The sequence below is a fragment of the Oncorhynchus kisutch genome, linkage group LG17 (genome assembly GCF_002021735.2).
Source record: "Oncorhynchus kisutch isolate 150728-3 linkage group LG17, Okis_V2, whole genome shotgun sequence".
Lineage (NCBI taxonomy): Eukaryota > Metazoa > Chordata > Actinopteri > Salmoniformes > Salmonidae > Oncorhynchus > Oncorhynchus kisutch.
Genome location: NC_034190.2, coordinates 14,716,486 through 14,788,574, shown reverse-complemented (window position 1 = coordinate 14,788,574; position 72,089 = coordinate 14,716,486). Strand labels below are relative to the sequence as shown.

The following is a 72,089-nucleotide window of genomic DNA, read 5'->3' as shown; positions in this document are numbered from 1 at the left end:
TCCAAGAACTAAATGAGATGGGTGGGGCTGAAGCTTAAGAGGGTGTGAACGATGCTGAATGGGTGTACTGTATATAAAGATCGCTCTTTTTCTAGTCCTCCCGGTTTTGACCCTTGCCTGTCCTGACTCCATACCTGCCTGACTGACTAATCTGCCTGCTCTGACCTCGAGCCTGCCTGCCTCTCTGTACCTCCTGGACTCTGACCTTGTCATGAACTTTTTTCCTGTCCACGACTATTCTCTTGCCTGCCCCTTGGATACTGATGAATATCAGAGACTCGAACCATCTGCCTCCCGTGTCTGCATCTGGGTCTCGCCCTGTGCCATTATAGTACGAACTGGCCATGACAGACCCTTGGACCAGCTCCGTCCATGCTGTCTCCCTGCAGGGAGCCACCATTGGGAGGCACGAGGAGCTACTACTGGACCTTTTGGAAGGGCTTCGTTCCCTGGCGAAACACCAGGGCCAAGGGATTAAGGCTATTATGGAGCAAATCAGGGAGTTAACTCATAGGCAGCCTGCCACCTCTGAGAACCCCCAGCCACCCAGTAAACTTTTCTATTAGTGGTGAGTTTGTGCAGCCTACCCCAGCTCCCAGAGAACCCCACTTACCTCCTCCAGAGTGATATTCTGGGGATCCTGGAACCTGCCAGGTTTTTTTTCTCAGTGCTCCCTTATCTTTGAGCTACAGCCATCTTCGGACCAATCGAAGATAGCGTATATTATTACGCTAATGTCGGGAAGGGCGCTCTCCTGGGCTATGGTAGTTTGAGAGCAACAACTCGCCATTTGTCGGCACCTAGTGGATTTCTTGGCAGAGGAAGGTGGTCGATTCTCCGGTATCCGGGAGAGAGGAGGCCAGAAAACTTCTTGAATTACGTCAAGACTCCCGTAGTGCGGCAGACCACGCTGTAGACTTTTGCACGTTGGCCGCCGAGAGTGCCTGGAATCCGGAGTTCCTTTTCGATACCTTCCTCCACGGATTATCAGAGGTAGTAAAAGATGAGCTAGCTGCTCAGGAATAACCGGTTGACCTTGATTCACTCATCGTTCTCACCATTAGGATTGATGGTCGTCTATGGGAACGCAGGAGTGAGAGGTCTGGCCTAGGTCACACTCGTTCAATCGCTGTGCCCCCCAACCCGAATCCGGAAGTCCCCGAGACTGTTTTTCCGAGAGGATCCGAAGCCACCCGAGCTCCCTCGAGAATCACCGACGACGGGTGAGTCGGATACACCGGAACCTATGCAACTGGGAAGAGCTAGATTATCGCCTAGGGAATGTTAACATAGGCTAAGCTCCAACAGTTGTCTGTATTGTGGTGCTGCGGGGAATTTCATAGCTACCTGCCCTGTGAAGAGACCTAAATCATTAGTAAGTACAAGTACACTGGTGAGCCAGACTGGGAATCCTCTAATTCCTATTACACCATACCCCTTTTGTTATCCTGCTGTGGGGAGATCAAAGTCTCTTCGGGTGCTCATTGACTCTGGGGCTGATGAGTTTCATAGACGCTACCCTGGTATCGGAACTAGGTATTCCCAATCAACTCCTCTCCATTCCCATGGATGCCAGAGCACTGAACGGCTGTTCCATTGGTAGAGTCACGCGCAGCACAGTTCCCATTAATCTGCGGATATCTGGTAATCACAGTGAGTCAATACAGCTTCTCCTCATTGAGTCTCCTCACATCCCTGTTTTGGGATTTTCTTGGCTCCAGAAGCACAATCCCGATATTGACTGGACCACATGTACAATCCTGGGTTGGAGCCCGTTCTGCCATTCACACTGACTAAAGGCGGCGGAGCCTTCCCTGGAACGTCTGCCTCCAGGGTTAAGTACGGCCTCTGATCTCTTTGCCATTCCTGCAGAGTATGACCTCCGGGAGGTTTTGAGTAAGGCTCGTGCTACCTCCCTTCCTCCCTTCCATTGTCCTTACGATTGTGCTATTGACCTCTGCCCAGGCACCACACCGCCTTGAGGCCGGCTATATTCCCTGTCTGGCCCTGAGACCAAGGCCATGGAGTACATTTAGAACTCTCTGGCTGCTGGGAGCATTCACACGTCTGCCTCTCCTGCCGGCGCAGGGTTCTTCTTTGTGAGATAGAAAGACAAGACCCTGCATCCATGTATTGATTACCGGGGCCTCAATGACATCCCAATCAAGAATCGGTACCTGCTACCACTCCTCTCCTCGGCTTTCGTACCTCTCCAGGGGGCAACCATCTTTTCTAAACTGGACCTCCGGAATGCCTATCACCTTGTTTGGATATGCGAAGGACAAAAGTGGAAGACGGCTTTCAACACAGCAAGTGGACATTCTGAGTACCTGGTCATGCCGGATGTTCGTTCCTGATTCGGGCCCGGCCTCAAGTCCTGTAATGGGCTCACTCCTCCAGGCTTACCTGTCATCCTGGTGCTCGTCGTACCCTGGCTTTCCTCTGACGCTTCTGGTGGCCCACCATGGCTCCTGATGTCTCAGCCGTCTGACCTCCTTCAGCCACTTCCTGTTCCTCATCGCCCCTGGTCCCATATTTCCTTGGATTTTGTCACTGGGCTTCCTCCGTCAGATGGCAACACCACCACAGGTTCTCAAAGGCCGCCCATTTCACCCCTCTTCCTAAATTACCTTCAGCCTAGGAGACAGCCCAGCTCATGGTGCAGCACGTCTTCCGAATCCATGGACTCCCGGTCGACATTGTCTCAGATCGGGGTCCTCAGTTTTCGTCCCAATTCTGGAAGGCGTTCTGCACCTTTATCAGGTCGTTGACCAGCCTGTCCTCCGGGTTTCATCCCCAATCCAATGGCCAGTCGGAGCGAGCTAATCAGGACATGGAGCCGGCACTCTGGTGTCTCGTTGCCAGTAACCCCACCACCTGGAGTCAGCATATGGTCTGGGTGGAATATGCCAGGAACACTCTCCCCCCTTCGTATGTTCCATGAGGTATCCGTCTCTGCTCTTCCCAGAGCAAAAAGTTGAGGTCAACATACCTTCAGCCCAGATGTTTGTCTGCCGCTATCGGCGTACCTGGAAAAGAGCTTGGGCGGCTCTTCTCAAGACCACTTCCAGGTATCGTCGACAAGCGAATCACCACCGGACTCAGGTTCCCTGCTATTTTATTGGGCAGAGGGTATGGTTGTCCACTCGGGACCTACCCCTCCGGGTGGAAACCCGCAAACTCCCCCCCGACCCATTGGTCCTTTCCCCATTTCTAAAGTCCTTAGTCCCACTGCTGTCTGCCTGCTGTTGCCCCATACCCTCCATGATCACCCTACTTTTCATGTGTCTAGGATTAAGCCCTTGTCTCAGTTCTCTGTTTCTAGGCCCATCCCCCCCAGTATAATCGATGGCCAGCCAGCATATACGGTGAGACGCCTCCTGAGGGTTTGACCACGGGGCAGGGGTCTCCCAGTGGCCTGGAGAAGAGGTGCTGGGTTCCTGCTAAAGACATCCTGGACCCGGCCCTCATTGCCGATTTTCACCGCCACCCCGGTCAGCCAGTTACGGGCCCAGGGCATCTTTAGGGGGGGGTACTGTCATGCCCTGATCTGTTTCACCTGTCCTTGTGAATGTCTCCACCCCCTCCAGGTGTCGCTTATTTTCCCCGGTGTATTTATCCCTGTTTCCTGTCTCTCTGTGCCAGTTCGTAAAGTGAACCAGCGTATTTTTTCCGTGCGCCTGCTTTTACTTATCTCACTTTTCCTAGTCCTCCTGGTATCAGAGACTCAAACCATCTGCCTCCCATGTCTGCATCTGTGTCTCGCCCTGTGCACTTATATTTATTAAAAATAAACTGAAATATCATTTCAGGTGTACATTTCAGGTGTACAAAGGCCCATTATCAGCAAACATCACTCCTGTGTTCCAATGGCACGTTGTGTTAGCTCATCCAAGTTTATAATTTTAAAAGGCTAATTGATCATTAGAAAACCCTTTTGCCATTATGTTAGCACAGCTGAAAACTGTTGTTCTGATTAAAGAAACCTTCTTTAGACTAGTTAAGTGCCTGAAGCATCAGCATTTGTGGGTTTGATTACAGGCTAGAAACAAATAACTTTCTTCTGAAACTTGTCAGTCTATTCTTGTTCTGAGAAATGAAGGCTATTCTATGTGAGAAATTGCCAAGAAACTGAAGATCTGGTACAATGCTGTGTACTGCTCCCTTCACAGTACAGTGCAAACTGGCCCTAACCAGAATAGAAAGAGGAGCGGGAGGCCCCGGTGCACAACTTAACAAGAGTACAAGTACATTAGTGTCTAGTTTGAGAAACAGATGCCTCACATGTCCTCAACTGGTAGCTTCATTAAATAGTAACCGCAAAACACCAGTCTCAATGTCAACAGTGAAGAGGCGACTCTGGGATGCTGACCTTTCAAAAATAAGGACAAGGAGTTGCAAAGAAAAAAACATATCTCAGACTGGCCAATAAAAAGAAAAGATTAAGATGGGCAAAAGAACACAGACACTGGACAGAGGAACTCTGCTCAAGAAGGCCAGCATCCCGGAGTCGCCTTTTGTTTACCCTTCCCCAAATCTGTGCCTCTACTCAATCCTGTCTCAGCGCTCTACGAACAATTCCTTCGATCTCATGGCTTTGTTTTTGCTCTGACATGCACTATCAACTATGGGACATTATATTGACAGGTGTCAGCCTTTCCAAGTCATGTCCAATCAATTGAATTTAGCACAGATGGATAAAGTTCTTTGATCCATCTCTACGCAGACGACACCATTCTGTATACCTCTGGCCCTTCTGTGGACACTGTGTTAACTAACCTCCAGATGAGCTTCAATGCCATACAACTCTCCTTCCGTGGCCTCCAACTACTCTTAAATGCAAGTAAAACTAAATGCATACTCTTCAACCGATCCCTGCCCGCCCGTACAGCGTCGCTACTCTGGACGGTTCTGACTTAGAATATGTGGACAACTACAAATACCTAGGTGTCTGGTTAGACTGTAAAAACACCCAACCAATGGCATGTTTAGTTACAGAGTTACAGCCAACCAATTGCATGTTTAGTAACAGAGTTACACCCAACCAATGGCATGTTTAGTAACAGAGTTACACCCAACCAATGGCATGTTTAGTAACAGAGTTACACCCAACCAATGGCATGTTTAGTAACAGAGTTACACCCAACCAATGGCATGATTAGTTACAGAGTTACACCCAACCAATGGCATGTTTAGTAACAGAGTTACACCCAACCAATGGCATGTTTAGTAACAGAGTTACACCCAACCAATGGCATGTTTAGTTACAGAGTTACACCCAACCAATGGCATGTTTAGTTACAGAGTTACACCCATCCAATGGCATGTTTAGTTACAGAGTTACACCCAACCGATGGCATGTTTAGTAACAGAGTTACACCCAACCAATGGCATGTTTAGTAACAGAGTTACACCCAACCAATGGCATGCTTAGTAACAGAGTTACACCCAACCAATGGCACTTTTAGTTAGTCACACTCAACCAATGGCATGTTTAGTAACAGAGTTACACCCAACCAATGGCATGCTTAGTAACAGAGTTACACCCAACCAATGGCACGTTTAGTTACAGTCACACTCAACCAATGGCATGTTTAGTAACAGAGTTACACCCAACCAATGGCATGTTTAGTAACAGAGTTACACCCAACCAATGGCATGTTTAGTAACAGAGTTACACCCAACCAATGGCATGTTTAGTAACAGAGTTACACCCAACCAATGGCATGATTAGTTACAGAGTTACACCCAACCAATGGCATGATTAGTAACAGAGTTACACCCATCCAATGGCACATTTAGTTACAGAGTTACACCTAACCAATGGCATGATTAGTTACAGAGTTACACCCAACCAATGGCATGATTAGTAACAGAGTTACACCCATCCAATGGCACATTTAGTTACAGAGTTACACCTAACCAATGGCATGATTAGTAACAGAGTTACACCCAACCAATGGCACATTTAGTTACAGAGTTACACCCAACCAATGGCATATTTATTTATTTATATTTTTACTTTATTTAACCAGGTAAGACCCATTGAGATTAAAAACCTATTTTGCGAGGGCGACCTGGCAAGAAGGCAAAACAGGGAAATAGCAGCATGTACATAAAATATTACAGAAAAATACAAAATAAAGACAAAAGTGTCACAATTTACCGATACAATTGAAGATAAGCAACAACTGGAGCTATCACAAAAAGTGTTGTCGATCAGTGTCGTAAAAACAGGCAAGGACACTAACTCCCCTAACATTAATATCTTTTGAAGCATGTTCCAGGGTGAAGGTGCATTATGGGAAAAAGATTGTTTCCCCATCTCAGTTCTAGCCTTAGGAACAGACAAGGACAGCAGCAACTGTGAACAAAGACTGTATTGGGTGACTGATCTGGTCAGTAAGGTACAGAGAAACAAAGGGAGTTGTCCCGTCAATGCTTCGTACACAAAAGTGTAGCAATGCTTTAGCCTCCTGGTGGAGAGAGAGGTCCATTGCACCAGTTGTAATACATCTGAAAGCACCCTGATACACTGTGTCCAGAGTATTTAAGGTACTTGCTGAGGCCTGCATATACAAAATATCACCATAATCCAGTACAGATTTTTTTAAAGTACATTTTCTGACTAACATTGAAAGGCATGATTTGTTCCTAAAATAAATCAAATCTAATTTTATTTGTCATATGCTCCAAATACAACCTTACAGTGAAATGCTTACTACAAGCTGTAAGGGTTTTCCTGTGGTGAAGGAGAAGCGGACCAAAATGCAGCGTGGTGGTTATTCATGTTCTTTAATAAAGGAACTAGACATGAAATAACTAACAAAACAATAAATGTGCGAAAACCTAAACAGTCCTATCTGGTGCAAACACAGAGACAGGAACAATCACCCACAAACATACAGTGAAACCCAGGCTACCTAAGTATGATTCTCAATCAGAGACAACTAATGACACCTGCCTCTGATTGAGAACCATACTAGGCCGAAACATAGAAATACCCAAAACCTAGAAAAACAAACATAGACTGCCCACCCAACTCACGCCCTGACCATACTAAATAAATACAAAACAAAGGAAATAAAGGTCAGAACGTGACAGTACCCCCCCCCCCCCCAAAGGTGCGGACTCCGGCCGCAAAACCTTGACCTATAGGGGAGGGTCTGGGTTGGCGTCTGTCCGCGGTGGCGGCTCTGGCGCGGGACGCGGACCCCACTTCACCATTGTCTTAGTCCGCCTCATTGTCCGCCTCCGTGGCTCTCTAACCATGGCAACCCCTCTCAATGACCCCACTGGACAAAGGGGCAGCTCGGGACAGAGGGGCAGCTGCTCGGGACAGAGGGGCAGCTGCTCGGGACAGAGGTGCAGCTGCTCGGGACAGAGGTGCAGCTGCTCGGGACAGAGGTGCAGCTGCTCGGGACAGAGGGGCGGCAGCTCGGGACAGAGGGGCGGCAGCTCGGGACAGAGGGGCGGCAGCTCGGGACAGAGGGGCTCTGGCGCCACTGGGCTGAGGGGCTCTGGCGCCTCTGGGCTGAGGGGCTCTGGCGCCTCTGGGCTGAGGGGCACTGGCGGCCCCTGGCTGACTGGCGGCACTGGCGGCCCCTGGCTGACTGGCGGCACTGGCGGCCCCTGGCTGACTGGTGGCACTGGCGGCCCCTGGCAGACTGGCGGCACTGGCGGCTCCTGGCAGACTGGCGGCTCCTGGCGGCACTGGTGGCGCTGGGCAGACGGGCGGCTCAGGCGGCGCTGGGCAGACGGGCGGCTCAGGCGGCGCTGGGCAGACGGGTGGCTCAGATGGCGCTGGGCAGACGGGAAGCTCCGGCAACGCTGGAGAGACGGGTAGCTCAGATGGCGCTGGGCAGACGGGAAGCTCCGGCAGCTGGCGGCCCCTGGCTGACTGGCGGCACTGGCGGCCCCTGGCTGACTGGCGGCACTGGTGGCCCCTGGCAGACTGGCGGCACTGGCGGCCCCTGGCAGACTGGCGGCACTGGCGGCCCCTGGCAGACTGGCGGCACTGGCGGCTCCTGGCTGCGCTGGAGAGGAGGAAGGCTCCGGCAGCGCTGGACAGGCGGGAGCACCTGTAGGGGTGAGACGGAGAGACAGCCTGGTGCGGGGGGCTGCCACCGGAGGGCTGGTGCGTGGAGGTGGTACCGGATAGACCGGACCGTGCAGGCGCACTGGAGCTCTTGAGCACCCGAGCCTGCCCAACCTTACCTGGTTGAATGCTCCCGGTCGCCCTGCCAGTGTGGCGAGGTGGAATAGCCCGCACTGGGCTATGCAGGCGAACCGGGGACACCGTGCGCAAGGCTGGTGCCATGTAAGCCGGTCCAAGGAGACGCACTGGGGACCAGATGCGTAGAGCCGGCTTCATGGCACTTGGCTCAATGCTCACACTAGCCCGGCCGATACGCGGAGCTGGTATGTACCGCACCGGGCTATGCACCCGCACTGGGGACACCGTGCGCTCCACAGCATAACACGGTGCCTGCCCGGTCTCTCTCGCCCCCCGGTAAGCACAGAAAGTTGGCTCAGGTCTCCTACCTGGCTTCGCCACACTTCCTGTGTGCCTCCCCCAAGAAATGTTTGGGGCTGCCTCTCGGGCTTCCTTGCCAGCCGTGTTCCCTCATATCGCCGACTCCTCTCTCCGGCTGCCTCTGCTCTCCTAGCTGCCTCCACCTGTTCCCATGGAAGGCGATCCTTTCCCGCCAGGATCTCCTCCCAGGTGTAGCAACCCTTGCCGTCCAATACATCGTCCCATGTCCATTCCTCTTTGCGCCGCTGTTGCTGTTGCCCGTTACCACGCCGCTTGGTACTGTTGTGGTAGGTGATTCTGTAAGGGTTTTCCTGTGGTGAAGGAGAAGCGGACCAAAATGCAGCGTGGTGGTTATTCATGTTCTTTAATAAAGGAACTAGACATGAAATAACTAACAAAACAATAAATGTGCGAAAACCTAAACAGTCCTATCTGGTGCAAACACAGAGACAGGAACAATCACCCACAAACACACAGTGAAACCCAGGCTACCTAAGTATGATTCTCAATCAGAGACAACTAATGACACCTGCCTCTGATTGAGAACCATACTAGGCCGAAACATAGAAACACCCAAAACCTAGAAAAACAAACATAGACTGCCCACCCAACTCACGCCCTGACCATACTAAATAAATACAAAACAAAGGAAAAAGGTCAGAACGTGACACAAGCCCTTAACCAACAATACAGTTTTAAGAAAAAGAGCAACAGTGAATTAATAGCGAGGCTATATATAAATAGCGAGGCTATATACAGGGGATATCGATACAGAGTCAATATGCGTGGGCACCGGTTAGTCAAGGTAATTGAGGTTATATATACATGTTGGTAGAGTTATTAAAGTGACTTATGCATAGATAATAACAAAGAGCAGCAGCAGCGTAAAAGAGGGGGGTGGTGGCAATGCAGGTAGTCTGGGTAGCCATTTGATTAGATGTTGAGTAATCTTATGGCTTGGGGGTAGAAGCTGTTTAGAAGCTTCTTGGACCTAGACCTGGCACTCCAGTACCACTTGCTGTGCGGTAGCAGAGAGAACAGTCTATGACTTGGGTGGCTGGAATCTTTGACAATGTCTTGGGCCTTCCGCTGACACCGCCTGGTATAGAGGTCCTGGATGGCAGGAAGCTTGGCCCCAGGGTTGTACTGGGCCATGCGTACTACCCTCTGTAGTGCCTTGCGGTCGGAAGCTGAGCAGATGCCATACCAGGCAGTGATGCAACCAGTCAGGCTCTCGATGGTACAGCTGTCGAACCTTTTGAGGCTCTGAGGACCCATGCCAAATCTTTTCAGTCTCCTGAAGGGGAATAGATTTTGTCGTGCCCTTTTCACAACTATCTTGGTCTGCTTGGACCATGTTAGTTTGTTGGTGATTTGGCCAACAAGGAACTTGAAGCTCTCAACCTGCTCCTACAACCCCGTCGATGAGAATGGGGGCGTGGTCAGTCCTCCTTTTCCTGTAGTCCACAATCATGTCCTTAGTCTTGGTCACAGTGAGGGAGAGGTTGTTGTTCTGTCCCCGTCGATGAGAATGGGGGCGTGGTCAGTCCTCCTTTTCCTGTAGTCCACAATCATCTCCTTAGTCTTGATCACGTTGAGGGCGAGGTTGTTGTCCTGGCACCACATGGCCAGGTCAACTTCAGTTTCAAAGTGCTGTTTAGAATTCAGCTTTCATCTAACCAAATCCCAAGATACTTATAGGAGGTGACCCTATCAACTTGCCGTCTTTTTATAGTTGAAATCGGCAAGTGACTCCATCTGTTCACTTTCAGGGAAGAGAAACCATAAATGTTGTTTTCCTTGCATTAAGCACAAGTTTAAATTCAAAAATCTGCCTAGTTACAAATCGAATAGCTGCCTAGTTACAGAGTTACACCCAACCAAAGGCATGTTTAGTTAGAGTTACACCCAACCAGACGGAGAACGGTCCACAGTCCCTTCCCCGATTTCATTACGGGGGACAATAGTACTGTTTTCTGGGTGAATCCCTGCCAGGTGCTTCTCCTATGGGATCAGGGAGGGGGCCAGCACTGCTCTCATCTCTGGGGTGGCCAAGCCGGGTGGAGGGCACACACTGTTTATCACAGGACAGGATGCCCAAAGTAAGAGAGCGTGTGTGTGTGCGTGTCTGTGTATACGTAACAAGAGGGTTGTATTGGGGCTCTGAGTGGAGCAGCGCTCTAAGGCACTGCATCTCAGTGCAAGAGGTGTGAACAGTCCCTGGTTCAAATTCAGGCTGAATCACATCTGGCCGGGATTGGGAGTCCCATGGGCGGCGTACATTTGGCCCAGCATCATCCGGGTTTGGCCGGGGTAGGCTGTCATTGTAAATAAGAATTTGTTCTTAACTGATTTGCCTAGTTAAATTAAGGTAAATCAAAAATTGGTTAGAACATTTTTCTCTACTTTTTTCAAACTTAAAAAAAAGCATTTTTTACTAAACGTTTGACCTCTGTCATTGCCAACAAAGGGAATATAACAAAGTAGTGAGATAAAGTTTTGTTATTGACCAAATACTTATTTTCCACCATCATTTGCAAATAAATTCATAAAAATCCTACAATGTGTTTTCTGGATTTTCTTTCCTCATTTTGTCTGTCATAGTTGAAATGTACCTATGATGAAAATTACAGGCCTCTCTCATCTTTTTAAGTGGGAGAACTGACTAAATACTTTTCCCCCCCACTGTAGCTTAGTAGCCAAGTCTCCCTCTTTACCTCTGAGAAAATGGCGTTATTCTAGCTGTTACCGTTAAAAAGATATGAACCATAATACCGGCGCAGTTTTTATCTTTCTGTCGTGCATTGGCAGGCTGCATGTTACATTCACAAAGCATATTGCGGGCCATTGTACTTGCAGACCGCACCATTAACCATTTGTTTAGGCTACAACTTGTTCAGTCATTAGCTAGCTACAGCCTGGAGTGTGTTCAGCAGGACGTAATGTTTTCGAACGTTCAGATAGAAATATTATATGTAGAACAAACATGTCTCTCTGACATGTTGAATAAGGAATAACATTGGCTCTATTCATGGAATTTCTACCTGCAACATTAAAGAAGGTTTTGCAACTGAATGTGGCCCTTGTAACATTGCCAGTAGCCTATATGCAAACATTTTGTAGCACAGAAAGAAAGGAAAATAGATAGCAAACAATGTATTGACTAAATCCCTCTTTCCACTACATGATATCTTTATTTTGAGTTAATATGGACCATGTGACTGAGACTTGAGCACTAGGACCAGGACTTCAGCCATAGGGGCTCGTAAGTCAACTCATGACTCGACCATTGGTGACTCCGACTAGGACTCGGACTCGAGCACACAGGACTTGGGACGCGATTTGGACTCGAGGTTTAGTGACTCGACCTGATCTCTCTTTTGACGAACATATCAAAAATATTTCAAGGACAATTTTCTTCCATCTTTGTAACATTGCAAAAAATCGGAAACTTTTTGTCCAAAAAAGCAAATCCATGCTTTTGTCACTTCTATATTAGACTACTTGTTACATCTGCTCCTGCCATGCCCTCTACTTCTCATTCTGTGTCTCCCTAACCTGCCGCCACTCCTCCAGTGCTCTCTCCCTCTTCCTCTTTGTGTGTGTGTGATTGTGTGGGCGGAGATAGGTGTGATGGAGGTAGAGCAGACCCCCACCTAATGCAATCTGTTCCATAATCAAGACCTTTACAAATACTCAGCCCTGCCACTTCCACGTTGCCAGATCGTAACCTCTGCTCAGTCAGTCTGCATTTTTTTGCCGTTTGTGCCTGCTTAGATCCTGTTTTCCCTTGCCTGACGCTGTTTTCCTCTCCACTACAGTTCTGCCCACTCTGACTTTGGCCCGTCTCCAGTCCCACGTCTCGTCAGTCCTGCTACTCTGTCCTGGACCCATCACTCCACTGTGTCCTTGGATTCCTCTCCAGACCTGCTTACCCTGTCCCAACTCCCCTCACTCCAGACTCAGCCCCCAAACCTGACTTCCTGCAATCTGCCCGAGCTTCCCCAGGCCTAAACCCCATCTTCCCCCTGTGTTTCAATAAATACCTTGGTTACCTCATCCCAGTCTCTTCGTCTGAGTCTGCTCTTGGGTTCGCCTGTTCCGCTCCCCGTGACACTACGATCTGGCCAAGATATGAACACAGCGGACTCAGATCCTCTCCACCAAACCCTCGCCAGCCAAGGCGCCCAGCTCGAGCAACAGGATCAAGCCCCGAAAAACCTTCTGGAGCACGTCACGGAGTTTTCACAGAGCCTTTCGGACTTGCAGGGCCGAACCTTCGCCCAAAGCTCACAACCAGCCCTGAGTCCCTCTCCTCTGCCCCGTGAGCCGTTTGTTCCGACCCCCGATCGTTACGATGGCACCTCGGAGCTTGCAAGGCCTTTTTGGTACAATGTTCACTAGTATACGAGCAACAGCCCTACGCTTATGCTAGCGAACGGGCCAAGATTTCCTTCCTGATCGGCAGCTTCCGTTGAGCAGCGTTTCCTGGGCCAAGGCGGTATGGGGGAGACAGTTCCCCATCTGCTCCTCCTACTCCAGCTTCACAGAGGAGATGAGGAGAATCTTCAACCCCCCCATGTCTGCGGTAGGGAAGAAGCTAAACGACTCCTGTCCCTCTGTCAAGGCTCCCATAGTGTCGCTGCGATGGCAATTGAGTTTTGCACCCTTGCCACTGATAGCAGCTGGAATGAGGAGGCCCATCAGGGAGAGGGCAGGTAGGGTTGCATGCCCCATCACTACATCTGCTTCCTCCTCCAACTGCCTCCCTACCTTTAAGTCTCTTCCTGAACCCATGCAGCTTGGCCGGGCCCGTCTCTCACCTGAGGAGAGGCAGCAGCGAATCAGCACTAGGAGCTGCCTATACTTGGTCACCACTTGTTCCCTGCGGCCAGTAAAGGGAGGTGGCTCAGCAGTTGTGGGGGATATACTGTTTTTTGTGTGTTTTTTCCATCAGTTCCTCTCGAGTATCACGATCTAGCTCCTGGTGTTCAGCAAGCACCACGCCCTGTTGCTGCCACCTCATCGGCCGTACGACTGTGCCATTGACCTCCAGCCTGGCGCTCCTCTCCCCTGTAGCCGGTTGTATAACTTCTCTATTCCCGAGCAGGAGGCTATGGAGGGGTACATCCAGGATTCCCTGGTTGCAGGACATATCAGGCCTTCTTCTTCTCCGGCAGGTGTTGGTTTTTTATTTGTAAAGAAAAAGGATGGGCTGAATAATATCACTGTGAAGAACAAGTATCCCTTGCCACTCATCAGTTCTGCTTTGGCCCCCCTCCATGGTACCACGGTGTTCACCAAACTCAACCTCCGGAATGCCTACCACCTTGTCCGCATCAGAGAGGGGGACGGGTGGAAAATGGTGTTCAACACACCACTTGGACACTGAATATTTGGTCATGCCTTTTGGTCACACTAACGCCCCTGTTGTTTTATAGAGCCTAGTCAACAATGTACTGAGGGATGTGATCGGACACTTCATTTTTGTCTATGTGGATGACATTCAGATTTTTTTTAAGGACTCTGAGGCTCACCAGCAACACGTTCGCCAAGTTCTCCAACGGCCGTTGGAGAATAAGCTTTTTGTTAAAGCTGAAAAATGTGACCTCCATGCTTCCTCTGTGTCTTTTCTGGGTTACATTATTGCACAGGGACGGTTAAGCATGGATCCTGCCAAAGTCAGGGCAGTCAGAGTGGCCTGCGCCCTGAAACCTGAAGCAGCTACAGTGTTTCCTGTGGGTTTGCAATTTTTTTACAGACAATTCATCCGCAACTACAGCCATCTGGCAGCACCTCTCACCACTCTCACATTCACATCCACCTCCACTCCGTTCCACTGAACCCCTGAAGCAGAATTCCTGGAACTCGAGCGCCGCTTCACTTCCGCTCCAGTCCTCACTCAGCCAGACCCAGAACTCCAGTTCATTGTGGAGGTGGATGCTTCTGACACCTGGGTAGGTGCTGTTCTGTCCCAACGTTCCCCCTCTGATCAGAAGCTCCACCCATGTGAATTACTTTCCCGTAAGCTCTCACCTGCCGAGAATTGTTTACATCGGTAACCGGGAACTCCTGGCAGTGAAGCTAGCTCTTGAGGCGTCACTGGCTGGAGGGTTCTATTCTCCCCTTCATCATGTGGCTGGACCACAAAATCCTGTCCTACATCCAGACCACCAAGTGTCTGAATTCCCGGCAAGCCAGGTGGGCATTGTTCTTCGGGAGATTCAACTTCATACTCACTTATCGCCCCGGTTCTAGGAATACCAAGCCTGACACGCTCGCCTGCCAGTTCACCGCCAACAACACTGGTTCTGAGCCAGAAGCCATTGTGCCATCCACCTGCATCGTTGCCGCCGTCTCCTGGGAGATCGAGTCCCGCATTCGCCAGAATCAGCAGAACCTGTCTGACCCCGGGAATGGTCCTAGAAGTGCTCTGTTTGTTCCAGATTCAGTTCGCTCTGATGTTCTTCAGTGGGCCCATTCTATTCACCTGACCTGTCATCCGGGTATGAACCGGACCCTCGCCCTCCTTCATCAGCGCTTTTGGTGGTCCACTATGGAGAGAGATGTCTGTGCCTGGAATAAGACCTCCACTAAACCGGCCTGCTTTGCCCTCTTCCCATACCCAGTCACCTCTGGTCACACATACCTCTGGACTTTGTCACTGGCCTTCCCCCATCAAACGGTGACTCAGTCATCCTCACCATCATTTACAGATTTTCCAAAGCAGCTCACTTCATTCCCCTCTCCAAGCTTCCGTCCTCTAGGGAGACTGCGGACCTGCTGGTGTCCCATGTGTTTCGTCTGCATGGCATTCCTACTGACATAATTTCCGACAGGAGTCCTCCCAGTTCACATCCCAGGTATGGAGATCCTTCTGTTCAGCACTGGGTATCAATGTCAGTCTTTCATCTGGATATCACCCCCAGATCAACGGCCAGACCGAACGGGCCAACCAGACGGGACTGCCCACAACATCCTAACCAACACCTCATCAGGTATGTCACCCTTCGAGTGTGCTCTGGGTTATCAACTCCCCTTATACCCCACCCAAGAGGTTGTAGTGGCAGTTCTCAGTCCATGACCATATGCCCCGTTGTCATCGCACCTGGAAGAAGGCCCGCCCTTCCTGTACCCCATGTATATATCAAAGTTATCATTACTCATTGTGTATTATTACATGTTTTACTTTTCTATTATTTCTACATTTTCTTTCTCTCTGCATTGTTGGGAAGTGCCTGTAAAGGCTGAGTTCGCCTAGATGCCGAACTCATCTAGGCGAACTGAACGAGTGTGCTCACATACAAAGCATTCGGAAAGTATTCAGACCCCTTCCCTTTTTCCACATTTTGCTACGTTACAGCCTTATTCTAAAATGTATTAAATTGTTTTTTCCCCCTCAATCTACACACAATACCCAATCGTGATGCCTAAAAACAGGTTTTTAGAAATGTTTGCTAATTTACTAAAAATAAAACCAGAAATACCTTATTTACATAACTATTCAGACCCTTTGCTATGAGACTTGAAATTGAGCTCAGGTGCATCCTGTTTACGTTGATCATCCTTGAGATGTTTCTACAACTTTATTGGAGTCCACCTGTGGTAAATTCAATTCAATTTGGAAAGGCACACAGCTGTTTATATAGAGGCACACAGTTGACAGTGCATGTCAGAGCAAAAACCAAGCCATGAGGTCGAAGGAATTGTCTGTGGAGCTCAGAGACAGGATTGTGTCGAGGCACAGATCTGGGGAAGGATACCAAAAAATGTCTGCAGCATTTAAAGTCCCCAAGAACACAGTGGCCTCCATCATTCTTAAATGGAAGAAGTTTGAAACCACCAAGACTTTTCCAAGAGCAAACCGCCGGGCCAAACTGAGCAAAAAGACTCAAGGCTGTAATCACTGCGAAAGGTGCTTCAATAAAGTACTGCGTAAAGGGTCTGAATACTTACAGTTCGTAACTGTGATCATTTAGTTTTTATTTATAATTCATTTGCAAAAATAGAAGGGGTCTGAATACTTTCCGAATACACTGTACGCCCTGCTAACGCGGGAGAATTGCCTTCAAACACTTAAAAGACACACCTTATCCCCTCAGAATTGAGCTGCCTTTCTAAACGCAGCCTATGATGCCCCATTGTACATTTGAAATGAAATCGGCTGCACTCCCAGTGATGAACGATTGATTGGCGATGGCAATTAATTCGATATTTTGTTGCCATTGCTCTAGGGTGAGTTGAGCTAGCTATTCAAAATGTAACCAAAACCTCGAAGTAACTTGACCCAGGCGGTGAGTGGGCGGAGTCATCCATGTAAACATTTGTCTTATCAGGTTTCCGTACGATGTCGTGGCGTTTCCTCTTCTGCTGAATTCGTGTTGCTAGCTAGCTATCTACATCAACAACACCACTGCTTTGATACACATTATCACCTAAGTGTTACAGTTAGGATCTTTTTATTGAATAAATCAAAATGAGACGAGCAGGTTTGGGTAAGACTCATGCCCCCACCCCCGTTTTAAATAGAGGACGTTCATTCAATAGCTAAAGTTAGCAGTCTGGTTAGCTAGCTAACAGTATACATTTGAACGAAATAAAGCCTCTGTATCTAGCTAACATTACTACATCAGGACAGCATTAGCTATAACTAGCGAACTGTCTTAGCTTGATAATCATGTTACCTACAGGCCTTCATAGATAGGTAACGTTTGCTAACGAAATACGTTTATTTTTAGTTAGCGACCCAGTCAGCTCATTGGGTTTGTTCATTGTGTCACAGGCGAAGGAGGACCTGAAAATTATGTGGCCAGTGGATACAGCGCGTACGAAGAGGAAAATGAACACTTACAAGAGGGTCTGAGAGCCAAAGTCAGCGCCTTGAAGCATGTTAGTATTTCGTGTTCACAAAGTTCTCCAGTAACTGTCTCATGTTGTTATTCATTCCTTTGGTAACACTATGTAATGTTTGTCTTGCTACAGCTGTCAATAGATATCGGAACAGAAGTGAAATACCAGAAAAACATGTTGGACGATATGGTAAGCAAGTGACATGTTCAGTCATGCGTATATAGGCTACTAGGGTTTGGCCCCATAGCTAGCTATATGATTAAATTTAAGATTGTGGTATTTAACATTGATGATATATCGTGAAATACAAGACGATATATGGTGATGTGCAAGACTATTCGAACTTGACAAATCAAAACTGTGCAGTTTTATCAGTTAGGCTGTATCAGTGTCTAAATGAATGAACTAATGCTTATTTTTTGCCACATTATTTAATGAGAATGTGACTACTGTATAATATTGTAAATAAACACAAATTGCACAGTGGAATGATTGTCATTAAAGATGCAAAACGATTATCGTATTTTGCAATATTCTGAGTAGCATATTGTAGAAAAGTTTTTTTTTAGAGAAGAGGTCTCCCCAAATATTACCCACTCCTATAGGTTACTCTACATAATTACTCAACTCAAGAAGCATTCACACAAATCTCCTTTATCTATACCCTCTTCTACCAGATTGCACAATCCATTAAAAGCTTAGTTGGCATCCATAACAGGTTACAATATTGCTCAACAGATAGGCTATAGGGTAAAACCATATGAGTTCAATCACTTTTTAACAGCATCCCTTTAGAGTTGAACAAAACCTTCCATATAGTTTGCCCATTGTAGAAGTGCTCAGAAAGTGACGTTTTGGACCTGAATGTTTTGGCATTCAAAAGTGTTATTTTAACTTAACGTCAATTATATTTAAAAAATGTAAACTCTTTCATATTCGCACATGTTGTAGCTTAGACCTTACATTACATCTGAGGTTTTTGTGTTGTACGTAAATTACATGAAACTTTTTTTTCAGGAAATGTAAAAAATAGTTTGACAACCCTGTTTCTCAACCATTTATATTTTCCAGTTTCATGTTATGCAGAATATAACTTTTAGTACTGTTAGCGCTTGAATGTTTTGGCACTCAGGTCCAAAGTCACTTTCTGAGCACTTCTACAATGGACAAATATGTATTGAAGGGTTCGATTCGATTCATAAAGGGTGCTGTCAAAGTGATTGAATTCAAATGGATTTGCCTTATTACACATTTCAGAGCAATTCAAATCAGGATGGAAAAACATGTCACTGGATGTATTGTTTTGTTATTTTTCCTACTAACAGGACTCAGACTTTGACTCAACGGGAGGTTTGCTGGGGGCCACCATAGGGAGAGTGAAGCAGCTTTCCAGGGGAAGCCAGACCAAGCTCCTGTGCTACATGCTGTTCTTCTGCTTCTTGGTCTTCACCATCCTTTACTGGTTTATCAAACTGAGGTGATGTGTTACAGGAGGCCCTGGCGTTTCCCTCCCTGCCTCGTGTTTCCTTTCCCAGTCTGTGCCATGCGTGCACCTCTGCATCAGAAGACCAGGATGATGACAATGAGACTGTAAGAATGTGCTTAATGCTTGAGAAGACTCCCCTCAAATCATCAATGTGCAATAGGGAATAATAAAAAATGTCTGTTAATTTTAGACAACCCTGATGGAATGAGTAGACACTGCCATACGTTTGTAATGTGACACTTTCGTACAGAGTCCCTTAACGATGATGCATATAAGTTGATGTACAGGATGAGTGATCTATTGCATCAACAAATCTGGCAAGGCTAAGCAGTAACATGTTACACAGGCAGCCCAATTCTGATCTTTTTCCCCCCAATCACATTTTTCAGAGTTGATTAGTGAAAAAAGATTGGAATTGGGTTCGCTGTCAGAGGTTGCTTGATCCAATGTGAGACTGATTTAACATTTGATCAATAGTGTCCAACAATTGAGTTCCACTATAAACAAACATCTTGTTTTTGTTTTGAGGAATAAATTAGGATGTGCGCTCACTTCAAACATTTCCTGTCCCATCTACAGAGACTGTTCATCTCCACTGCACACTGTTCTCCCATTAACTGATGTAAAATGTTTTATATGTAAATAAACAGATGTTTTGGATTTGACGCTCCAGAGAGTTTGATTCTTTTCTCAACAATTGTTTTTCAAGAAGTCACAAAAGATTGAGGTATATAGCGCTTCATTTATTTTACACCACGGTACATACTATTCATTGTATTCCTAAGACTATCTACAAAAACTTGATCTTAGACATTGATTACAAATCCTCTCCACAATACACAAACAAATTCACAACTACTGTAGGACCGCAGTTTTCAATTGTCATAAAGAAATGAATGGAACGAAATCTTAGGCATGTTTCCCCAGAATTGAAACATGGAGGCACTATTTGAAAAACATTCCTGACTGGCCCTGTAGTACAGTACATGCATTTTCATAAGGTAAGTGCAACACAGTGGTTAAATTGATTAACAAATTAAAATCTTAAACTGCAATTCTGATGTGTTCATTAAATTCCAGAAAATGGTTCTGTTCCTTCTGTAACTCCCCTTCATGGACTGGATAGGTGTAAGCAATATGGCATAAACTAAGAGGTATCACTTCTACCTATCTAGTCATTATAGAGAAGCATAGGAATGGGAACAATGTTCTGGATTGAGGTGCAGCACAAGGGAAAGCCATACTGGCACTGTGACATCACTTCTTGGGTAGGGTGTCCATGTACTTGCAGATGATCGACAGCATGACCTCATCAGCGCCTCCTCCAATGGACAGTAACCTGGCGTCTCTTAAGTATTTAAACAAGACAAAAAAGAAAAGCGCAAAATCGACAAATGAACACTGAGCTCATTCAATGACAGCTATTACCTCGGCCGCATTCTTAAAAAGCATGAAAGCCACATGAATTTTGTGCGACAATAGGGACTCGTTTCTGATTAGATGCTTGAATTAGGTTTAATTTCTTGAGCAAAATTACCAATCTGAATATCCAGAATGTTTGTGGAATTAACTAGTATTGAAAGTCAACTCTTTGCAGTGAAAAAACAGCACTGTTGCATAACTGTATTGACTCAAATGGAAGCTCAACTGGCTATGAACTTACCATACATGAATATCCTCCTTAAACTATCCATATACATAGTATTTGTATATAGCAAGGTTCTGTGGATGTGATGAAACAGAGACCTTCTAACTGACCCATACAGTGGCATTAAGACCTGCCCTTTGACCCCCAGATGCCAGATCATAATATGTCTCAAATAGCACCCTATTCCCTATATAGTTCACTACTTTTAACCAGGGCCCATCAGGCTCTGGCCAAAGTAGTGGACTAATAGGGAGCCATTTGGGATGCAGGCCATCTAATGTCTTCATTTGCCACGCCACTGGGTGTCACTGTAATTAGACTACAGTAGTATCAACCGTGGTTGATTAGTGTACTACTACTGTAAGAATGGCATCATCTGATCAGTGAAAGGACAACATATATACCAGTGGGTTAAATAAACTCCTTTTGAGTTTGCTAATACTTTATTTGCACATCTCCTTATGATACACTGAACAAAACTATAAACGCAACATGTAAAGTGTTGGTCCGGTGTTTCATGAGCTGAAATAAAAGATCCCATAAATGTTCCATACGCACAAAAAGCATATTTCTTTCAAATTTTGTGCACAAATTTGTTTACATCCCTGTTAGTGAGCATTTCTCCTTTGCCAAGATAATCTGTCCACCTGACAGGTGTGCCATATCAAGAAGATGATTAAACAGCATGATCATTACACAGTTGCACCTTGTGCTGGGAACAATAAAAGGTCACAACACAATGCCACAGATGTCTCAAGTTTTGAGGGAGCATGCAATTGGCATGCTGACTGCAGGAATGTCCACCACAGTTGTTGCCATCTATATTGGATATAGGGGGTGCTCTTTTAATTTATGGATAAAAAAACGTGCCCGTTTTAAGCGCAATATTTTGTCACGAAAAGATGCTCGACTATGCATATAATTGGCAGCTTTGGAAAGAAAACACTCTAACGTGTCCAAAACTGCAAAGATATTATCTGTGGGTGCCACAGAACTCATGCTACAGGCGAAACCAAGATGAAACTTCAACCAGGAAATGGGCAGAATTTTTGAGGCTCTGTTTTCCATTGTCTCCTTATATGGCTGTGAATGCGCCGGGAATGAGCCTGCCCTTTCTATCGTTTCTCCAAGGTGTCTGCAGCATTGTGACGTATTTGTAGGCATATCATTGGAAGATTGGCCATAAGAGACTACATTTACCAGGGGTCCGCCCGGTGTCCTTTGTCTAAATTGGTGCGTAATCTACAAGCTGCACGCAGTCATCCAGTGATTGAGAGGAGAGAGGAGGCTTTCAAAGAACGATATATCATGAAGAGATATGTGAAAAACACCTTGAGGATTTATTCTAAACAACGTTTACCATGTTTCAGTCGATATTATGGAGTTAATTTGGAAAAAAGTTCGGTGTTTTGATGACTGATTTTTCGGGTTTTTTTGGTAGCCAAACGTGACGCACCAAACGGAGCGATTCCTCCTAAACAAATAATCTTTCAGGAAAAACTGAGCATTTGCTATCTAACTAAGAGTCTCCTCATTGAAAACATCTGAAGTTCTTCAAAGGTAAATTATTTTATTTGAATGATTTTCTGGTTTTTGTGAAAATGTTGCCTGCTGATGCTAACGCTAAATGCTACGCTAGCTATCAATACTGTTACACAAATGCTTGTTTTGCTATGGTTGAGAAGCATATTTTGAAAATCTGAGATGACAGTGTTGTTAACAAAAGGCTAAGCTTGAGAGCTAGCATATTAATTTCATTTGCGATTTTCATGAATAGTTAACGGTGCGTTATGGTAATGAGCTTGAGGCTGTATTCACGATCCCTGGTCCGGGATGGCTCGACGCAAGAAGTTAATGTTCATTTCTCTACCATAAGCCGCCTTCAATGTCGTTTTAGAGAATTTGGCAGTACGTTCAACAGGCCTCACAAACGCAGACCACGTGTATGGCGTTGTGTGGATAAGCGGTTTGCTGATGTCAACATTGTAAACAGAGTGCCCCATGGTGGCTGTGTGGTTATGGCATAGGAAGGCCTAAGCTACGGACAACGAACAAAATTGCATTTTATCAATGGCAATTTGAATGCACAGAGATAACATGATGAGATCCTGAGGCCCGTTGTCATGCCATTCATCTGCCCCCATCACCTTATGTTTCAGCATGATAATGCACGCCCCCATGTCGCAAGGATCTGTACACAATTACAGGAAGCTGAAAATGTCCCAGTTCTTCCATTGCCTGTATACTCACCAGACATGTCACTCATTAAGCATGTTTGGGATGCTCTGGAACGACATGTACAATAGTGCGTTCCAGTTCCCACCAATATCCAGCAACTTCGCACAGCCATTTAAGAGGAGTGGGACAACATTCCACAATCAACAGCCTGATCAACTCTATGTGAAGGAGATGTGTCGCGCTGCATGAGGAAAACGGTGGTCACAGCAGATACTGACTGGTTTTCTGATCAACGCCCCTACCTTTTTTTTTAAAAAGGTATCTGTGACCAACAGACCACCGTTTTCCTCATGCAGCGCGACATCTCCTTCACATAGAGTTGATCTGTATTCCCAGTCATATGAAATCCATAAATTAGGGACTAATTAATTTATGTCATATGACTGATTTCCTTTTATGAACTGTAACTCAGTAAAATCTTTGAAATTGTTGCATGTTGTGTTTACATTTTTGTTAAGTATATTTTATACATTCATAAATATATGAATGAATGATAAAATATACATTATATAAAGTTCATGAATAGTTAGCAAACTAAATATTTAGTAATGTTTATGACAAGTTTATAAGCAGAACTTGTAACCTTCACAATGTGTCGCAGAGTTTATTCCGTGCTTTAACGAAGGAGCTTGCTCCAAAACACATCTGCAATAAACATCATTGAAAGGAACTAAGCTGCTGACCTGAACCTCCTTTTAGGAGTTTCTTCTTCTCCACTCACCTGTAAAACCTGCTGACCAGGACATCGCTGGTGAAGCCCATCCCTCCCCAGTACTGCAGGCAGCTGTCCCCCACCTCCCTGGATAGACGGCCTGCCTTCAGCTTAGCCATGGACGCCAGCTTAGTCACATCGTTGCCCTTGATGTACAGAGCTGGAAACGGGAGACAGGCAAGAGGTTGATGCCAAGATTTAGGATGTGTTTCACTCAAGTCCTAAACTGATATTACTTACTGATATTATTGTCATTGATCTTTAATGTCAGATCAGTTCAGAGGAGGGAATGGAAGAATTGGGACGTGGACAGTGTCTATTTGTGCCAAACAGATGCTTCTAGTCCCTATATAATGAAGCAATTAACAGCTGCACTAGTGCATTGAAGCTACTGTCTGGTAAAGTGGTTGAGCATTAGTTAAAACCACTCAAAGGCCATGGAACCTGGCCAGATGTGTCCAGTCTCCTGACAATGACCATTATTAGATGATGTGTTGTGTTACTGGCCTAGATTTGAAAGTTTACAGCTTATTATTCTGAATCATACATAGGCTGCACTTAACTGATTGTATTTATCTGGCAGTGTTGGAGAGTAGTGAACTACATGTAGTTCAACTAGTAACTTAACTACATTTTGCAGTAGCTAGTTCTAAATTCTAATCTTCGTATTGTTTTTAGTGTTAGTTACTTTTAGCATTGCAGCTAACTACTGGAATTACACACTACTGTTTCTGCCAAAATAATAGAAAATATGGGAACAGTAGGCAAAAATGTCCTTTCTTTTTCTGGCATCAGACCTTCCCAATTCACACTTGAAACATTCTGTTAACATCTGACTCCAAAGTGACCTGTTCTTGCAATTTGTAGTCGATTATATTTCATATATATAAATATATGATTATTTGTCACAAAGTATGTCGTGAACTACTTATTCTAAATACCTTAAGTTAAGTAAACTATATTTTTCTTAAGGGTAGTTTTAGTTTAGCTTTACTTCTTCCAGTGTGAAGTAATTGATAGCATGGTAAACTGTATTTTCAGAGTACCTTCCCTAACACATATCTGGTTGCTATCTGTCTTATTTCCAGTGTTTATGTTTGATGTCTTTAATGTATCCACAAGGCCAAGCTGCAAACAACATTTCCCCATAGAAATCAGTACAGGTGTTAGTACCAAATTTCACCATATTCCCTATGTAGTGCACTACATTGACCATTGCTCTTTGGGTCCTGGTGAAAAGTGATGCACCACATAGGGAATGGAGTGACATTTGGGATGCAGACATGATCTTATCTTGAGTAGACCCACCTGTGGAGCGATGGAGGAGGGAACGCAGCAGCTCGATCTCTGTCTCCAGCTCAGCCAGTCTAAAGTGTACTGACTGGTGGTAGAGAACAGGCATCTTGAAGATCTTCCTCTGTCTGGTGTACTGAATGGTCTCCTGGATGATGTTGTCCATCATGGTTAGAACTGAAGGGGAAATAAACGGTAGTATAGAGAATTATTTTGTTTACAAGCAAACGTCAAGTTCGAGTTATGTGTAACTACGCAACCCCATACCAACAAGCTCTGTAGTAGCAGGATAGCTAACGCTAAAGTCTGGACCTTGACAAACTCAACAGTGATTGAGTGATGACCATGAAAACATGCAAGACTGATGGCTATACTTACGTTTCACAAGTATATTATTCTTCTGGCTTTATCTAGCTCTATTTGTGATATTTTACCTTGGCTGGCTGGCTGGCTTGCTAGGTAATCAATCTATGATAACATCTGAGATGACCATCTGAATATGTGTTTGTTTACTTGCATGAGCTGCATTTGAAGTTGTGTGTGATCGTATCCACTGCTACGTTAACAAAGAGCTTTCTGATTCCGAACTGCATGTGCAACTTTTCATGCCGTGGCAGAGAAATGTCTCTATATAGATGCTGTTTGTCGTTTGTGTTACAGAGGGTGGAATGGGCAGAGGCTGTGAACTATTTACTGTGTGGGGAAGTTCATGTCCTTTTTTTTGCACCTCAAAGGGTATCACTAGTTTAACTTGGAAGTGGATGGATGATACAAGTTGATGGAGTCATATTGTGATTCATCAGTGTGGGTATGTGTATCTGTGTGTGTGTTTGTGTGACGACCCCAGGAAGAGTAGCTGCTGCTTTTGCAACAGCTAATGGGGATCCTAATAAAATACAACAACAAAAATACCAAAAAGGCTAACAACCTACTCAGACTGACTGTTATCAAGCCCAGACTAAATTAACTGGGATATAACAAGCAGGAAGCTTTCAAGAACTTCCCGTCACCATCAATGAGATATTCCATCTTATTTATTTGCTAAAGACCTTTTATTTACACTGGCTGACATGCAGAAACCCCTTTGAATGACTCATGATAAAAAAAAAAAATGTGTTTCAGGTCTTTGAGCTACAGAAATTCTTTGGGCGAGGGAGAGAGGAAGGGAACAGGACGGAATAGGAGAGGTGTGCTTACTGTTGCCACACGCCCAAAGTCTCTCTTCCTGGAATTGAAGCATTTGATAAGTGAAGCCCATCCCCTCCTGACCAATGAGGTTCTTGCAAGGCACGCGCACGTCATCGAAGAAGACCTCTGCTGTGTCAGAAGACCTCATCCCCATCTTGTCGATCTTGCGGGCGATGTGAACCCCTGTGAGGGACAGCAAAGAGAGGCATCATCATGTGTGTCTTGGCTGGGATACCAGAGGCCATCCGGTAGCTCCCTAATGGAGTCTTAACAAATTATAACACAGTCTGGAGATTATAATAATCCCTTGATCTTGGACATTGGCTTCTGCACAGAACACTGAAAATGTTGTGAGTAATCAGAGGTGAATATAAATGTAATCATCTATACTTAGATCCCAACTTGAGATCGGCTTAATGCATGTATCGATGTGAGATGGAGAGCAGCAGGTAGCCTAGCGGTTAAGAGCATTCGGCCAGTAACAGAAAGGTCGCTTTGGTCGAATCCCAGAGCCAACTAGGTGAAAAGTCGATGTGCCCTTGAGCAAGGCACTTAACCTTAAAATGGGAGCTTAGCACAAATTCTAACAGAATCTCAAATTAGGATTTGGCCCTCAACAATAGCCCGCTTTCAATTTCAGAACATAAGGTCAATAACTGGAGATGAAGCTATTGACGATTGGAGAGTTTTTGTAGACTAAGTATATATAATTGTGTCTCACCAGGAGAGTTCATAGGCAGACAGATGAGGGACTTGTTCTTGTGAGACGGACCGTCACTGGTGTTGGCCAGGAGACACATCCAGTCAGCCTGGGTGCCGTTAGTGGTCCACATCTTACCACCGTTCACCACATACTCATCCCCTTCACGCACCGCGTTCGTCTTGATGGCTGAGAGAGAAAAAAAATATGACTTGTTCTATTGAACAACCTTTTCCAAACAACTGTGGCCCACTCCTGTCTTAACACACAGCCCAAAAGGAATCACACTATGGGGAACACTACTGTAGTTAAGAGATACTATTTCCATGAGGACAGATCTATAGTATAAAAAATATCCAGAAATGCTCCAAACGCACAAAAAGGGTATTGATCTCAAATGTTGTGCGCAGGTTTGTTTACCTCCCTCTTAGTGAGCATTTCTCCTTTGCCAAGACAATCCATCCACCTGCCCGGTGTGGCATATCAAGAAGCTGATTAAACAGCATGATCATTACACAGGTGTACCTTGTGCTGGGTACTATAAAAGGACACACTAAAATGTACAGTTTTGTCACACAACACAATGCCACAGATGTCTACATTTTGAGGGAACACGCAATTGACAGGTCTGCAGGAATGTCCACCAGAGTTGTTGCCAGAGAATTGAATGTTAATTTCTCTACCATAAGCTGCCTCCAACATTGTTTTAGAGAATTTGGCAGTACGCCTAACCGGCCTCACAACCGCAGACCATGTGTAGCCATGCAAGCCCAGGACCTCCACATCAGATTCTTCACCTGCAGGATCATCTGAGACCAGCCACTCAGACAGCTGATGAAACTGAGAAGTATTTCTGTCTGTCTGTAATAAAGCCCTTTTGTGGGGAAAAACGCATTCTGATTGGCTGGGCCTGGCTCTCCAGTGGGTGGGCCTATGCCCTCCCAGACACACCCATGGCTGTGCACTTGCTCAGTCATGTGAAATCCATAGATTAGGGCCTAATGAATGTATTTCAATTGACTGATTTCCTCATATGAACTGTAACTCAGTAAAATGGTTGAAATTGTTGTATGTTGCATTTATATTTTCGTTCAATATAGATTCAACCGCAGGAAGATTTCTTCTTGAGCGGATGGTCAGCGTGCCAGAATATAATTACAAATATTTTGTAGACTGCAAGAAAATTGACAGCAAGAAGCCCAAACATATTTAATATTTGACTAAAACATTTCAAACCCTGCTTACATTTGTATATGATCACATATACACTATATATGCACAAAAGTATGTGGACACCCCTTCAAATTAGTGGATTCGGCTACTTCAGCCACACCTGTTGCTGACAGGTGTATAAAGTCAAGCACACAGCCATGCAACCTCCATAGACAAACATTGGCAGTAGAATGGCCTTACTGAAGAGCTCAGTGATTTGTAACGTGGCATCGTCATAGGATGCCACCATTCCAACAAGTCAGTTTGTCAAATTTCTGCCCTGCTAGAGCTTCCCCTGACAACTTTAACTGTTGTTGCAATACTTACTACTGAGTTCCAAACGGCCTCTGGAGGCAATGTCAGCATAAGAACTGTTCGTCAGGAGCGTCATTAAATGGGTTTCCATGGTCGAGCAGCCGCACACAAGCCTAAGATCACCATGCGCAATGCCAAGCGTCGGCTAGAGCGGTGTAAAGCTCGCCGCCATTGGACTCTGGAGCAGTGGAAACGTGTTCTCTGGAGGGATGAATCACGCTTCCCCTATTTGGCAGTCCAACAGACAAATCTGGGTTTGACAGATTGCCAGGCTACCTGCCCCAATGCATAGTGCCAACTGTAAAGATTGGTGGAGGAGGAATAATGATCTGAGGCTGTTTTTCATGGTTCAGGCTAGGCCCCTTAATTCCAGTGAAGGGAAATGTTAACTCTATAGCATACAATGACATTCTAGATGATTCTGTGCTTCCAACTTTGTGGCAACAGTTTGGGGAAGGCGCATTCCTGTTTCAGCATGACAATGCCCCCAGGCACAAAGCAAGGTCCATACAGAAATGGTTTGTTGAGATCGTAGTTGAAGAACCTGACGGGCCTGAACAGAGCCCTGACCTCAACACCCATGGGATGAATTGGAACGTCGACCACGAGTCAGGCCTAATCGCCCAACATCAGTGCCCAACATCAGTGCCCGACCTCACTAATGCTCTTGCAGCTGAATGGAAGCAAGTCCCCGCAGCAATGTTCCAACATCTAGTGGAAAGCCTTCCCAGAAGAGTGGAGGCTGTTACAGCAGCAAAGGGGGGACCAACTCCATATTAATGCCCGTGATTTTGGAATGAGATATTTGACGAGCAGGTGTCCACATACACTACAATACTAAAAGTCTCTCTCTATTTTGCGTGGGAATACTTTGGAACAGATTTCCAAAATTAATTGCACTTGGAACCAAATTGCTGGTCTTTCTTCTTTGACCAACAATAAAAATATATATATATTTTTCATGCTCAATAAACTTGGGGGGACAAATGAAATCACACGCGTGCCCGCCAGTTGGGGAACCCTAGTATAGATTAACAATTGATTGGTACCCGATTAGAGCCTGTGGTGATATTACTCTAAACAGAACAGAAATCATTCTTTATTCTCCAAATCAGTGTAGGTGCACAGATAAGCATGCCTTGAAGTTCTTCCTGCTTTGAACAAGATGAAACAAGGGAGAAAATATATATTTATATATATTTGTTATTTTCATGCTATCATTTGCCATTAAGAGTGTTTTAATCATGCTGGTGCTCTGATGTCCCCCGCATTAGAAATAGATTGAGTGTCCTTTTCCGTCCCAGATTGGTTGAGTGTTTACTGAGAATCTGCTTTAGGGATGAGAAGAAGTTAGGCTATAATAAAATACTGGTGGGATACTAAATGAAGGCAACGTACTAGCAACATCTGAGCCGGCTCCGACTTCACTCACTCCCAGACAGGCCACTTTGTCTCCCATTATGGAGGGCAGCAGAAACTCCTTCTTCAGCTCTGTAGAGCCAAACCTACAGTATATACAAACAACACACAGAGACAATGTGGTTAAAGAGCTGATCAAGTAACTGCTCTGTTAGACTTCCAGTCATTGAGCTAACGCTAGTTAGCTTCTTTCAAACTGCACATAGAAACATAACAATGGAATTCATCTGACCCTGGGCAAGTAGAAAAAGGGCTTAGTTGCCAAAACCTTGCACTTATTTTGCTATGTATAATGAATAGCATACATACAGCTGCTTCATCATCAACACGATATATTCTGAAGTATTTAAACATCTGTCAAGTATTACTTATAGAAGCCACTAAGTCCTAGTTTTGGTTTGTTGGTGTGCATATTGAAGCGGAGATGTCAGAAGAGTGGGTTGTCTCCAAGTTTTCAAAAAAGCTTGACTTTACAAATGTTTCGTGTGTGTGTGTGTGTGTGTGTGTGGGAATCAGAGACTAATTTATGCAGTTTAGAAATAAAATTACATTGGGAAGGGTGGGGTGGGAGACAAAGGGGAAAAGCTATGTGATTGTGCAATTGATTGTATGTCTTTACTTTCCTCTATTAAAATATTATACAAAATACAAATGAAATGACTTGCTTGATTGGCTCATAATGAAAATAACATGTCTATGGGCCAGATGGGTGCATATACATTACCTGGCCAGGGCAGGTGTGGCCATATCAGTCTGGACTCCGATGGCCATGGGGATGCCTCCACAGCGGATGTTACCCAGCTCCTCTGACACGGCTATACTGTAGCTGAAGTCCAGACCCAGGCCTCCATACTCTGCACAGAACACATAAACACAATGACTACCACCCTGTAGCACTCACTTCTGTAATCATGAAGTGCTTTGAGAGGCTGGTTATGGCATACATTAACTCCACCATCCCATCCCCCCTAGACCCACTCCAATTTGTATACCACCCCAACAGATCCATAGATGATGCAATCTCAATTGCTCTCCACACTGCCCTCACCCACCTAGATAAGAGTAATACCTGCATGAGAATGCTGTTCATTTGACTATAGCTCAGCGTTCAAAACCCCTCCAAGCTCATCACCAAGCTTAGGACCCTTTGCAACTGGATCCTGGACTTCCTGATGGGCCGACCCTAGCTCGTGAGGGTAGGCAACATCACCCTTAACACAGAGGCCCCACAGGGGGGTGCGCTTAGTTCCGTCCTGTACTCCCTGTTCACCCACAACTGTGTGGCTATGCACGACTCCAACACCATTACCAAGTTCTCTGACGACACGAAGTGATAGGCCTGAGTCAGCATACAGGGAGGAGGTCAGTGACCTGGCAGTGCGGTGCCAGAGCAACAACCTCTCCCTCAACGTCAGCAAGACCAAGGATCTGACTGTGGACTAGAGGAAACGGGGGGCGAGCACGTCCACATCCACAGGGCGGCAGCGGAGAAGGTAGACAGCTTCATGTTCCTCGGTGTCCAAATCACTAGACTTAAAATGGTCCAAACACACACGCACAGTCGGGAAGAAGGCGTGACAGTGCCTCTTCCCCCACAGAAGGTTAAAAAGTTTGGCGAAAGGTTCTACAGTCGTACCATTAAGAGCATGTTGACTGGCTGCATCACTGCTTAGTAAGGCAATAACACTGCCCTTGATGGCATTGCACTACAGAGGGTTTTGGGGACAGTCCAGTACATCACTGGGGCCGAGCTCCCTGCCATCCAGGACATCTATATCAGGCGGTGTGAAAAGAAGACCTGGAAAATCATCAGACTCCAACCGCCCAGGCCATAGATTTTCTCTGCTGCCGCATGGCAAGAGGTACCGGTGAATCAAGTCTGACACCAACAGGCTCTTGAACAGCTTCTATCCCCAAGCAATACAACTGATAAATAGCCATCTGAGTTGACCTGGCCCTACACACTTACACACACTGTCACTCCAACACACACAAACACTGATTCCATCATTTGCTCACTCACATATAATATGCACATACATTTATACTGACTCTACACACCCACTCACATACAAGCTGCTGCTACTCTGTTCTTATATCCTGTTGCCTAGTCCCCACGTATCTACCTCCATCACTCCAGTATCCCTGCACATGTAAATATGGTATTGGAATGGACTTTTTAAACATTTCCTTTATATAGTATGCTTACTTAATTTCTTGTGTGTTTTTTTTCTAGCATTACATTGTTATTGATTATTGCATTGTTGGGTTTTGAGTTTGCAAGAAGGCAATTCACTGTACGTGTGACATTAACACTTGAAACTTAAACACCCTCTTAAAGGGATAGTGTTCCACATTAAAACATGACATATTGGTTTCCTTACCCTGTAAGCAGTCTATGGACATGGTAAGACAGCAATCCATGCTTTTAGTTTACCTAGCCACTGTCTCCAAATGTAAACTTTTTAGCTTTTTCTACACTTCATGTCCAAATCATCTTAAAGTAACTTTGTTGTACTACATAATCAATTATATAGGATTTAGCATATCTTTAGATAACCTCGTAGCCTGGTTGCCCGGCAATCTAATAATCAAGGCTTGGAAAGTATTTCTGTGAGTTTGTGCTCAGTCACACTCCAAAAGCAGCACTAAGGTGACACAGAAAATAGAATACATTAGAAATTATTTATTTACTTCTCACTTGAATGTCAAATTGGACAATTTACATTCATCAACTAGCTCTAATCTGCTGAATGGAACCAGACAGTAATTCAATGGGAAGATAATATTCCGAAACCTTTTTTCAGATTTTATCATGTTAGTTATGAACACCACAAAGTGTGACTAACCATCAGACACGGGATAAAAAGACAGACACTAATGATGACAAGGATGAATAACAACAAGAACATTGACACCAGAGAGTTCTATTCTCTCTAGCCAGAAGGGTCAGAGTCACCTGCCAAATGGCTCTCAGAATATTGCAGCCAGGGCGAAAACTGTGGCAGGACAAGGAAAACACTGAACATAGGTGCCAAAAACCAGAGGAAAAACTAGAGGAAACAGGCACAGCTGTGTGGAGATAAATGTGTGACAGGCCTGGAACCCTGTGGACCTTATAGACAGAGGTGCGACTGAGTTTTAGCAAAACAGCCCCACGCGATAGTGGAGTGAAGGAAAGCAAACAAAATCACTGCCAGCCATAGATATCCTTACACGTATGTTTTTACAGGACGGGGTCCCACCATAGTACAACAATGACCCACCTAAAACAAACAACATTAAGGGCTTAATTAAGCCTTCCTAAGCCCTTCATAAGATCTACATCAAATCAAATTGTATTAGTCACGTGCCGAATACAACAGGTGTAGACCTTACCATGAAATTCTTACTTACAAGCCCTTAACCAACAATGCAGTTCAAGAAATAGAGTTAAGAAAATATTTACAAAATAAACTAAAGTTAAAAAATAAAAATAAAAAAGTAACAAGAAAATTACATAACAATAACGAGGCTATATACAAGGGGTACCGATACCGTGTCAATGTGCAGGGGTACAGGTTAGTCGAGGCAATTTGTAAAGTGACTATGCATAGATAATAAACAGCGAGTAGCAGCAGTGTAAAAACAATGGGATGGCCATTTGATTAATTGTTCAGGAGTCTTATGGCTTGGTGGTAGAAGCTGTTAAGGAACCTCTTGGACCTAGATTTGGCGCTCCAGTACCGCTTGCCGTGGGGTAGCAGAGAGAACAGTCTCTGACTTGGGTGACTGGAGTCTAAGATAATTTTTAGGGCCTTCCTCTAATAACGCCAAGTATATAGGTCCTGCATGGCAGGAAGCTTGGCCCCAGTGACGTACTGGGCTGTACGCACTACCCTCTGTAGCGCCTTACGGTCAGATGCCGAGCAATTACCATACCAGGTGGTGATGCAACCAGTCAGGATGATCTCGATGGTGCAGCTGTAGAACTTTTTGAGGATCTGGGGACCCATACCAAATCTTTTCAGTCTCCTGCAGGGGAAAAGGTTTTGTCGTGCTCTCTTCACAACAACTGTCTTGGTGTGTTTGGACCATGATAGTTCATTGTTGATGTGGACACCAAGGAACTTGAAACTCTCGACCCGCTCCACTACAGCCCTGTCGATGTTACTGGGGGCCGGTTCAGCCCTCCTTTTCCTATAGTCCACGATCAGCTCCTTTGTCTTGCTCACATTGAGGGAGAGGTTGTTGTCCTGGCACCACACTGACAGGTCTCTGACCTCCTCCCCATAGGCTGTCTCATTGTTGTCAGTGATCAGGTCTACCAGATGTGTCGTCAGCAAATTTAATGATGGTGTTGGAGTCGTGCCTGGCCACGCAGTCGTGGGTGAACAGGGAGTATAGGAGGGGACAAAGCAAGCACCCCTGAGGTTCCCCCGTGTTGTGGATCAGCGTGGCAGATGTGTTGTTGCCTACTCTTACCACCTGGGGGCGCCCCGTCAGGAAGTCCAGGATCCAGTTGCAGAGGGAGGTGTTATGTCACAGGGTCCTTAGTTATATTATTTAACCTTTATTTAACTAGGCAGGTCAGTTAAGAACAAATTGTTATTTACAATGACGGCCTACCAATAGGCCTCCTGTGGGGACGGGATTAAATATTTAAAATAAATATAATATAATGTGGCGTACAGCAGGTCAGCTCTCCAGCCAGGACTAATTGGGGCTGGTGAGTAATCAAGGGCTGATTGCTCACCAGCTGTACGAGTCCCATAAAGCTGAGAGAAGGGTAGCACACAGGAGAGAGACTGGGGGAAGAAAGGACTGCGTTCTCTAATTCTCTCCTTCTCTCTTTCTTTCTCTCTCTCGGAGAGAGAGACTCCTTGCTGTCCCCAGTCCACCTGGCCATGCTGCTGCTCCAGTTTCAACTTCCACCTGACTGTGCTGCTGCTCCAGTTTCAACTGTTCTGCCTTATTATTATTCGACCATGCTGGTCATTTATGAACATTTGAACATCTTGGCCATGTTCTGTTATAATCTCCACCCGGCACAGCCAGAAGAGGACTGGCCACCCCACATAGCCTGGTTCCTCTCTAGGTTTCTTCCTAGGTATTGGCCTTTCTAGGGAGTTTTTCCTAGCCACCGTGCTTCTACACCTGCATTGCTTGCTGTTTGGGGTTTTAGGCTGGGTTTCTGTACAGCACTTTGAGATATCAGCTGATGTACGAAGGGCTATATAAATAAATTTGATTTGATTTGATTTGACGGTTCCAGCCGTAACAGGAGAGAGTTCAGTTTTTGCTCTCCACAGGATACAGCAAGACGCAAAGCCCAGAAGACGGTATCCCGGAGAGGGTCTCTTGGGGGAGACCTATTATTTTCTTTTGAACTATTAGGTTAATAAACACCTTTGAAACTGAGCTAATCCTACTTTGTCCGTGTCTGATCTGTGTAAACGTTTTCACCCAACCTCCTGGTCTGCCACAATAAAAATAGGACAACACATACATAACGACAAGAGAGACAACAACACTACATAAAGAGAGACCTAAGACAACAAATTAGCAAGGCAGCAACACATGACAACACAGCATTGTAGGAACACAACATGACAACATGGTAGCAGCACATTGCATGCTACAAACATTATTGGGCACAGACAACAGCACAAAGGGCAAGAAGGTAGAGACAACAATACATCACACAAAGCAGCCACAACTGTCAGTAAGAGTGTCCATGATTGAGGCTTTGAATGAAGAGATTGAGATAAAACATTAACATTATACAGCTTAACATTAACATTATATATATATACTACTCAAAAAAATAAAGGGAACACTTAAACAACACAATGTAACTCCAAATCAATCACACTTCTGTGAAATCAAACTGTCCACTTAGGAAGCAACACTGATTGACAAATTTCACATGCTGTTGTGCAAATGGAATAGACAACAGGTGGAAATTATATACAATTAGCAAGACACCCCCAATAAAGGAGTGGTTCTGCAGGTGGTGACCACAGACCACTTCTCAGTTCCTATGCTTCCTGGCTGATGTTTTGGTCACTTTTGAATGCTGGCGGTGCTTTCACTCTAGTGGTAGCATGAGACGGACTCTACAACCCACACAAGTGACTCAGGTAGTGCAGCTCATCCAGGATGGCACATCAATGCGAGCTGTGGCAAGAAGGTTTGCTGTGTCTGTCAGCGTAGTGTCCAGAGCATGGAGGTGCTACCAGGAGAAAGGCCAGTACACCAGGAGACGTGGAGGAGGCCGTAGGAGGGCAACAACCCAGCAGCAGGACCGCTACCTCCGCCTTTGTGCAAGGAGGAGCAGGAGGAGCACTGCCAGAGCCCTGCAAAAGGACCTCCAGCAGGCCACAAATGTGCATGTGTCTGCTCAAACGGTCAGAAACAGACTCCATGAGGGTGGTATGAGGGCCCGACGTCCACAGGTGGGGGTTGTGCTTACAGCCAAACACCGTGCAGGACGTTTGGCATTTGCCAGAGAACACCAAGATTGGCAAATTCGCCACTGTGCTCTTCACAGATGAAAGCAGGTTCACACTGAGCACATGTGTGAGTCTGGAGACACCGTGGAGAACGTTCTACTGCCTGCAACATCCTCCAGCATGACCGGTTTGGCAGTGGGTCAGTCATGGTGTGGGGTGTCATTTCTTTGGGGGGCCGCACAGCCCTCCATGTGCTCGCCAGAGGTAGCCTGACTGCCATTAGGTACCGAGATGAGATCCTCAGACCCCTTGTGAGACCATATGCTGGTGCGGTTGGCCCTGGGTTCCTCCTAATGCAAGACAATGCTAGACCTCATGTGGCTGGAGTGTGTCAGCAGTTCCTGCAAGAGGGAGGCATTGATGCTATGGACTGGCCCGTCCGTTCCCCAGACCTGAATCCAATTGAGCACATCTGGGACATCATGTCTCGCTCCATCCACCAACGCCACGTTGCACCACAGATTGTCCAGGAGTTGGCGGATGCTTTAGTCCAGGTCTGGGAGGAGATCCATCAGGAGACCATCCACCACCTCATCAGGAGCATGCCCAGGCGTTGTAGGGAGGTCATATAGGCATGTGGAGGCCACACACACTACTGAGCCTCATTTAGACTTGTTTTAAGGACATTACATCAAAGTTGGATCAGCCTGTAGTGTGGTTTACCACTTTAATTTTGAGTGTGACTCCAAATCCAGACCTCCATGGGTTGATAAATATGATTTCCATTGATAATTTGTGTGATTTTGTTGTCAGCACATTCAACTATGTAAAGAAAAAAGTATTTAATAAGAATATGTAATTCTAAAGTCACGGCTTTAGAAGCTTCTGATAGGCTAATTGACATCATTTGAGTCAATTGGAGGTGTACCTTTGGATGTATTTCTAAGCCTACCTTCAAACTCAGTGCCTCTTTGCTTGACATCATGGGAAAATCCAAATAAATCAGCCCAAAAATGATAGACGTCCTCAAGACTGGTTCATACTTGGGAGCAATTTCCAAACGCCTGAAGATACCACACATCTGTACAAACAATAGTACGCAAGTATAAACACCATGGGACCAGGCAGCCGTCATACCGCTCAGGAACGAGACGCGTTCTGTGTCCTAGAGATGAACGTACCTTGCTGCAAAAAGTGCAAACAATCCCAGAACAACAGCAAAGGACCTTGTGAAGATGCTGGAGGAAACAGGTACAAAGTATATATATCCACAGTAAAACAAGTCCTATATCGACATAACCTGAAAGGTCGCTTAGCAAGGAAAGAAGCCACTGCTCCAAAACCACCATAAAAAAGCAAGACTACGGTTTGCAACTGTACATGGGGACAAATATCGTACTTTTTGGAGAAATGTCCTCTGGTCTGATGAAACAAAAATAGAACTGTTTGGCCATAATGACCATCGTTATGTTTGGAGAAAAAAGGGGGGTCTTTGCTATCCGAAGAACACCATCCCAACCGTGAAGCACGGGGGTGGCAGCAGCATATTGTGCTTTGCTGCAGGAGGGGCTGGTGCACTTCACAAAATAGATGGCATCATGAGGTAGGAAAATTACGTGGATATATTGAAGCAACATCTCAAGACATCAGTCAGGAAGTTAAAGCTTGGTCGCAAATTGTTCTTCCAAATGGACAATGACCCCAAGCATACTTCCAAAGTTGTGGCAAAATGGCTGAAGGACAACAAAGTCAAGGTATTGGAGTGGCCATCACAAAGCCCTGACCTCAATCCTATAGAAAATGTGTGGGCAGAACTGAAAAAGCATGTGCGAGCAAGGAGGCCTACAAACCTGACTCAGTTACACCAGCTCTGTCAGGAGGAATGGGCCAAAATTCACCCAACTTGTTGTGGGAAGCTTGTGGAAGGCTACCTGAACCATTTGACCCGAGTTAAACAATTTAAAGGCAATGCTACCAAATACTAATTGAGTGTATATATTCTTCTGACCCACTGGGAATTTGACGAAATAAATAAAAGCTGAAATAAACATTTCTCTCTACTATTATTCTGACATTTCACATTCTTAAAATAAAGTGGTGATCCTAACAGACCTAAAACAGGGAATTTGTACTTGGATTAAATGTCAAGAATTGTGAAAAACTGAGATTAAATGTATTTGGCTAAGGTGTATGTAAACTTCTGACTTCAACTGTGTATATCTCAATGGAATAGTTGTAAGCACTTCATAAGCTCTATATAACTCCATTATAAGCCCATCTATAGCAAAATGAGCCCTAACAATATGAGAGTAGCACTCAAGAGTGGCGCCGGAGAAGGCAGATGTTTTACGTGCCCCCAACTGTTTGTGATTTTTGTTTGTTTATTTACATTGTTTGTAACTTGTTGTTTTACTTATTTTGCAGATAATATTGCCGCTACCATCTCTTATGACCCGAAAATAACTTCATCAGGACTGTGATTACTCACCACGGACTGACAGAATCCTTTCATTCCTTTAATGAGTCGGACGAGGCCGACGTGAACAATATACTGCTTTCTCGGGAATAGGCCCAGATCCCCGTGATTTGCGTGAAGAGGAGGAGGGGAAAAAGGCCCGGAGGGCGGACTGCCATTTGAGAATTCGTAGGTGATCGAATAAACCCCCACTTCCTTCCATTCTGCTAGCAAACGTGCAATCTTTGGACAACAAAATAGACGACCTACGCGGAAGATTAAACAACCAACAGGACATTCAAAACGGTAATATCTTATGCTTCACGGAGACGTGGCTGAACGACAACACCATCAACATACAGCAGTTTTACCAAATTTCTATCAGCATGTTAAATGTGCTACCAGAGGAATAAAACTCCACACACAGAGACATGTACAAAGCTCTCCCTCGCCCTCCATTTGGCAAAACTGACAATAATTCTATCCTCCGGATTCCTGCTCACAAGCAAAAATTAAAGCAGGAAGCACCCGTGACTAGATAAATAAAAATGAAGCAGATGCTAAGCCTCAGGACTGTTTTGCTAGCACAGACTGAATATGTTCCGGGATTCCTCAGATGGCATTGAGGAGTACACCACATTAGTCATTGATTTAATCAATATGTGCATCGATGACGTTGTCCCCACAGTGACCGTATGTACATACCCCAACCAGAAGCCAAAGATCACAGGCAACATCCACACTGAGCTAAAGGCTAGAGCTGCCGCTTTCAAGGAGCGGGACTTTAACCTGGAAGCTTATAAGAAATCCCTCTATGCCCTCCGACGAACCATCAAACAGGCAAAGCTTCAATACAGGACTAAGATCAAATCGTACTACACCGGCTCCGATGTTCGTCAGATGTGGCCTCAAAGCTCATCGATAAGCTAAGGACCCTGGGACTAAACACCTCCCTCTGCAACTGGATCCTGAACTTCCTGACACCCCCCTAGGGGGTAAGGGTTGGTAACAACACATCCGCCACGCTGATCCTCATCACAGGGGCCCCTCAGGGGTGCGTGCTCAGTCCTCTCCTGTACTCCCTGTTCACTCATGATTGCACGGCCAGGCACGACTACAACATCATCATTAAGTGTGCCAATGACACAACAGTGGTAGGCCTGATCACAGACAAGACAGCCTATAGGGAGGAGGTCAGAGACCTGGCCGTGTGGTGCCAGGACAACAACCTCTCACTCAACATGATCAAGACAGAGGAGATGATTGTGGACTACAGGAAAGAGGCCTGAGCCTGCCTCCATTCTCATCGACGGGGCTACAGTGGAGCAGGTTGAGACCTTCAAGTTGCTTCATGTCCACATCACCAACAAACTAACATGGTCCAAGCACACCAAGACAGTTGTGAAGAGGGCACGGGAAAAACCTATTCCCCCTCAGGAGACTGAAAAGAATTGGAATGGGTCCTCAGATCCTCAAAAGGTTCTACAGCTGCACCATCGAGGGCATCACTGCCTGGTATGGCAACTGCTCGGCCTCTGACCTCAAGGCACTAAAGAGGGTAGTGCGAACGGCCCAGTGATGCACTGGGGTCAAGTTTCCTGCCATTCAGGACCTCTATACCAGGAGGTGTCAGAGGAAGGCCCTAAAAATTGTCAAAGACTCCAGCCACCCTACTCATGGACTGTTCTCTCTGCTACCGCACGGCAAGCGGTACCGGAGCGCCAAGTCTAGGTCCAAGAGGGTTCTAACAGCTTCTACCCCCAAGCCATAAGACTCCTGAACACCTAATCAAATGGCTACCCAGACTATTTGCATTGCCCCCCCCCCCCCTCTTTGACACCACTGCTACTCTCTGTTGTTATCATCTATGCACAGTAACTTTAATAACTCTACCTACATATTACCTCAACTAACCAGTGCCCCCCCGCACATGGACTCTGTACTGGTACCCCCCTGTATATAGTCTCGCAATTGTTATTTTACTGCTGCTCTTTAATTACTTGTTACTTTTATTTCTTATTCTTATCCATATATTTTTTTAACTGCACTGTTGATTAGGGGCTCGTAAGTATGCATTTCACTGAAAGGTCTACATCTGTTGTATTTGGCACATGTGACAAAAAAATGTTTTATTTGATATCGATGGGTTTCTAAGACAGACAGTCATCCTCATAGATTGCTGTATTGAACATGCATGTAGATTTGACACACTGTAAATCAGTGGAATAGTTGTCTGAGAACGAACCATTTAATTGGCCGTGTCTCCAGAGGGATGCGAACCTAGGAAGTCTCTAGGCCAATGAATCACTCATGGGTGTATCAATGACGACTGCCACTACGATAGACACGTTTGGCTCACTGAACTACAATGTATTTCAAATACACGTCATCATGAGAATTCTACAGTAAGTAAAATGGAATGAAAAAAAAGTTACTGACTCATAATCCCTTATCTTAGTTTTAAGAATAATGAGTCACTGGTACAGTATGTGTAATATAATTATATATATACATTATATTATACTCTCTGGATAAGAGCGTCTGCTAAATCATTCTAAGGTAATGTCAATGGAATGACTAAGGATGAAGAGTGGAGGACACTAAGGGAGAAAGTCAGGGGCAACATAACATTGGACCATCATAACAGAACTATCAGAAAAATGTTGACCAGTGGAAAACCCGGCTGGGTTGCCAAGTCTCGTAAATCGGGCCGGAGACGGGCCAATGTCAGAGGCTGAACTCTGAATCCCACTGTCCTGTCTGGGCGTGGAATAACATTACTCACACACACACACACACACACACACACACACACACACACACACACACACACACACACACACACACACACACACACAGGGAGGTAGAGATCACTCGTGTTCTGCTCCCTGTTGCCTGGGCAACACTTTCCTGTTCTGGTTCTCTTGCTTACGGAAGAAAAGGGGAGTGTTTGTGTGTGTGAGCAGCAGAGTTTTTTCCTGTTTCGTGGTGGGTAGTGGAGTGACATAATCAGCTGAAGAGCAATCTGGCACTGAAGCTTTATTAATGTGAAGGCTGGCTCCAGTACAGTGCCTCCAAACTTTAGATATAATTTGTAGAAACTGGAGTAGGTTGGTTGTGACCTATGGATAAATAAATAGTCTAAATATGAATGTTTCATACGTTGATTGCTGTCGTCTGGAGAAAGAGAGGAGGACCAAGGTGCAGCGTGGTAAGTGTTCATTATTTTAATAAAACAACTGAACACTGAACAAAACAACAAAAACGACAAACAAACAGTCCTGTAAGGTGATGAAAAACACTAAACAGAAAATAAATCACCCACAACCAAAATGGGGAAAACAGGCTACCTAAGTATGATTCTCAATCAGAAACAACGATCCGACAGCTGCCTCTGATTGAGAACCATACCAGGCCAAACACAGAAATAGAACAAAGAAAAAAGAAAATAACCCACCCCAACTCACACCCTGACCAAACTAACACAAAAGACATAATAAAGGAACTAAGGTCAGAACGTGACAGTACCCCCCCCCCCTCCCCCCAAAGGTGTGGACTCCGGCCGCAAAACCTGAACCTATAGGGGTTCAACCTCGGACTGGGGACCCTTGCAGCGGGCCCCGGACAGGCTGGAGACTCCGGCAGCGCCGGCGTGAAGGGCGATTCCGGCATCGCCGGAGTGACTGACAGAGTGACTGCTCCTGACAGACGGGCGGCTCCGGCAGCTCAGGACAGACGGGCGGCTCCGGCAGCTCAGGACAGACGGGCGGCTCCGGCAGCTCAGGACAGAGAACCTGGAGGGAGGAGACGGAGAGGCAGCCTGGCGCGTGGGGCTGCCATAGGAGGCCTGGTGCGTGGAGGAGGCACCGGAAGGACCCGGCTGTGGGGGAGCACTGGAGCCCTGGCGCGCAGCCTTGGCACCACTCCTCCCGGCTGGATCACCACTTTAGGCCGGACCCTCCAGAGTGCAGGCACAGGTTGAACCGGGCTGTGTGTGAGCACTGGAGATCTGGTGCATACCACTCGCACCTCTCCCTTAGGCTCAATACCCACATTCGCCCGGCACAGGCGGAGCGCAAGCACAGGACGCACTGCACCCTCCCAGCGGCTCGGAGACACAGCACGCAGAGCCGGCGCAGGATACCCTGGGCCGAAACGGCGTACCGGAGACCAAACACGCTGGGCTGGCACAACACGCCCTGGCTGGATGCCACTCTCGCATGGCACTTGTGGGGGGCTGCGATGTAGCGCACCGGGTCATGCATGCGCACTGGGGAGACCATGCGCTTCACCGCATAACACGGTGCCTGCCTGGTCGCTCTCTCGCCACTGTAAGCACGGGGAGTTGGCTCAGGTCTCCTACTTGACTTTGCCAATCTCTCCGTGTGCCCCCCAAACATTTTTTGCGGGGCTGCCTCTTGTGCCTGTTGCGCTGCCGTGGTCTTGTCGCCAACTCCATTCTCCTGTAACCCTCCTCGCACTGCTCCAGAGAGTCCCAGGTGGGCTCCGGCACTCTCCCTGGGTCGACCGACCACCTTTCTACCTCCTCCCAAGTTGTCACATAGTCCAGATCTCGCTGCCTCTCGTTACCACGCTGCTTGGTCCTTTCTTGGTGGGTGATTCTGTAACTCGATTCGTCTTCCTCTGACGAGAAGTATGAAAGATCGGACCAAGGTGCAGCGTGGTAAGTGTTCATTATTTTAATAAAACAACTGAACACTGAACAAAACAACAAAAACAACAAACAAACAGTCCTGTAAGGTGATGAAAAACACTAAACAGAAAATAAATCACCCACAACCAAAATGGGGAAAACAGGCTACCTAAGTATGATTCTCAATCAGAAACAACGATCGACAGCTGCCTCTGATTGAGAACCATACCAGGCCAAACACAGAAATACAACAAAGAAAAAAAGACATAGACTACCCACCCCAACTCACACCCTGACCAAACTAACACAAAGACATAATAAAGGAACTAAGGTCAGAACGTGACATTGATATCTGCCAGGTTTTGTACTGTACCACAGCGCCAAGAGAGAGATGTTCCAAGAAATGAAAAACTAAGTTTAAGCCTGCATGCTTGGCACTAAAGGACCTGAGTTTTTTGCCTTTAAGCCCTAGACCTCTCATTCCAAAACTCCCCTGCGCTCTACAAGTCCGTCATCGTTCACAGCTAAGTCCTTTTCGTCATCTGAAGATAAGGATGCATCATGGTCCACACATACTAACACAGTCTTGAAGAAGGCACAACTTCTTCCCCCTCAGGAGGCTGAAAAGGTTATACAGCTGCACCATTGAGAGCATCTTGACTGGCTGCATCACCGCTTGGTTTCGTAACTGCACTGCTTCTACCCCCAAGCCATAAGACTGCTTAACAGTTAGTTTAATAGTTAGCCAAATAGCTACCTGGACTATCTGCCTTGACCTTTGCACTAACCTTCTTCACTCATCACATATGCAGCTGTTACTGTTTATTATCTGTCACTTTATTCCTAGTTACATGTACATACAGTATATATGTCAATTACCTCATACCCCTGCACAGCGACTGAGTACTGGTACCCTGTGTATATAGCCAAGTTGTCATTACTCATTATGTATTTATTATTACGCGTTTTACTTTTCTATTAATTCTCTATTTTCTTTCTCTCTGCATTGTTGGGAAGGGCCCGTACGCATTTCACTATTAGTCTACACCTGTTTTTTACGAAGCATGTGACGAATAACATTTTATTTAATTTGATTATTTGACATTTAAATCCCTCAATGGCTATTTCTTCTGTGAAAACCATTCCCAGTCCATCTGGTATTTCTCCATCCCAACAGTACAGGCCTAAGCCTCCTGGTCGGTGTAATCCTCTCCCATTCCAATCAATCTAACTAGACTCATACAGCATACTTTGAGAGCTTCACATGTTAGCCAACGTTTCAGCATAGACAAGCGTTATATTGGGGATAGACTACAAAACGTCTCAGAGTAGAAAAAGTGATAAGAGACATTATACTCCAACTCTTATTGGTAAAAAATAAAAGCTATGCATCCAAGCCTCTTTAGTCATAAGAGTCCCATCTAGTCGACATATTTAGGAGACCTCGTGAGCTGTCCTAACCAGTTAAGAGTTACCAGCAGGTGCCTTGATCATAGAAAAAGGCAGCCAGTCAGTGGTTCCTGTGCCACATACAATTGCTTTAGAGTTAGAGTTGAAAAAATGTTTTGATATTTCTACATGATTAATCCATAAATAATCTAGACCTACATGGAACAGTATCTTTGCTTTTTACAATTATTTCACAAGGCCTATTTCACATGATATGCCTCAACACGTCCTTCCTTGTTCATCCATCATAGGTTGATGATGACCCTAACACGATTCGTTAGGATTAGTCTGGGGTAAGGTGAGTGCGCAGATGGCTGATGAGACCAATCTGAGCCCAGAAACATGCTTTGGCACACTGGACATGATATCTAGGTAAACGTCTCCTGAGGGACGGCTCCACTAATACTGGTCTTTCGCTGTTCTCTTCACCATTGCATTTTTGGTCCTGCTTGTTTCAGAGGTTGCAGCGCCATCCCGGATTCGATTCCGCCAGATGGGACGATCCTGAGAAAGTCTTTCTCATGACTTTAGATCAATGTTAAAGCTCAAGGGATACCTTCAGGGTGTCTATAAAATCATTTCGTTGGCCCACCTTGTGCTCACTTCCCATTCTTCAGCTCTATGAAGATCTGCTTATGGAGATGTGTAGCAGGCATCCTGGTCACATGGCCCCACCCATCTGAGCTGAGCTTTCAGAAGCAGTATGGCAATGCTCATCATGTCGGCACGGCTGAGGACTTCTGAGATTCTGTCCTGCCGCTTGATCCTCAGGAGCATCCTGAAACTGTTCAGGTGAAAGTTATTTAGTTTCCTGGCATGGCATCGGTAGACTGTCCTTGTTTTGCTGGTAATATGACTGCCTGGTAAACATTCAGTTTTGTAACCAGTTTGATGCCTTTTCTATCCCACACAGAATCTCGCAGACGGCCAAAGGCTGCACTAGCCTTGGTGATACTGATGTTTGTTTCTTTGTCTATGTGAACTCACACGGGACATTGTGCTACCAAGGTAAGTGAATTTGTCCACAGCTGACAGTTTCTGAACTTTCACAGAGATCGTTTGGTCCACGTAAGGATTACTGGGGGCAGGTTGGTACATAAGTTCAGTCTTCTTTGTACTGATTGTGAGGCTGAAGTTGTCACAGACAGATGAAAAGTTGTCCATGAGGATCTACAGGTCAGCAAGCAAGCCAGCAGCTAATGCGCAGTCATCTGCAAACGAGGTTGCGGACAGTCACCTCCTCCACCTTTGTTATGTAATGTATCCTCCTCAGGCTGAAAAGCCCCCCATCAAAGCTGTAGATGAAACAGATCCCAGCGTGGTCATTTGGGAAGGCATCTTGCATGGCTAGTGTGCAAGATCACCAAGAGTACTCTGTGCGGTGGAGAACATCATGCTAAACAAAGTTGGTGCTAGAACACTGCCTTGATTCACTCTGTTTATGACTGGAAACTACACAGAGTACTCTTGGTGATCTTGCACACTAGCCATCATGGAACTGATGCACCATTGTGATACATTTTTCTGGGCATTCAAACTTTGCCATGACCTTCCAGAGGCCGTCGTGCCTTGTGATGTCAAAAGCCTTTGTCAGGTTGAAAAAAGTGAGATACAGGTCAGAGTTTGGCATTTTTCTTGGAGTTGGTGAGCTGTAAACATCATGTTAGTTGTTCCACAGTTCTGTCTGAAGCCACACTGCCTCTCGGGCAGCATGTCTTGGTCTAGGTGTTCTTTTAGATGGTGCAGGAGGATTCTAGGTAAGATTTTTCCAGCAATTGACAGGAAGGATATACCTCTGTGATTGTAACAGGCTTGGTGATTGCCTTTCCTCTTGTAGAGGTGGTTAGTCCTTATCTCCTGAGGGACAGCTTCTTGTCTCCACAATGACTGGAAGAGGTCGGTTAGCTTCTCAACCAAATGAGGCCCTCCCACCTTGTAGGTTTCAGCTGGTATGGCGTCAGCTCCTGTAGTTTTTCCTGATGAGAGGAGACTGATACTTTTTTTTGTTTCCTCCTGGGTGGATAGGTCTGCAAGAGACAAGTTCATTTCAACTTGCGGCAGCCTGTTGATTGCTTCTTCATTATTGAGGGCTGAGTTGAATTGTTCGGCCCATCTGGAAAAGGATTTTGTCTTTCTCTCTGAGCAATGTAGCTCCATCCACAATAAGAAAAGTTGAGGTTCTTGAGGAAAAAAAACGGTGGTCTAGGGCTTCAACAAATTACTGCCGGATGTTCTCCTCTTTCACTGAGAGATGTTGATTCGCTTTGAGGATTTTTTTGCCTTGTTGACGTCTGATCCGGATGTTGAGCTCAGAGATAAGTCTGTGTTCTATCCAGCATTCTGCATTGCACATGGCCTTTTTCACCCTTGACATCATGTCTGTCTCTCCTCCTGACAATGTCAATCAAGTGCCAGTGTTTGGACCTTGCATCCATGTTGGTTTTTTGCGGTTGGAAGATTGTTTATGACGGTGACCTGCTTTTAGCCTGTAAATGGTGCTTCAGAAGGTGTAACTGGCTCCAACTTCTGCAACCTGTCCCGGGTCAGCTAGCCGGGTCTCACTTACGGTGGAAATGTCCATTTTGTATTTGGCACATTCTCTGCCAACAAGAGCGTACGTCTCTCAGGTCTGTTTGGTCCAGCAGTGTCCATTAGTGAGGGCATTCCAAGCACCAATATTAAGTGGTTTCACTTTTATTTTCTTTGTTCGACTGCTGAGGTGCTCCTAATGCTGGGGAGGTGAGCAGTGTGAACCTGAATAGTACTGCTCAGACTGCTGCCGAGTTCCACTGCTGCTTCAGGCCAGTGAAAAGCGATATCCTGAGCCGCCTGTGTGCGAGTCCATGACTACAGCTTCGTCAATTGCAGAAAGCCACGGGACTTTGGGTGATGGCTTCATGACTTGCTCATTGAAGTGAAGGAGAGTTAGGCAGCTTCAACCTCACGCTCTCGTCCAGGGTCACCTGTATCCAGTGGCAAGACACTGTCAAGATGGCTGGAGATCATTCTGGATGCAGTGGAAGGTCTGAGGAAACCTTCTGATGGCATTTCCTCCACCAAGGGTTCCACAGACCCAAACTCAGATATTGAGTTTCCCAGGTTAGTTAACCACCGCCAGGGGTTCGGAGTTGGGAGCTGCTGGCAGTACTGACTCACCAGGGGGAATATGGAAAGCACCTGGTGTACGCCTACGGTAGCAACTACTGTTCCCAGCAAAGACTGGTTGAACACCCAGCTGACCAGACAATAGAGCACACGTAACCACTAGGCTAATAAATAAATTGTATAATTTGATTACAGACATGTTATTTCAAGTTTGGAGCACAATGTCACATTGTTAAAATGCCATAAATTGGGCATCTAGGGCTTAACTATTTTTTAAACATTTATTTAACCTTTATCTTTAAGAACAAATTCTTATTTACAATGACGGCCTACCCTGGCCAAACACGGACGACGCTGGGCCAATTGTGCGCCACCCTACGGGACTCCCAATCACGGCCAGATGTGATGCAGCCTGGATTCGAATTAGGTACTGCAGTGATGAGAGTCAAATGAACTGTGTCTAGTGTGAAAAGTGTGAAAGTTGTTAGAGGTAGTTTCGCGAGACAATGCTAATGCCAGTGTTAGCATAATGACTGGAAGTCTATGGGTATAGCATGCTAGCAGATACCCATAGACTTTTGCATTAATGCTAGTTAGCATTGGCTCGTGAAACTATCTCTAACTTCCTTTATACTGGACATAGTGACACAAAAATTGCATCCACGAGTTCATCTGAATCTGGGGAAGTAGATAATGGGCATCATTGCCAAAATCCCAAAGTATCCCTTCAAGAAAGGCAAAGTGATCGTGTTAGGCGAAAATTATATCAAACGTTTTACCATTGCAACATTTGATGTACAGTCACATTGACCGTGGTTGTCTGAAGATTGAGGCATCACAGCTGGTGATGCCCCACTGCGATTGGTTATTCCCCATCATTTGAAACAATGTCAATGAATGTCATCCCCATCTTTCCTTTGAGGTACCTCAGACATACACTTTTATGAGTTAATTTTACTCCAAGCTCAGAGTTTGTCTGTGGAGTGTCTTAACATCATCCTAAAACCTACTCAGAGCTGGGATTTTTGTCTTCTTCCTAAAACAGGTTTTAACAGGATTCCTAGGACCTTTTCTGAGATGCTTTGTGGATACGGGCCCTGATCTCTATTGTATAGTAATTCAGGAAAACACAGAAGATACTACTAACAAAATTGGAAATGATTCAATTATATTGATTAGGCAATGCATATACAACAAATGTTTGGAGGCACATTTCAAATCAAATCAAATCAAATTTTATTTGTCACATACACATTTCAGCAAACCATTTCACAATTTGATATTTAGAGTAGAGGTCGACCGATTAATTAGGGCCGATTTTACGTTTTCATAACAATCGGATATCTGTATTTTTGGGCGCCGATTTTTGTATTTTTATACCTTTATTTAACTAGGCAAGTCAGTTAAGAACACATTCTTATTTTCAATGACGTCCTAGTAACAGAATGACAGATTTTCCCCTTGTCAGCTCGGGGGATGCAAACTTGCAACCTTACAGTTAACCAGTCCAACGCAATAACGACCTACCTCTCTCTCAATGCACTCCACAAGGAGACTGACTGCCTGTTATGCGAATGCAGTAAGCCAAGGAAAGTGGCTAACTAGCATTAAACTTATCTTATAAAAAACAATCGATCATAATCACTAGTTAACTACACATGGTTGATGATATTACTAGATATTATCTAGCGTGTCCTGCGTTGCATATAATCTGACTGAGCATACAAGCATACAAGAATCTAAGTATCTGACTGAGCGGTGGTAGGCAGAAGCAGGCGCATAAACATTCATTCAAACAGCACTTTCGTGCATTTTGCCAGCAGCTCTTCGTTGTGCGTCAAGCATTGTGCAGTTTATGACTTCAAGCCTATCAACTCCCGAGATGAGGCTGGTGTAACCAAAGTGAAACGGCTAGCTAGTTGGCGGGCGCTAATAGTGTTTCAAACTTCACTCGCTCTGAGCCTTGGGGTGGTTGTTTCCCTTGCTCTGCATGGGTAAGACTGCTTCGAGGGTGGCTGTTGTCGTTGTGTTGCTGGTTCGAGCCCAGGGAGGAGCGAGGAGAGGGAAGGAAGCTATACTGCTACACTGGCAATACTAAAGTGCCAATAAGAACAGCCAATAGTCAAAAATTAATGAAATACAAATGGTATAGAGGGAAATAGTCCTATAATTCCTATAATAACTACAACCTTAAACTTCTTACCTGGGAATATTGAAGACTCATGTTAAAAGGAGCCACCAGCTTTTATATGTTCTCATGTTCTGAGCAAGGAACTGAAACGTTAGCTTTCTTACATAGCACATATTGCACTTTTACTTTCTTCAACAACACTTAGTTTTTTCATTATTTAAACCAAATTGAACATGTTTCATTATTTACATGAGGCTAAATTGGTTTTATTGATGTATTATATTAAGTTAAAATAAGTGTTCATTCAGTGTTGTTGTACAAATAAAAAACATTTTTTAAATCGTCCGATTAAATCGGTATCGGCTTTTTTGGTCCTCTAATAATCGGTATCGGCGTTGAAAAATCATAATCGGTCGACCTCGAATTTAGAGGACAAAAACATTGATACAACTAACAAACCACTCAGCTACAGTGTTTTGAAATCCTTTATAAACAATGACATATCTTGCCCTCTGTATTGCAAGAAGGGAAATCGATGTTCTGGGACATGCCCACAAGGCTTGTGATTGACAGGTTCTCTTCGATTTGGGTGTAACACATGGGTATATCCTCAGCCTGAAGTGTCGCCAGTTGCGCCACCGAATTACTAGCTTTTGAATGATGGCGATTGGCAAGACACTTCAAGGGGGGGGGGGGGGGGGGGGGGGGTTCATTGTGCAAGCAAGGCAGAGGCCAGATTAAATTAAATAATTAAATTCATTCAATAGTTTTCCCCCCATCATTCTACACACAATACTCCATAACAACAAAGCAAAAACTGGTTTTTCTGCACAATAAAAAAAAAATAGAAAACTGAAATATTACATTTCCATAAGTATTCAGACCCTTTACGTAGCACTTTGTTAACGCACCTTTGGCAACAATTACAGCCTCGAGTCTTCTTGGGTATGACAAGTTTCCCCCATTCTTCTCTGAAGATCCTCTCATGCTCTGTCAGGTTGGATGCGGAGCGTTGCTGCACAGATATTTTCAGATCTCCAGAGATCTTAGATCGGATTTAAGCCTGGGCTCTGGCTGGGCCAATCAAGGACATTGTCCCGAAGCCACTCTTGCGTTGTCTTGGCTGTGTACTTAGGGTTGTTGTCCTGTTGGAAGGTGAACCTTTGCCCCAGTCTAAGGTCCTGAATGCTCTGGAGCAGGTGTTCATCAAGGATCTTCTCTGTACTTTCCTCCGTTCATCTTTCCCTCGATCCTGACTAGTTTCCCAGTTCCTGCCGCTGAAAATCGTCCCCACAACATGAAGCTGCCACCAGCATGCTTCACCATAGGGATGGTGCAAGGTTTCCTTCAGATGTCACACTTGGCATTCAGGCCAAAGAGTTCAATCTTGGTTTCATCAGACCAAAGAATCTTGTTTCTCATGAAACAAGTTTCTCAAAAGGTGCCTTTTGGCAGCTGTCGTGTGCCTTTTACTGAGGAGTGGCTTCCACCTGATTGGTGGAATGCTGCAGAGATGGTTGTCCTTCTGGAAGGTTCTCCAATATCCACAGAGGAACTCCGGAGCTCTGTCAGAGTGACCATCAGGTTTTTGATCACCTCCCTGACCAAGGCCCTTCTCCCCCGATTGCGCAGTTTGGCCCGGCGGCCAGCTCTAGGAAGAGTCTTGGTGGTTCCAAATGTCTTCCATTTAAGAATGATGGAGGCCACTGTGTTCTTGGGGACCTTCAGTGCTGCAGACATTTTTTGGTACCCTTCCCCAGATCTGTGCCTCGAAACAATCCTGTCTTGGAGCTCTACGGAGAATTCCTTCGACCTCATGGCTTGGTTTTTGCTTTGACATGCACTGTCAACTGTGGGACCTTATACAGTGCCTTGCGAAAGTATTCGGCCCCATTAAGTTAATACTTTGTAGCGCCACCTTTTGCTGCGATTACAGCTGTAAGTCGCTTGGGGTATGTCTCTATCAGTTTTGCACACCGAGAGACTGAAATTTTTTCCCATTCCTCCTTGCAAAACAGCTCGAGCTCAGTGAGGTTGGATGGAGAGCATTTGTGAACAGCAGTTTTCAGTTCTTTCCACAGATTCTCGATTGGATTCAGGTATGGACTTTGACTTGGCCATTCTAACACCTGGATATGTTTATTTTTGAACCATTCCATTGTAGATTTTGCTTTATGTTTTGGATCATTGTCTTGTTGGAAGACAAATCTCCGTCCCAGTCTCAGGTCTTTTGCAGACTCCATCAGGTTTTCTTCCAGAATGGTCCTGTATTTGGCTCCATCCATCTTCCCATCAATTTTAACCATCTTCCCTGTCCCTGCTGAAGAAAAGCAGGCCCAAACCATGATGCTGCCACCACCATGTTTGACAGTGGGGATGGTGTGTTCAGGATGATGAGCTGTGTTGCTTTTACGCCAAACATAACGGTTTGCATTGTTGACAAAAAGTTCAATTTTGGTTTCATCTGACCAGAGCACCTTCTTCCACATGTTTGGTGTGTCTCCCAGGTGACTTGTGGCAAACTTTAAACAACACTTTTTATGGATATCTTTAAGAAATGGCTTTCTTCTTGCCACTCTTCCATAAAGGCCAGATTTGTGCAATATACGACTGATTGTTGTCCTATGGACAGAGTCTCCCACCTCAGCTGTAGATCTCTGCAGTTCATCCAGAGTGATCATGGGCCTCTTGGCTGCATCTCTGATCAGTCTTCTCCTTGTATGAGCTGAAAGTTTAGAGGGACGGCCAGGTCTTGGTAGATTTGCAGTGGTCTGATACTCTTTCCATTTCAATATTATCGCTTGCACAGTGCTCCTTGGGATGTTTAAAGCTTGGGAAATATTTTTGTATCCAAATCCGGCTTTAAACTTCTTCACAACAGTATCTCGGACCTGCCTGGTGTGTTCCTTGTTCTTCATGATGCTCTCTGCGCTTTTAACGGACCTCTGAGACTATCACAGTGCAGGTGCATTTATACGGAGACTTGATTACACACAGGTGGATTGTCATGGATTAGTCATTTAGGTCAACATTGGATCATTCAGAGATCCTCACTGAACTTCTGGAGAGAGTTTGCTGCACTGAAAGTAAAGGGGCTGAATAATTTTGCACGCCCAATGTTTCAGTTTTTGATTTGTTAAAAAAGTTTGAAATATCCAATAAATGTCGTTACACTTCATGATTGTGTCCCACTTGTTGTTGATTCTTCACAAAAAAATACAGTTTTATATATTTATGTTTGAAGCCTGAAATGTGGCAAAAGGTCGCAAATTTCAAGGGGGCCGAATACTTTCGCAAGGCACTGTATAGACAGGTGTGTGCCTTTCCAAATCATGCTCAACCAATTGAATTTACCATAGGTGGACTCAAATCAAGTTGTAGAACACATCTCATGGATGATCAAAGGAAACAGGATGCACCTGAGCTCAATTTTGAGTCTCATAGCAAAGGGTCTGAATAGTTATGTAAATAAGGTATTTCTGTAAAAAAATACATATATTTTTCAAAAATGTCTTTACTTTTTTTCTCTCGCTTTGTCATTATGGGGTATTGTGTGTAGATTAATTAGGATTTTTTAAATTTCATCCATTTTAGAATGAGGCTGTAACGTAACAAAATGTGGAAAAAGGGAAGGGGTCTGAATACTTTCCGAATGCACTGTAGGCTATCAGAAATATAGGCTATTAGCAATATAGGCTATTAGCAATATGTGTCTTGTCTCCGCGTTAGTCTCTGACAGTGTAGGATAAACCATAAAGAGGTTATCTAATATACCATCTGGGAATCTGATGTGTCAGGGACTTCCTTGTCCCCCTTCTCTCTAATCCAGCCTGTTAATGCTGAAGGGCTCTGTAGTTAGCACTTTGTAAAGCTGCTCGCCCCACTCTTCTCTGACCTAGCTAGATTTATGAGCCAATTTCCCCATAGGGCCCACCACGACCAACAACACCCACTGCATTGTTCTCTGTAGTAGTTCACTTCAAAATAAAAGTTTGTTAGATGTTTTGACATCGCACCAACTAGCTAGCAATTTCACTTTGGTTACACCAGCCTCATCTCGTCGAGATTAGTTGTATTTTCTAGTCATTGGGTTGATATGCTGTATTTGATCTAGATTGGTGTGTAGTGTGACTTGGACCCATCTCGACCTCTTTTGAGGTCTGAAAACATCTTGACAAAATTAGACTTAGGAGTGAATCACCACTTTAAATTCTGAAACGTGTTATATATGATTAAAATACGACAATCAAAGTTGTTCTAAAAAGTCTCTTTTTCCCCTCAGTTATGCTGCAGGTGGTAGAGGACAGCATTTGAAATGGAAATAGGACTGACAGCTTTTGTGGAACGTAACTCCACACATTCCGAGTGGGCAAATATCTACACTCACCACAATATGGCCGCTACTCACATCCACATATTCAGTGGAGTGGGTCAAAGCCAGAATGACACTCTAAGCACTCCTTACTTAGGCCTATATCATCTTGAGTCTGGTATGCAACAACATTTCTCTACTTAATTTTCTCACGCTAGCCCTTGAGGCTCTTCTGTTGAGTTTTGATGAAGATCAGTGCCTAGTTGGACACATTGGACACTTAGGGGTCTATGAGGAACTAATTACCACTTGCTGCTGCTTTATCTTTCGAGACCCTTTTACGAGGCTACACCATTTTCTTATTTTCAAGCTGCTCCTCATCTCACTCTGATTCAGGTGATTGTTCATGAAAACACTAGATTAATTAAACCATCTTTATCATCTGAAATTAGCTGCCCTCTTCAAAGGGAAGTGCTTTCAACTGACACAATTTTATAGTGGGGAGACAGTGAAATATGTTAAGCATAATTTCCCACAAATGAATCAGAACCAGGCAAAGAAATATCTCAGAAAAAGTCATTAACCGGGCGATTTTTTTGAGACAATTCAATTTCACAGAGGAAGAGACAGAAGAAGTTCATACCAACTGGCTTGTTGACACCCAGAAAGCCAGCATTTCCCAAGAGCTTGAAGACTTTGTGGGCAGGAAATATCCCCTCTGCCTCCCATTGGTCCACATAGGGGTTGATATCCTGGTCGATGATCTACAACACACGCAAAGACAGAGGGAAAGATGACAAACACATAGACGTATGTGTGGTACGAGCTACGTGGCCTGGGCGTAGGTTGTCTGTGTGAGAATGGATATGTATGCCAATGGTGTGGTTGTGTGAGACTAACTTTTACATTACATTTCATTCCAATCTATTGAACGTTAAGATAAATAGCTTACTTTCCCCCTGACAATTTACTTGGAAATTGACTCACCATCTTGACAGAACCACATTAAGAACGGTCCATAGTTGTAAATAAACGGGAAGTTGTCAACTGTATTTTCAGCAGTCCTGTTCTGCCTCTACTTCAGTCTATGTAACCTATCACTGGCAGACTGCTAGACTAAGGTCTACATATCAATGAATACAAAAAGAACACAAAACATACTGAAAGAACATCTCATATGGATGAATACATACTATGATAAGAGGGGGATGCTATTGTGTGTGCTACTTCCCACCTATCTATTACACTCACTGTCAACAAGCCTTTATTGCAGTTTCACAAGAATGCCGATAGAGATCGGATTAGTGTATTACCATGTAGCCTAGCTCCCCAAACCCAATCCAAATTCTTGTCATTAAGAGGGAAACAATTATAATATAGTTTGAGACTAACAAGCCTACGTTTGCATCTAACAATGTTAGCCAAAAATCAAATCTAATTTCCCTATGGAGTCACCATAACACTAACTGTACCAGTTACAGTATACCAGCTCCAGCACATGGACATAGAGATGTGCAGGAATGATGAAGATGAAGATGAAGTGATTCAGATTAAGTGAAACATTAGATCCTCCATGTAAAGCTACAGTAATATATTAAATCCACCTGAGGGCATTCCCTTCATAGCAGGGCCATAGCCAAACTCCCCTGCGTCATGCTTGAAAACTGTTAGGGAGTGAAGGGATGAGGAGCGGAACACTCCCGTTCTAGAGATATGAGAGTGTAAAGAGACCATTGGTACGTCCCAAATTCCATATGTAGTGGACTACTTTTGAGCAGTGCCCAATACATTGTTTACACAAAACATTAAGAAAACCTGCTCTTTCCATGAACGACTGACCAGGTGAATCTAGGTGAAAGTTATGATCCCTTATTGATGTCACTTGTTAAATCGACTTCAATCAGTATAGATGAAGGGGAGGAGACCAGTAAAATAAGTATTTGTTTATCCTTGAGACATTTGAGACATGGATTGTGTGTGTGTTCCATTCAGAGGGTGAACGGGCAAGACAAAATATTTAAATGCCTTTGAATGGGGTATGGTATTAGGTGCCAGGTGCACCAGTTTGAGTGTGTCAAGAACTGCAATGCTGCTGGGTTATTCCACGCTCAACAGTTTCCCGTTTGTAACAACAATGGTCCACCACCCAAAGGACATCCAGCAAACATGACACAACTGTGGGAAGCATAGGAGTCAACATGGGCCAGCATCCCTGTGGAATGCTTTCGACACCTTGTAGAATCCATGCCCCAACGAACAGGCTGTTCTGAGGGAAGGTATTCCTAGTGTGTGGTACACTCAGTGTATAGGGAACAGGGTGTCATTTGGGACGCAGCCCTTGACTCATATGATTTGTGCATCCAATAGGTCTTCAGCTGGAAAACTACTTAAAAAGACACTATCAACATCCCACATTTTCTCTGCGTACTCAACCACTTCTTAGAGGGAGATGATGCCTACATGTTTATATGCTAACCTCATTCGCAAAGATAAACAGCATGATGAGATGGATGGTGTTCTTTTTTGAAGGTGCATAGAGTACAGTAGAAGAGCTTAAATGTACAACTACTATCAGCTTTTAAGTGTTTAACATAGCCTATATGCATTTAATCTACGATGCATAATTGGTTTCAACAAGCCACCTGAAATTGTTTTGCTAAGTCTACATCCTCATAAAAATAGACCTGTTTTTGGGCGGAAATGTTCAAAACAGTTAATACTGCCTATGTAAAATAGTTCGATTTTAGGCAACGACGTGTGCTTCCTCCCAATTCCATTTCGGTAGTTAATGTAGAGACCCTTGACAAACCTGTCCATAAATCTGCATTCAAGCATTGCTGTTGAGCACAACAACTCTCCAATGGCAGGTAGAGAGAAAATTAAAAGCAATTAAAACCACCATAATTATGCAGTTAAGTGAGGAATATTACTAATTTAGTGTAATGCAGCTTCCTTCAGTGCATAAGCCACAGTCAGGGGCCACGAGTCACTGTTCATGATGGAGTTTGTTCTAAAATCTTAAAATTCAGTCTTATTAAATATGACTGAGTTCATAACCAGAGTAAAGCACAAGTTCTGGCTTTCCATGGGGGTTTGAAGGCATTTCAAGACAAACGAACAATTGCCAAGAGGAAAATGCCTCCCCAAAATGCCTGTTTTCATATTCCAAAAGATTGTGCAAGGAGGGATAGCAACATACACAGAACTGGCTCCTCTACCAGCCAAGAATAACAAACAGACCTATAACCTAAGAGTACAGGACAGGTAGACCTACTGTATAACCTACGAGTACAGGGCAGGTAGGCCTATAACCTACGAGTACAGGACAGGTAGACCTACTGTATAACCTACGAGTACAGGACAGGTGGGCCTATAACCTACGAGTACAGGACAGGTAGACCTATAACCTACGAGTACAGGACAGGTAGACCTACTGTATAACCTACGAGTACAGGACAGGTAGGCCTATAACCTACGAGTACAGGACAGGTAGACCTACTGTATAACCTACGAGTACAGGACAGGTAGGCCTATAACCTACGAGTACAGGACAGGTAGACCTATAACCTACGAGTACAGGACAGGTAGACCTACTGTATAACCTACGAGTACAGGACAACTAGGCCTACTGTATAACCTACGAGTACAGGACAGCTAGGCCTACTGTATAACCTACGAGTACAGGACAGGTAGGCCTATAACCTACGAGTACAGGACAGGTAGACCTATAACCTACGAGTACAGGACAGGTAGACCTACTGTATAACCTACGAGTACAGGACAACTAGGCCTACTGTATAACCTACGAGTACAGGACAGCTAGGCCTACTGTATAACCTACGAGTACAGGACAGGTAGACCTACTGTATAACCTACGAGTACAGGACAGCTAGGCCTACTGTATAACCTACGAGTACAGGACAGGTATAACCTATGAGTACAGGACAGCTAGGCCTACTGTATAACCTATGAGTACAGAACAGCTAGGCCTACTGTATAACCTATGAGTACAGGGGACAGCTAGGCCTACTGTATAACCTATGAGTACAGGGGACAGGTAGACCTATAACCTACGAGTACAGGACAGGTATAACCTACGAGTACAGGACAGGTATAACCTACGAGTACAGGACAGCTAGGCCTACTGTATAACCTACGAGTACAGAACAGCTAGGCCTACTGTATAACCTATGAGTACAGGACAGGTAGGTCTACTGTATAACCTACAAGTACAGAACAGCTAGGCCTACTGTATAACCTACGAGTACAGGACAGGTATAACCTACGAGTACAGGACAGCTAGGCCTACTGTATAACCTACGAGTACAGGACAGGTATAACCTATGAGTACAGGACAGCTAGGCCTACTGTATAACCTACAAGTACAGAACAGCTAGGCCTACTGTATAACCTACGAGTACAGGACAGGTAGACCTATAACCTACGAGTACAGGACAGGTATAACCTACGAGTACAGGACAGGTAGGTCTATAGCATATGAGTTTCTTTCTGGGATTGTACAGAACAATAACACTATACACACACTACACTCACTCCAGGGGAAGGCATGAGTAACAAACCTGTGAGAAACAAAGCACAGTATAATCGAAATGACCAAACGACGGATATGAGCAGAGTACGGGTACCGCTCTTCCTCTGCAATAAATGCACAATTTGACAAAGTTCAAATCCTGAGGAAGGGAACGGGGAGGATCTGCTAGGTCTTAGAAAGGGAAATGTCCATGTCTACTGGGACTATAAATCATACATAAAGGTTATTTTTGACTGGTAAAGTTGCATACCAGAACAATTTCACAACACAGAGCTGTGAATTATAAGTTGGGGTCAAGAGCACTGTCAAGAACACTACTTTCCCCTGACATGGCTGTGTTTCACACCTAGCTGGGCACAGTGCAATAACATTCCAGTAACATCACTTAAACATGTTTTCAGGGCAGTCATCATTTCATAACTGAGCCAAGGATTTGAAATTGAGTAATCTCAGAAGTTCTACTTTACTCTAAAATGGAACATAGGTTAGAACAGGTTAGAATATTCTGATTGGATTTGCAATGTGATTATGAACTTCTGACCTTGTAGTTATTCAAGGATTTTTTTGTGTGCCACTACCAAGTTTACAATGCACGGAACCCTCAACTATATTCTTTTAATGAACTACAGGTCCTATTTGTCCCACTGGTGAGTTGTATTCATCTTGTTTCTCATTTCCTTTTAGATTTATATCCTTCCCATCTTCCGCATGTTCGTTTATTTTCAACCTCCCTGCATCCTTTGAGGTTTAAGTCACAATAGAAAACAATTTTATTTCCATTTACGTCCCTGTCTTGATTTCCTTCTGTTTATGGGCTCTCTGTATTTTTAGTTCTTTGTCCCCGGTGACTGTCTAGCAAAGCGGAAGGCAACCATAGTCTTATAGGGCTGCAGGTACTGTAGAGGTTAGCCTATGCCTAGTCCCAACCACAGCCATATATTTAGACAGGCCAACTTTTTGAATAATGTTCTAATTCTAGACATTCAGTTACATAGCATTGTTTAAATATTCCCCATATATTGTTAATGAGGAGCTAACTAGGCTGTCATAGAATGTTGTCGTGTTATGTAAATGCATCATAATGCAGAAACCACATTGGCCCAACTCTAAATACATGGCTCTGGTCCCATTTAGGCATCATACACCTGATGCAGTCACTCATGATAAACATTCAAGTGGAACGGACAGCGTTTTAGCAACATTAAATCTTATTCAAATATGTTCATATACACCCACAGGAAGAATAGGACACATTTTTTACATTGTCTAACAAGCGAGCACTAAGATATGGTTAATAAATTCTTAGAATGTTTGGGAATGACCTATCCACCTCATTTTCGAACGTTGCTATGGACACAGCCAAACAACGGAAGTGATGGATTAGACTTCTGCTTTATGTCCCTAGCGCAGCACACTGGTGGCAAACTTGCAAGAGTAAATCATTTGAAAGAGTCTATTTATAGAGAATAAAATTCTAATTTGATATTTATTAAATTCAAGTTTGCTAACGTTAGCTATTTACTAGTAGGCTAGTTCTGTTGTAATAATAACGTTATTTGTGTTTTGTCAGAGTTAAGGCCCGGGCCATCCACCAAGCCAATAACTACAACGATAACTAATGATAAACAATAGGCTACATAACTATAAAATGTGGGTGAGCATCCACACTAGAGGAAAGTTTATAGTTTATTGATCTACAGTCCTACACCAGTTAATCAACACATCCTACGCGCTGCTATTAATTAGGTGGTAACAAGACCATTTATGAGGTCTCTAACACACAGATACTGGTTCAGACCATTCAGTGCTTTCAGGGTGTGTTCATTGTCATACTGACAATAGCAAATAATACATCAATGCACATGTAGGCCTAATTAAAAATAATATAGTAACTCATATTTAATTGTAGCAATTCGACAACACTTTTTAGCCTACGCATATTTTTAGGTCTACAGTATGTCACTGCCTTGTTGATCAAGTGATTTCCATAATTCTTTTGGTTCTTCTTTTTCACTGTGCTCATCTCTGTCTGTCCTGTGCAACTATTTGCAAAGCATGGGAGCAACAATGTTATCATAACTGGCCAAAAGTGATCACACCAATGCACTACCTCTCCTACACTTTCCCAGCATGCATTTTCTGTGCTGTTGGCCTGTTTTACATTCAGCAATTAAAAGAGCAAGCCTGATTCTTTTCACAAATAAGCTTTTAGGCCTAGTATAAAAACATATTTAAAATGTCCTGTCGCTTTTGTAACTTATAGCTTTTCCTGGGATTTCAAGAGAAGAGAAACGGCCTATTGCGGAGAGGCTTGCGTAGCCTATTGCTTGTTGCGCACGGGAACAGCTGGAAAAGAGGTGCTAGTGATGTGTAGCCGAAGTAAGAAGCTAATTAAAGGCTAGATATTCGGCGATTCATTAGCTAAATATTAGGGCTATAGGCTACCTGTCAAAGTGCAAGAAAAACAAGTAACCAGATTATGAAATGGCAGATCTGTAGTGCATTCCTCCAGGCTGCGCCCTGTGTTTCCCGGCCATGCAAAGCTCCACTATTGATTAAATCCAGTGGCGACCCATCATTCAGGGAAGGTGGGGCAGAGCCTGTTAACGCCCCACCTATTTTGAGCCCCACATGTTTTGAGCTCCACATTTTTTGCAAAAAAATAATAAATAAATACAATGACAAAATTGGGCTTGCCTGTTTTGCATGTTATTTTGGCATTAATGTGTCACATATCAGTTTGTAAACAATGTTTAAAAAAAATATATATATATAATTGACTTAATAAAGCCGCAAACAAACACGGTCTCTTTTTTGTTTTCTTGAGTAAGGCAGCTCCAAAATGCAGGTGTTTCTGCCTGGCTCAGTGCTTTCTGTGGTGGTGGGGCAAGCAAGCAGAAAATATGGAGTGTTGTGCCGTGATTGGCTCAGTGTTCTGCCACTCATGGGGAAACTACGTCACCGCGAAGTGTAAGAGGAGACCTCTAAAATTCTCGCCCTTTGGCTGCTGACATTGCTTTACATTAAAAGTGGCCATCCAAGAAGGATCAAGGTTATTTGCCACAGATAAAATGACGTCAAATCACATTATATTTATAGTAGCTTTGATTGGACTGATCATGTCAACATCATACTTTCAGAATCTTAGCTAGCAGTCATCATAATGAATCACAAATTATAGACAAAACGTATCGGTGTTCATCGGCCATTGGACATAAACATTACACAAGTTGGAAATCACAAATTCAACAATGAGTGGTTTGGAAGGACGCGACCACAGCACAAGGTGAGTACAAAAATGTATTGTACGCTGCTGTATAAATTATGTGTAATGCCAGGGCAATATGCATACTGTAGCTAAGAAAGTAATAACATTACTACAGTAAGTGTATGTTGTGTAGTAAGCTGTTAGTAGCCCATGTGCTTCACGCTAATAATTTGGTACCTTTTCACCTCTTAATTAGCCTATAGCCTGTTTTAGAGAAATGTCATCATCGAATATTGTAAGAGCTTTCATTGTCTGCTTATATGCTCCCGTTATTTATCCTACGGTTCTGACTTGGTGTACAGCGCAAATACTGCAGGAATGGCCCATGTTCTGAATTCTGCCACTGGACATTTTGAAAGTGCTAAACAAATAATTAATCGAAATTACGGATTGCCTCTTGTCCACTCATCGTTCCCTTATGCCATAGTTTGGTACATCAATTGTCAGTAGAAACCACATTTGTTTAAACAAGTCAGCCATATCAGCTATGTTTTCTAAAAAGGCAGTAAATGAGGCTGAATTAACTGTTTAACTGGCAGACAAGGCTCCGCTGACAGCCAGAAGGCAAGCATCCCGGAGTCACTTCTTCACTGTTGACATTGAGACGGGTGTTTTGCAGGTACAATTTAATGAAGCTGCCAGTTGAGGACTTGTGAGGCATCTGTTTCTCAAACTAGACACTCTAATGTACTTGTCCTCTTGCTCAGTTGTGCACCGGGGCCTCCCACTCCTCTTTCTATTTTGGTTAGAGGCAGTTTGCGCTGTTCTGTGAAGGGAGTAGTACACAGCGTTGTACCAGAGCTACAGTTTCTTGGTAATTTCTCGCATGGAATAGCCTTAATTTCTCAGAACAAGAATAGGCTGACGAGCTTCAGAAGAAAGTTCTTTGTTTCTGGCAATTTTGAGCATGTAATCGAACCCACAAATTTCTGATGCTCCAGATACTCAACTAGTCTAAAGAAGGCCAGTTTTATTGCTTCTTTAATCAGAACAACAGTTTTCAGCTGTGCTCACATAATTGCAAAAAGGATTTCTAATGATCAATTAGCCTTTTAAAATCATAAACTTGGATTAGCTAACACAACGTGCCATTGGAACACAGGAGTGATGGTTGCTGATAATGGGCTTCTGCACAACTATGTAGATATTCCATTAAAAATCAGCCGTTTGCAGCTACAATAGTCCTTTACAACATTAACAATGTCTACACTGTATTTCTGATCAATTTGATGTTATTTTAATTTAATGGACAAAAAAAGGTGCCCTTAAAAAAAATGAAAGGGACATTTCTAAGTGACTCCAAACTTTTGAACAGTAAAACCTAGTTAAGGCCAAGGTTTTAGACTAGAACATTCTTCTACCTAGGCTACAACACCATGTAATGAGGAATATATTATTGTTATCAAGTCAATACACAATTATTGTCTAGGGCTGTAAACTGCAGTGATGTAGGCTAATTTGAATAACCTGTTTTGTTTCATGTCGAAATAACTGCATAGGCCTACAGCCTAGGCCTTATCATGCAACCATTTGGATCAGTTTGGGTCTATTCTCAACAGTTTAGAAGGTCCAGAAAGGTACATTAGCAGGCTACTCAGATGGTGTATTTTGTCAGGATGTAGCCCAGTGCTAAGATATGCCTAATATATGAAAATATGGGCTTCTCCTTTCCAACTCCCCGCCTGCTAATACTGTAGCCTATTTTACATTCAGCAAGCAAGCAAAAGCGCTCATCTCTCCTCCAATAGGCTATTAGTAGGCTAAAGAAAATAAGTGTCCAACAAGCTTTTGCATTCTGGTTTTTCCTGGGACTCAACAAGATTGAAAATGAATAGACATGGCAGCGGAGAGGCCAGGTGCGTAATACCATAACAGAACAATTAAGACAGACTGGCTCCAGATGTAGCCTATTATATTACTCATGTATTGAACTGCATCCATCTATTCTGCCAACAATGCCTTACTGTACATCATGGAATCTTTGGTCAAATAAAACCTATTTTTTAAAACCTCTTATGGTTTTGTGGTATAAACAGGGAATTTTATATTTTTGACTGATATTATGATTGTTTGTTTCATATCTGCAAAGTAGTTAAAACACTGTCAGTTCTACTTTAATGATTGGCTAAATTCCACCTACTGGTCAGTCAGGTTTAATGCAAAAAGTTAAGCTGACAGTGCAGTCGACTGCCAACTGACTAATCTACAAATCACCTTGCATCATAAATAATCATTTGTTCTTAACTGACTTGCCTAGTTAAATAACTACTTATTATTTGTAGACTAGTCAGTCAGTCACAATTTACCCAAGATACATTATGGTTTTGATGCTCTTGAACACAGCCTATAACTCAAAACACCTGACATACCTGTAGCACTCCAGGACCAGGGTTGCCTTCAATAAGCCTGATGAATATTCAAGTACAGGTTTATGAAGCACATTCTACTCAGAGATTAAACAACAGGCAAAAATCAGAGGTAGATTAATTTGACAAAATTCCAGTTATAAATGCATTGGGACAGTTGTGTGTGAATACGACATGTGCTTGATGCTTGGCAGGTTGAATGAATGACATTGAAATATTGATTGACAAAAAAATTCGCTGTCGCTGATTGTGACAGAAACACGGAGATGTTTGTTTCAACCACGCAGCAAAATGTTTCAACCATAACGAGGGTTACAATTGTAGTGCAATATTTCATAAATAACACTAATATTTGGTTGTCTATAAGTGGTATAAAACGAATCTGATTGATATATAACTACAATAACAAAGTACTGTATCTATGTCAAATTCAGACAAACGTCACGTGAGTCAGTGGATGTTTGTTTTTTTCTCCCACAAGGCTGTATCCAACTAATGCAGCTTTTTCTGTTTTGTTCAGGTTGTGGTGCTTGTAATATTGCGAAATATTGTCGTAGGATAGAACTGAAACTTTATTCAGATAATACGACTAGAAAGAGTCGTTTGTGTCGAGTTAGCCTTTCTGCTAGTGACCTCTCACCTACTTTCTTGGTCCTTAAAGTGCGATTATCATTTGCAAGTTATACTACCAATATTCACATCCACGAAAGCTATATTATTATTAACTTTGTGTGAAATTGAATCATGATTTTATTATTATGTGGTTCATTGTTGTAATGGTACGCTAACTAACTGGCTACCAGTCTTGCATACCTTTTTAAGAGATTCCTTCAACGCAAAATGCTCTGGTGTGTAGAGTAAATGATCAGCCGTTATCTCTGAACCACTGGCCGTTTTGGGTTTAGATGACACATTTTCAGCCAGCTTCCTTGTACTGCTTAGCGAGGTTAATGTGGAGAAATTACGGCTTACTACCAAATTCAGTCGCTGAGCCATTTCTGTGCAAGTAACAGTTAATGTTGTGTGTGCGTCAATGAGCTGCACATGCGCAACTAGTAGTGTCACAGGCTATTGCCACGTTCAAAACAATTGGGAACTCTGAAATCTCCGATTTCTGTGCGGGCCTTTTTCTAGAGATCCGTCTTTCCGACCTGAAGATCACTGACGTCATGATGTGATTTCGTATTTCTTTCGAGTTCCCAGTTGTTTTCAACGCGGCATAAATGCAGTAGTAGGCCATGCCAGTCAAAGTAGAAAGCTTTAGGCTAGAAAGGGGGATTTCATGATGTTCAGGTGAGCTACCCATAACATACATGTTCCTTACCTTCATAACTACTTTTTCCCCCATTGATGGCAGATTTGTCAATACCATCTTGTGTCTATAAGCATGTGTCTATAAGCCTGTAAAAGTACTCTGTCTTTCACACAACATTCGGTGTGACTTGTAGTTGTAAACAAGCTCATTTAATTACTGTGGTTTTGTCCAATAATGAAACAGATGGTGCACACTCAGACTATAGACAGTCTCATGGGAGACAAGCTCTTTACTGACAATATAAACCATCCAACAAACCTCTGACAATCATTCCAAAAACAACTCTTATTTCCTGCATCACTCCAAGGAGGGATCACAATCTAGAAGGATTCATTTACATGGTTTCATGAGATTTAGATGTATTTACATCTGTTTGTTTTTTTACCATCTCCTCTCGGTTAGCTATTGGTGATCCAGCTATGTTTCCTAGGAAGGGGGCATGTCCTTGGGCACTAGAGAGGGTCTAATCAGTGAAAGAAAAGCTCCACTGTCTGTTCTGACTCCTGTCCTCTTCAGCAGATGACACATCCACCTTTCAACTCCTTGAATGGGTTCTTGTCTTCTGCGATGCCTTTGACCAGAGTGTCCTCTTCTACACCGGCCTGAACCGCCTCCATAAACTCAGTACAGCACTTAGACGTCTGTCATACAAAAGAAGGGTTAACATGTAACACACACAACTGTAATATCAAGAATGCATTTACATTTGAGTCATTTGGAAGACGCTCTTATCCAGAGCGACTTACTGGAGCAATTATGGTTATATGCTTTGCTCAAGGGCACATGGACAGATTGGTTTGAATCCCCGAGCCAACTACATGAACAGCGACTTTTCAGTTACTGTCTCCTGACCGCTAGGTTACCTGTCATTACAGTCTCTTTTGATGACCAATCCATTCCACTTTGGAACATTTCATGGCTTTTATCCATGTTTAAAATACAGTACAAATGTATTACTATCCCGCTTATTATTATTACATAGATATTACTTTTACAATTGGAAAAATTATCAATCAAAGTAAGGTGTCAAATTTACCATCCATCTCTCAAGCTTGACTTCAATCTTCTTTTGGTCTCTTTCCATTTTAGCCTTATCCACGTCTGTCAACTCATCCATATTTATCACCCCCGGCATTGTCTGTCAAATAATAAAAATACAATGTTGCCAAAGGGAAGGTAAACATATTCTTAAAGAAGAGCCACACTCACAAAAACTATTTTAGAATGTGTCTCGTAGAACCATGACAATCATCATTGTATGCATTAGGTTGTGTATCTTTTGTTATTTTGTTGATTAGGGTTGTGGATATTATTTTATTTTATAGAAATTGCCCCCAATACTACACTCAGATGATCCATTCCCTATGCTTGCTAGATTAATGAATGTAATAACATTAATTATCAAATATTTATATTAATTGAAAAAAAAATACTCACTGCGTTTTATGGGTAACTGTCTTCCACCTCTGAATACTGCCAGAGAAATCTCTCTCCTCTCCCTCAATCCGGGTTATAAAGTAATCTGCATAAACATCCTAATCTCTTAATCTGATTAAAACTATGCCCTTTAATCCAACACTGCAGCATCATAGTAGAGGCCATAGGGCCACTCTCCAGGTGTCTGTTATGAGTCTCTTTTTTAAACCACATGGCTGTTGTGTTGTTATGATGTCTAAGAATTGCGATGAGAGTGGAAGAATATGAACAGGATGTGGATACCAACAATATTTTGCCTGTGATTCTCTTCACTGTTCCAATGCAGATATGGGTCAAGGGGAATGACACGGCAGTTCAGGTTAGCATGACAAGAAGGCTAATCTGAGTTTTCAGTGCAGATAAAAAAGCATAGACTAAGGAAAGATACTACAACAGATGGATCCATTTTAGACATTTTATCAGATACTATTAGCCAGAGCAATTTACAGTAGTGAGTTCATACATGTTGATACTGAGCCCCCATGGGAATCAAACCCACAACCCTGGCATTGTAAGTGCTACCAACTGAGCCACATGGAACCATCATGTGTAGAGATGTGTAGCCTATGGATCTATTAGCCTACATTTTCTATGGCTTTTAGATGTAGCAAGGTTACATGTCAGTGCAGAGGGAAAATGCAGACAGAAAAAATGTGTGGGAGTATGGAGCTTGCCAGCTTGTAGTCCCAACATTTCTTTTTTTATTAATGGGGGGGAAATGGGTTTTGGAGGTTAACACAGGCTTATGAGATCATATATGTTTTGTTCTATGTGTTAATATCAGTCAGTTAACATGACCTTTATGAATTATGAAGATTTTATGTGCATGATTTTATGTTATTACATCAACTCGAATTGAATTAGTCGCATTCACATATAGCAGATGTTATTGCGGATGTAGCGAAGTGCTTGTGTTCCTAGCTCCAACAGTGCAGTAGTATTCTAACAATTCACAACAATACAAACAAATCTAAAAGTGAAAGAATGGAATTAAGAAATATATAAATATTAGGATGAGAAATTTCGGCGATTACAGCCTCGAGTCTTCTTGGGTTTGACACTACAAGCTTGCCACACCGGTACTTGGGGAGTTTCTCCCATTCTTCTCTGCAGATCCTTTCAAGCTCTGTAAGGTTAGATGGGGAGAGTTGCTGCACAGCTATTTTCAGGTCTCTCCAGTAGAGGTCAACCGATTATGATTTTTCAGATACCAATTATTGGAGGACCAAAAATAGCCGATACCGATTAATCGGCCGATTTTTATATATACATTTGTAATAATGACAATTACAACAATACTGAATGAACACTTTTATTTTAACTTAATATAATACATAAATAAAATCAATTTAGTCTCCAATAAATAATGAAACATGTTCAATTTGGTTTAAATAATGCAAAAACACAGTGTTGGTGAAGAAAGTGAAAGTGCAATATGTGCCATGTAAAAAAGCTAACCTTTAAGTTCCTTGCTCAGAACATGAGAACATATGAAAGCTGGTGGTTCCTTTTAACATGAGTCTTCAATATTCCCAGTTAAGAAGTTTTAGGTTGTAGTCATTATAGGAATTATAGGACTATTTCTCTCTTTACCATTTGTATTTCATTTACCTTTGACTATTGGATATTCTTATAGGCACTATAGTATTGCCAACCTAATCTCGGGAGTTGATAGGCTTGAAGTCATAAACAGCGCGGTGCTTCAAGCATTGCGAAGAGCTGCTGGCAAACGTAGGAAAGTGCTGTTTGAATGAATGCTTACGAGCCTGCTGCTGCCTACCACCGCTTAGTCAGACTGCTCTATCAAATATCAAATCATAGACTTAATTATAATATAATAAACACACAGAAATACAAGTCTTGGGTCATTAATATGGTCAAATCCGGACCTATAATTTCGAAACAAAACGTTTATTCTTTGAGTGAAATACAGAACCGGTCTGTATTTTATCGAACAGGTGGCATCCCGAAGTCTAAATATTACTGTTACATTGCACAACCTTCAATGTTATGTCATAATTATGTAAAATTCTGGCAAATTAATTAAGGTCTTTGTTAGGAAGAAATGGTCTTCACACAGTTCGCAGCGAGACAGGTGTCCCAAACTGCTGCATATACCCTGACTCTGCTTGCACAAAACGCAAGAGAAGTGACACAATTTCCCTAGTTAATACTGCCTGCTAACATTAATTTCTTTTAACTAAATATGCAGGTTTAAAAAAATATACTTGTGTATTGAATTTAATATGAAAGGCATTGATGTTTATGGTTAGGTACGTTGGTGCAACGACAGTGCTTTTTTCGCGGATGTGCTTTGTTAAATCATCACCCGTTTGGCAAAGTAGGCTGTGATTCGATGTTAAATTAACAGGCACCACAATGATTATATGCAACGAAGGACAAGCTAGTTAAACTAGTAATATCATAAACCATGTGTAGTTAACTAGTGATTATATTAAGATTCATTGTTTTTTATAAGATAAGTTTAATGCTAGCTAGCAACTTACCTTGGTTCCTTGCTGCACTCGTGTAACAAGAGTGGCTTCTGTCTGCCATGCAGTCTCCTTGTGGAGTTTTTTATTTATTTTATTTCACCTTTATTTAACCAGGTAGGCTAGTTGAGAACAAGTTCTCATTTACAACTGCGACCTGGCCAAGATAAAGCATAGCAGTGTGAACAGACAGCAACACAGAGTTACACATGGAGTAAACCATAAACAAGTCAATAACACAGTAGAAAATAAAATAAAAAAATAATTTTTTAAAATAGTGTATATAGCCATAATCGGCATACAAAACTGCCGATTACCGATTGTTATGAAACTTGAAGTCGGCCCTAATTAATCGCCCATGCCAATTAATCAGTCGACCTCTACTCTCTAGAGACATTCGATCGGGTTCAAGTCCGGGCTCTGGCTGAGCCACTAAAGGACATTCAAAGACTTGTCCCGAAGCCACTCCTGCGTTGTCTTGGCTGTGTGCTTAGGGTCGTTGTGGTGTTGAAAGGTGAACCTTCACCCCAGTCTGAGGTCCTAAGCGCTCTGGAGAAGGTTTTCATCAATGATCTCTGTATTTTGCTACCTTCATCTATCCCTCGATCCTGACTAGTCTCCAAGTCCCTGCCGCTAAAAAACATCATCACAGCATGATGACGCCACCGCCATGCTTCACCATAGGGATGGTGCCATGTCCTCCAGATATGCCGCTTGGAATTCAGGCAAGGTGATCAATTTTGGTTTCATCAGACCAGAGAATCTTGTTTCTCATGGTCTGAGAGTCCTTTAGGTGCCTTTTGGCAAACTCCAAGCAGGCTGTCATGTGCCTTTTGCTGTAGAGTGGCTTCTGTCTGGCCACTCTACCATAAAGGCCTGATTGGTGGAATGCTGCAGAGATGGTTGTCCTTCTGAAAGGTTCTCCCATTTCCACAGAGGCACACTGGAGCTCTGTCAAAGTGACCACCAGGAAGGCCCTTCTCCCCCGGTTGCTCAGTTTGGCCTGGGCGTCCAGCTCTAGTAAGAGTCTTGGTGGTTCCAAACTTCTTCCATTTAAGAATGATGGAGGCCACTGTGATCTTGTGGACCTTCAATGGTGCCTTGACACAATCCTGTCTCGGAGCTCTACGGACAATTCCTTCGACCTTATGGTTTGGTCTTTGCTCTGACGTGCACTATCAACTGTGGGACCTTATATAGACAGGGGTGGGCCTTTGCAAATCATGTCCAATCAATTTAATTTACCACAGGTGGACTCCAATCAAGTTATAGAAAAATCTCAAGGATGATCAATGGAAATAGGATGCATCTGAGCTCAATTTCGAGTCTCATAGCAAAGGGTCTGAATACTTATGTAAATAAGCAAATTTTTCATAATTTTTAATACATTTGCAAAATTTTTAAAAAAAATACTGTTTTTGCTTTGTCATTATGGGATATAGTTCTCTACTTATGTAATTGATATGTATTAGGAAATTGGCCTTTCTTCTTTGACCAAGACTCTTATTCAATATTCTATCAAATACAGGTCAGGTACAGATGTAGGATCTTAACTTAAGACAGTTTGCTACAGCAGGAAAAGAATACTGCAGCAACAATGTATTTGAATTATTATGTGGATTACAGTGGAGGCTGCTGAGGGGAGGCCAGCTCATAATAATGGCTGAAATGGAGTCAATGGAGTGTTATCAACCACATGGAAACCACATCTTTGACGTGTTTGATACCATTCCATTTACTCCATTCCAGCCATTATTATGAGCCGTCCTCCCCTCAGCAGCCTCCACTGGTGGATTATAATTCATGGACATTTAGTAGGGGTCTATCAAAGGACAAAATCTCAATGAGGGGGAGAGTGTTGTTGTTTTTATGCATCCAGGGAACCAGTTGTCTGTTAGGACAGAAATAGGACACATTATAAAGCAGCTCATATGACATTTTCTCACTCCACTCTCCTTGTTGAAAGCTAAGTAGCCTTGCACAAGCCTTGGCATGTGCAAGCCGGAACGGCTCATAGCGTTGAGGCAGCTTGAGAGGAATTGGGCCATATTTGTACAGTCTTCCGATCTCAGGGTGGACACTAACTACAAGGCCACTGAGTTGGTCCTTTTTTAAACATGTATCTTCATACCTTTTAGAGTTCCCACCGGTTTACATTTCTATTGATGTAAAGAGAAAAGCTAATAAAGTTCACCAAGGCAGATCCTGCATGGATGCCCAGATTTGTGATTGTTTTTTTTTATTGGCCAACATCCAGATGTGATGGGGACTATGACACAATAAAGAATGACATAAGCTCAATGTGTTAATGTTTTATACTGTATCACTTCCTTAGAGACAAGGCAATATTTTGTAGTGAGTATGTGGACTATATACACACATACTGTAAATCAATTTCATTCATCTGAATTAGATGTAGGCCTTAAACATGAACCGAATAGAACGTTAAAAGCCTGTAGCCCACATTAATAAATCAACTCTCA

At 43.9% G+C, this 72,089-nt stretch overlaps 2 protein-coding genes across 4 annotated transcripts; one reads left to right on the top strand and one right to left on the bottom strand.

Annotated features, from left to right (window-relative positions):
• The first annotated feature begins 16,830 nt into the window (after positions 1-16,830).
• On the top strand, positions 16,831-19,537 carry LOC109908429 (BET1 homolog). Of its 2 annotated transcripts, none has more exons than XM_020507064.2 (4): positions 16,831-17,031; positions 17,319-17,425; positions 17,519-17,575; positions 18,712-19,537. In XM_020507064.2, exons 1-4 carry the CDS (start codon positions 17,013-17,015, stop codon positions 18,865-18,867), a joined length of 339 nt encoding a protein of 112 aa, XP_020362653.2. In that variant the 5' UTR covers positions 16,831-17,012; the 3' UTR covers positions 18,868-19,537. The 2 variants fall into 2 exon arrangements, with proteins under 2 accessions (XP_020362653.2, XP_031651015.1); XM_031795155.1 differs by having other exon boundaries at positions 16,847-17,031; positions 18,878-19,537.
• Positions 19,538-19,594: 57 nt separating this feature from the next.
• Positions 19,595-67,148, bottom strand: zgc:85777 (acyl-CoA/acyl-ACP dehydrogenase). 2 transcript variants are annotated; one of them, XM_031795153.1, is made up of 11 exons: positions 67,076-67,140; positions 66,675-66,776; positions 65,137-66,279; positions 54,781-54,901; positions 30,322-30,451; positions 29,577-29,683; positions 26,673-26,840; positions 25,961-26,134; positions 24,779-24,940; positions 23,480-23,630; positions 19,595-20,220 (listed from the first exon to the last, which is right to left on the bottom strand). In XM_031795153.1, the coding sequence occupies exons 3-11, from the start codon at positions 65,317-65,319 to the stop codon at positions 20,130-20,132; spliced, it is 1,287 nt and encodes a 428-aa protein (XP_031651013.1). In that variant the 5' UTR covers positions 65,320-66,279; positions 66,675-66,776; positions 67,076-67,140; the 3' UTR covers positions 19,595-20,129. The 2 variants fall into 2 exon arrangements, with proteins under 2 accessions (XP_031651013.1, XP_031651014.1); XM_031795154.1 differs by lacking the exons at positions 19,595-20,220; positions 23,480-23,630; positions 24,779-24,940; ... (3 more) ...; positions 30,322-30,451; positions 54,781-54,901 and having other exon boundaries at positions 65,833-66,279; positions 67,076-67,148.
• Positions 67,149-72,089: the final 4,941 nt, after the last annotated feature.

What these genes read in the sequence shown, in the direction of transcription:
- zgc:85777 (XM_031795153.1), bottom strand. Translation starts at nt 65,319, where the DNA reads ATGGCTCAGCGACTGAATTTGGTAGTAAGCCGTAATTTCTCCACATTA. An exon ending in GCCACACCTGCCCTGGCCAG is followed by an intron (nt 29,684 to 30,321) that starts GTAATGTATATG and finishes TATATACTGTAG; the next exon opens with GTTTGGCTCTACAGAGCTGA. An exon ending in CTGGTCAGCAGGTTTTACAG is followed by an intron (nt 20,221 to 23,479) that starts GTGAGTGGAGAA and finishes TAAATACTTAAG; the next exon opens with AGACGCCAGGTTACTGTCCA.
- LOC109908429 (XM_031795155.1), top strand. An exon ending in AAGTCAGCGCCTTGAAGCAT is followed by an intron (nt 17,426 to 17,518) that starts GTTAGTATTTCG and finishes GTCTTGCTACAG; the next exon opens with CTGTCAATAGATATCGGAAC. An exon ending in AAAACATGTTGGACGATATG is followed by an intron (nt 17,576 to 18,877) that starts GTAAGCAAGTGA and finishes GATGTGTTACAG; the next exon opens with GAGGCCCTGGCGTTTCCCTC.